The sequence below is a fragment of the Schistocerca cancellata genome, chromosome 1 (genome assembly GCF_023864275.1).
Source record: "Schistocerca cancellata isolate TAMUIC-IGC-003103 chromosome 1, iqSchCanc2.1, whole genome shotgun sequence".
In the NCBI taxonomy this organism is placed as follows: Eukaryota; Metazoa; Arthropoda; class Insecta; order Orthoptera; family Acrididae; genus Schistocerca; species Schistocerca cancellata.
The window spans coordinates 536483922-536556010 of NC_064626.1; positions in this window are offsets into that span (position 1 = coordinate 536483922).

The window sequence follows — 72089 nt, forward strand, 5'->3', positions numbered from 1 at the left end:
CGGTTAACGGCGCTTCAGTCTGGAACCGCGTGACCGCTACGGTCGCAGGTTCGAATCCTGCCTCGGGCATGGATGTGTGTGATGTCCTTAGGTTAGTTAGGTTTAATTAGTTCTAAGTTCTAGGCGACTGATGACCTCAGAAGTTAAGTCGCATAGTGCTCAGAGCCATTTTTGAACCACATAAAATATTTGTGATCTTCATGCTACATGAGATTAATATCAAGACATTTGTATCTTATAAAGGAGGAAATATAACTGGAAAGGTTTTGGATACATACTGCTGATATAGTAACTACTGTGAATATAGATTTTGTGAGAAGAAAATGAGTCTGACACTCTTTGAAATATCATGGTATTTTATCACTGCCATCAATCTGGAAACCAGACAGCTTTTCATCATCAGCACACATATGGTTGTGATCCAAAGTACATTTTCTCTGTACAAAAATGAAGTACATACACAGAGTGTGAAGAAACTAAATGTAGAGAGCCTATTTAATGTATTAAGGATATTAGTAACAAGTGCAAAAGCTATAGGTTTTCAGATTGTTTCAGTTGTTACCAATAATAATGGCATCCATAGAAAATCTATTACCCATTTCTCTAATCCACCACAAGCCAGTTTTGTGTACCTATCTACTGCAGATAGTAAATGATCATTGGTTTTTCTGCATGAGACTATTCACATTTTCAAATGTATTTGAAACATCTGAATAATCTGAAAAAGCAAACATTTTCTTATCTAGATCCTAACGCTGTCAGATACACATCTTTTATTTCAGTTGGCAAAATACTGCTAAATATGGTTATGGGGTCTCATTGAAAGCTCCATGGCCTCTATTATAAAGACAAAATATTTAACTGACTACTCAAGTGTTCAGTGTATATGTCGAAATTGGCTTAGTTGAGTTGAAGACAGTTCACAATGTAGAGTGTACAGCCAAATTTCTAAGTTTGTTTATGACGTGGGGGTGGGGGTGGGGGTGGGGGGGGCATAGTGACTGTAAAAACATCTCTGAACAGCATTCAGCATGAAGTAGAAATAGAGGAGCCTCTGAGCAATAAAGCAAGAAATCTCCTGAATGAATTTACTATTTGCTTGGAGAAGTAGAGGAGTTTAAGCTTAGAGAATGATAAATTGTCCCTAGAAACACAAATAGTGCTTTGGTTTACTACATGTGAATTAATGTAGGTAACTGAATACTATAGCAAGAATCTGAGTGAGTCATATATATCCTGCCAGGCAAGATCCAGACCAGTGCCCTGGAAGCTGGATTTGGTCTGGATAGGCAATTATCTGGATGCCAGTATCATATCTCACTTAGACAGAATAGAACAGACGGTACTGCATTCACTATTTTTTGGTCATCACTATACGAAATAGCAGCTTAGACAAAGCAGTTGAGAAACCCATAATTAACTGGTAGCTCCCAAGGTTTTGGTACGCCTGTTGCAACAAAAGGACTGTTTATGCTTTGGAAGGTGAGCCAGGCTGAGCGCCGCAATCTTGATGATGGAGCAGAAAGACAGGGCATTTACAGGACATGCTGGGTGGTTACTACACCACCAAGACACAGATTTTTGTTTCATACATGGTTGGAACCAGTGCACAACAACAAATGAGCTTCTGACCAGACCAATATAAATAGCCATCAATTCTAGTGAGTTATTATCAGTCCAGCAGCAACTACTATGATGACAGGACTATAGCAGGCACCAAAGCAATATGAGCCAGCAAGCAGCCATGATGAGTTGGGGCCTCCATCATCGCTGGGCCATCTTCTCAATATTAAGCCCTCCTCCTTTGATTTGGCACTTTTCTATTGGTGAACTGTCTCTGTGATTACCTCAGCAGAAGCCAGTCTTCTGCTCTAGAGAGCAACAGAGCATGACTGGGATTGTACAGCCACTGAGCCTTCTATGCTGGTGTGAGCACCCTGGTACCTTGCACCTCAACTCACAAGGGTGAGATCCACATCCAGAGGATGACACCTCAACTCAGGGGTGAGGTCCAACACTAAAAGCTCCCATCCTCTGCAGTATTTCTGACTGACCTCCATTCTGCTGGTGCCTACCACAGGCAGCCACACTATAAGTGGGGAATATGCCACTGAGTGGGCTACTGGGTGTCAGCATTCTTGTGTGCCTACATCATGGTCGGCTTCCTGGCTAACAGCAGGAAACAGAGTGCATCTCGGGTCATCTATGCCATGCTCTAAAGTGAGGTGTGTCCAGCGCATCAAGCACTATGAATGTACCAGCATATACCTGATACTATTTCATGAACTACACTCACCATAAAACACCAACACAACCCATCCATGTACAGTATTGACCATTCCCCCTGGCCACAGTTTATTATCTCATAATATACAAGGGTATGCTGAAAAGTAGTGTCTGCCACTCTTTATGTGAAAACCCTTCAGGCTTTTTAAATAAAACAAATATTATTAACTTTCTAAATCTTTATTCTTCATGTCTATGTATTTGTAACCCTCTGCTGCTAGAGGGCTCTGAACTGTAGTGTGTAACATGGTAGTATGTAACATAACTATGTCAGTACACGAGAAACAGAATGCTGTAACCAAGTTTCAAATTTAAAGAGTTTATCCACACAATGGCACTCTCTCCTTTAGCATGACTATGCCAGACGTGAGTGCTGTGACATCTGCAACAATCCAACATCCTGAGTTCACTCTCATTGCCAATCCTCCATACAGTCCCAACTAGGCCCCATCTGATATTCATCTGTTTCCAAAACATAAAGGACACCTTCAAGCACTTTACTTGGACAGTGATGACATGGTGCAAGCAGAAGTGAGGCTGCTGCACACTCTATAGTGATGGCATTAACATTACCTTACATTTAACTCTGAATATCAATGTTTCAAATGTGAACACTTTTTACACTCAACTGACATAAATCCCATATAATTGATTTTGGAAAGGTACTAAGAAGAACATATCTCATGTGATGTGAAGGAGGTACTGAAGAGCATATTTAGTACACAAAACAATTTTTCAGGATTTGATGTGATTGCAAGACAGGATGTTACCTATCCATTGGAGCATGTGATGAGAACTCTAAGGAGGAAACTGAAAGATGTGGGCAGATCCATTCCCCACACTGTGGTATGGCTGTAACCTCCTGGACCAGTCAACTTGTAAGAGATGGTGGGTGCTGGGTAATGTACTCAAGCATCTGATAAATACATCACTGTTGTGAGTGAGATTTGTAAATTGTTAGCAAAGACTGCTAAAGACAGTGTTATTTCACATAAATGTATATTTTTTCACATAGGGGGATTAACTTCTGAATACATTATGTAACTTTAAATCAGTATTTTTCTATCAGCTGTAAACGAATCTTTTAGGCTTTTTTGTATGTAGATTAGTTTGCATGGACAATTAGTAAATAGTGTATAAGACATTTACTAATATAAAGAATATAACAAGATGTACACTTCTAATTTCATACACTGATTTTGGTCCTCAAGCTACTCGATTATGTCATCATTCAAAGCTATTTATATATCTGTTTACCTGTATTTATCCTGAGTATTACAATATTGTATCTGATTGAAACTTGAGTTGTGGACAGACTCATGGTTAACTCTGTTTTTGGTACCCGAGGTCATCGTGACTGTGTGTGTGCATATGTGTGTGTCTGTGTGTGTGTGTGTGTGTGTGTGTGTGTGTGTGTGCAACTTATCCTTGAATACTACAGTTTATGTGGCTGATTGATTCCTCTCATGGTTGAGTACATTCTTCTGGTTTGTACCCATCATTGTGGGTTTTTTGTGTTAGCTCCTTGTCATACACTTAGGCTCTGAAATCTTTTCTCTTCTCTTTTGAAGGTTTTGAAGGTTTAATTGTATAGATCTTAACTTAGAAAATTTTAAATCTAGTAATTTACATTGTCTCTGTAATTATTTCTATAGTTTAATGGTGTAATGTTATAGTTTTGATCTGCAATTATCTGCCTTGTGATAGTATGTTCCACAGACTTGAAAATCTGAATGCCATATCCTGATATATGTATGGATTATGATTTGTATAATAGATATTTTTCTTATGTTTCCTGTAATATGTTAGCTATCAGATACTTCTATACACCTATATGCAATCCTGGGCACCATTTTGTTCACTATTTAGCAGACCTTATAGCCTTGTCACAAAATATTGTAAACATTCTGTTCCCAAATTTTGTGAGGGGGTATTGTAGTGGGTCACCCTCCTTCAACATTACCTTTTTTTCATATAGAAATAACCCATACCATGTATACAATCTATTCTTGTATAGGTGAACATTATCAGCTGTCTAACTGAATGAACTTCATATGATTTTGAATCAATATGTACTTATGGTTAAAATTACTCTTCCTTGAGAAATGTTTGAAATTACAAAATTTCTGGCATACTTAAAATTACTATTATTAATTTGCAGAATCTGACAATAATTATTAAATTTATTTCTGGACTCATTTAATTTTAATGATATAACTTGGTGATGATTCTTCTTTTATCAAGAAATTTTGTAAACTCCTTTGCTTTGTAAACTCTTTGGAATGTTGTTAGTGCCGCAGAATGTTAGGGAGAAGTGGGCATGACTGATGGAATCAGACATGTTTTTCAGTGTGTTACTAATAATGTAATTTTTGGTGTGATGAAAAAGAAAATTGTAAAGTCAGTGTGATTTAGAAGAATGAGATAAAATAAAAGATATTCACGGCAACAGGCAAATCTTCATCAGTTATTCAGTTATCAGGAATTTGTTAAATCAAAATTTCAGCCACAGGAATGTACCCCTAGAGACAACAAGATTTGGAGCCAACAACAACTACAACAACGAGATAAGGAACATAAGTAATAAGTTTTTCTTTTGTATATCTGATGCCTCTTGGAGCTTTCAAAACTTTTATAGACAGAGAATTTTAATAGTGATGTGTCGAGGGTAAGATTACAGTACCACTAACAATACAAGGTAGGAATGATTGGTATTGTTCACGAACCAACTGGTGACGAGCAAGCAGAGATGCACAGATGACCACCTGCTGATTTTTGTGATTTTGGCTTAGAGCTAGCAGTGCCTATAAATGCCATTTTTTAACCTTCACCATTGTTTGCCAATGTCACGTGATGATGGAGTGATCGTAGTTCACTGCATTTGCCAGTTCTCAAGGGCACTGGTGTGGATCATTTCTGATTAATGTGTTTAAATGATCATCATCAAACTCTGATGAATGTCTTCATGCATGTGAACAGTCACTAATGTCAAAATGATTCTCCCAAAAATGAGAAAACCATTTTCTTGCCATGCTCTGTCCAGTGACATTATCCCCAAACATGGTGAAAATGTTTATGGCTGTCTGTGCTGCTTCCACCCCTCTAATGAACTAAAACAGAGGAATATGTTAGAAATGTTCCTATTTCTACACTTGGCACTCCATTTTCTAGCATCCACAACTCCACTTTCTATCTCCAAATGACAAAATGATAATATGTAAACGCAAACAGCACTGATTACCTACAAATAAAAAATGACAATTGATGAATAAACTCATAGCAATTGGTATAACACCACGCAAGACAAAAATGCTACAAACTTATACAGCAACCTAATATAATAAACATTAAGTTAAAAATAAATTACATGATATTCCCAGTGATGATGTGTGGAAGGAGATGATGGTATAGTACAAGAACTGTGGATACTAACGACTGATGTCAGCTGCTGAGTATGTGGTGGTGACATGGAGTTAAACAGCAAATGCCCCACCCCTTGCCTGTTAGCATACATCATCTTTGGCTAATAAGATGCAACATGAACCATGGACCTTGCCATTGGTGGGGAGACTTGCGTGCCTCAACGATACAGATAGCCGTACCGTAGGTGCAAACACAATGGAGGGGTATCTGTTGAGAGGCTAGACAAACGTATGGTTCCCGAAGAGGGGCAGCAGCCTTTGCAGTAGTTGCAGCGGCAACAGTATGGATGATTGACTGACCTGGCCCTGTAACACTAACCAAAATGGCCATGCTGTTGTGGTACTGCGAACGGCTGAAAGCAAGGGGAAACTACAGCCGTAATTTTTCCCGAGGGCATGCAGCTTTACTGTATGATTAAATGATGATGGCGTCCTCTTGGGTAAAATATTCCAGAGGTAAAATAGTCCCCATTTGGATCTCCGGGCGGGGACAACTCAGGACGACGTCGTTATCAGGAGAAAGAAAACTGGCGTTCTACGGATCGGAGCGTGCAATGTCAGATCCCTTAATCAGGCAGGTAGGTTAGAAAATTTAAAAAGGGAAATGGATAGGTTAAAGTTAGATATAGTGGGAATTAGTGAAGCTCGGTGGCAGGAGGAACAAGACTTTTGGTCAGGTGAATACAGGGCTATAAATACAAAATCAAATAGGGGTAATGCACGAGTTGGTTTAATAATGAATAAAAAATATGAGTGCGTGTAAGCTACTACAAACAGCATAGTAAAAGCATTATTGTGGCAGAAGATAGACATGAAGCCAACGCCTACTACAGTAGTACAAATTTATATGCAAACTAGCTCTGCAGATGATGAAGAAATTGATGAAATGTATGACGAGATAAAAGGAATTATTCAGATAGTGAAGGGAGACGAAAATTTAATAGTCATGGGTGACTGGAATTCGACAGTAGGAAAAGGAAGAGAAGGAAACGTAGTAGGGAATATGGATTTGGGCTAAGAAATGAAAGAGGAAGCCACCTGGTAGAATTTTGCACAGAGCATAACTTAATCATAACTAACACTTGGTTCAAGAATCATGAAAGAAGGTTGTATACATGGAAGAACCCTGGAGATACTAAAAGGTTTCAGATATATTATATAATGGTAAGACAGAGATTTGGGAACCAGATTTTAAATTGTAAGACATTTCCAGGGGCAGATGTGGACTCTGACCACAACATATTGGATATGAACTGTAGATTAAAACTGAAGAAACTGCAAAAAGGTGGGAATTTAAGGAAATGGGACCTGTATAAACTGACTAAACCAGAGGTTGTACAGAGTTTCAGAGAGAGCATAAGGGAACAATTGACAGGAATGGGAGAAAGAAATACAGTAGAAGAAGAATGGGTAGCTTTGAGGAATGAAATAGTGAAGGCAGCAGAGGATCAAGTAGGTAAAAAGACGAGGGCTATTAGAAATCCTTGGGTAGCAAAAGAGGTACTGAATTTAATTGATGAAAGGAGGAAGTACAAAAATGCAGTAAGTGAAGCAGGCAAAAAGGAATACAAACGTCTCAAAAATGAGATCGACAGGAAGTGCAAAATGGCTAATCAGGGATGGCTAGAGGACAAATGTAAGGATGTAGAGGCTTATCTCACCAGGGGTAAGATAGATACTGCCTACAGGAAAATTAAAAGAGACCTTTGGAAAAAAGAGAACCACTTGCATGAATATCAAGAGCTCAGATGGGAACCCAGTTCTAAGCAAAGAAGGGAAAGCAGAAAGGTGGAAGGAGTATATAGAGGGTCTATACAGGGGTTATGTACTTGAGGACAATATTATGGAAATGGAAGATGAGGTAGATGAAGATGAAATGGGAGATATGATACTGCGTGCAGAGTTTGACCGAGCACTGCAAGACCTAAATCGAAACAAGGCCCCGGGAGAAGACAACATTCCATTAGAACTACTGAAAGCCTGACAAAACTCTACCATCTGGTGAGTAAGATGTATGAGACAGGCGAAATTCCCTCAGACTTCAAGAAGAATATAATAATTCCAATCCCAAAGAAAGCAGGTTTAGACAGATGTGAATATTACCAAACTATCAGTTTAATAAGTCACAGCTGCAAAATACTATGCGAATTCTTTACAGACAAATGGAAAAACTGGTAGAAGTCGACCTCGTGGAAGATCAGTTTGGATTCCGTAGAAATATTGGAACACGTGAGGCAATACTGATCCTATGACTTATCTCAGAAGCTAGATTAAGGAAAGGCAAACCTACATTTCTAGCATTTGTAGATTTAGAGAAAGCTTTTGACAATGTTGACTGGAATACTCTCTTTCAAATTCTGAAGGTGGCAGGGGTAAAATACAGGGAGCGAAAGGCTATTTACAATTTGTATAGAAAGCAGATGGCACTTATACGAGTCAACGGACATGAAAGGGAAGCAGTGGCTGGGAAGGGAGTGAGACAGGGTTGTAGCCTTTCCCCAATGCTATTCAATCTGTATATTGAGCAAGCAGTAAAGGAAACAAAAGAAAAGTTTGGAGTAGGTATTAAAATCCATGGAGCAGAAATAAAAACTTTGAGGTTCGCCAATGACATTGTAATTCTGTCAGAGACAGCAAAGGACTTAGAAGAGCAGTTGAATGGAATGGACAATGTCTTGAAAGGAGGGTATAAGATGAACATCAACAAAAGCAAAATGAGGATAATGGAATATAGTTGCATTAAGTCAGGTGATGCTGAGGGAATTAGATTAGAAAATGAGACACTTAAAGTAGTAAAGGAGTTTTGCTATTTGGGGAGCAAAATAACTGATGATGGTCGAAGTAGAGAGGATATAAAATGTAGACTGGCAATGGCAAGGAAAGCGTTTCTGAGGAAGAGAAATTTGTTAACATCAAGTATTGATTTAAGTGTCAGCAAGTCGTTTCTGATGGTATTTGTATGGAGTGTAGCCATGTATGGAAGTGAAACATGGACGATAAACAGTTTAGACAAGAAGAGAATACAAGTTTTTGAAATGTGGTGCTACAGAAAAATGCTGTAGATTATATGGGTAAATCACATAACTAATGAGGAGGTGTTGAATATAAATGGGGAGGATAGGAGTTTGTAGCACAACTTGACTAGAAGAAGGGATCGGTTGGTAGGACTTGTTATGAGACATCAAGGTATCACCAATTTAGTACTGGAGGGCAGTGTGGAGGGTAAAAATCATAGAGGGAGACCAAGAGATGAATACACTAAGCAGATTCAGAAGGATGTAGGCTGTAGTAGGTAATGGGAGATGAAGAAGCTTGCACAGGATAGAGTAGCATGGAGAGCTGCATCAAACCAGTCTCAGGACTGAAGACCACAACAACAACATATGTAATAATGTCTGACAGCATAAATACAGACCTCAATATTATGCAGGATATTATTTTAAGTTATATCTAAATGGCAGTTTAAACGTTATACAGTTAAAATTTTACATATTATACTACAACATGGAAAAGTATAATTGACCAGTCGATGACATCAGTTAACACATTAGTAGACTGCTCTCTGCATGACTTTGTGTACACCAAAGATGGGCTGTAGAACACAGCAGGTTATCTAGCAACTTGGATGACTTGCTATGCTGCTGCCGCAAAGCATTCATTTCACCTCATATGACCTTCATATTTGCATCGGTTGCAAGTCGTCCTTCAACACATTGCATTAACATTGCATACTGTGTTATACACAGTAGAAAACTTTTGTGAATAGAATAGAATCTTTATTTGCGTTTCAGTATGTTTTCCATACAAATGGCATCGTCAGTATGTGACCATTGACCAGCATCAACAGTAACAAAGACACCCTAATAATACCTACAAAATACTGTGTAGTCAATGTTTTGAATTTAATTACAAATAGCTGCCCAGTAATGTTTTCTGCACTGGGGTTAAATATATAGGAAGTATATAGGAAGTATTCAAGTCTAAAAATTTTCAAAATATACTACAATATTTCAAAATATACTAAAATATAAAATAAGCAAGCACCTGTAAAATATCTTCCTTTGAAATCTATTTGTTTATTATTCCTCTCTTTAATGATGTGCTGTAAAAATTGCTTGCTCCTTTTATGTTTTACTATATAGTGACTATCATTTTTTTCGTGAAATATTTTTAGACTTTTATATTAAGTTACATCCCACATATTTTAGCCCCAATGTAGAAAACTTTTTCCAATAGATACCTGTAATTAAATTCAAAACAGATTCTAATGGTATTCTGTATGTGTTCTTAAGGTGTCTATACTATTGTATAATTTATGACTCATTCAAGTAAGGCTTGCAGAGAGAGAGGGAGAGAGAGAGAGAGAGAGAGAGAGAGAGAGAGAGAGAGAGAGAGAGACAGAGAGACGAAATTGGACATTAACTTTATTCAGTAATGTACAAAAAAGAGATAGAAAGAGAGAGAGAGAGAGAGAGAAGGAGAGACAGAGAGAGAGAGAGAGAGAGAGGATTAATTAACTCTGAGATGGATGCTCGGGTCAGTTACACCAAACAACACCTTATAATCAGGAGTTCATTTATTCACCTCTTTACACAAGTAAGGCTTACAAAGAAATGGATGGCAGAACTACACAAAGATAATGTTTAGCTTAGTTCAAAGATGATACTCAGATTGATACTCGTGTCAACTTCATCGGTGCAACATAGCCACCCCCTCCCCACCCCCCCCCCCACCCCCCGCAATACGGCAATACGGAGTACTCTTGAGAGGCCGGAAGGGGGGAGGGGGGTGATGACTATGGCGTTGGCAGCGGTGGTCCGTGGGAATCGGACCACGGTCAGCTCGACAGCATCATCAGGGAGCTGTGTGGTTAGATGTCATGAAGGAAGGTCCAGCCACCAAACCTGGAAGTCATTAAATTGCGCCGGGCATCGTACTGGGCATGCTGATCGTGTGGCGGCAGGTATGCCAGCGGTTTGCGGGAAGAACGGAGCATGGATGACAATGTCTCCGGTGGGTGTGGCGAACACACGAAGCATGTCCGGGTTGATGTCAGACGAGAGGGGAACACAATTCCCCAGATGGCAGGGAATGGCAGAGGTTGTCTCATGAGCACCCGCTCAAGGGAAACACACAATGAACAGTGTGTCATCACATAGTATTATAGAGATGTTGTGGATTATGTCCAGAGGGACAGGCACAAACACCTTGAGCGAGGGCATGTTCAAGATGGAGGGTGGGAGAAACCTTGACAGGGGGAGGCAGGCAATGGGGGAGAGGTCGAAGGGACCGGAGAAGGGCCCGGCGGCGAGGGCGTGATTGTAGATAAGCTCGACGTGGGGAGCATGTGATCACTCGACGGAGTGCATGAGACCGGAGTAGAGGGCAAGGTTGGAGAAGAGCTCGACGATTGGAGCTGGAAGTCACTCGACCGAGTCCTGTAAGTCCGACGTGGAGGGAGTGGTCGGAGCGTCGTGAGTCACAACAGTAAGTGGCGTGGTCGTGGCCAGAAGGGGGGTAGAAGCGGGCTCAACATGAGCATGCTTAAGTCTGTTGAGAGAGACTGTAACAGCTGAATCTTTTATCTGGATGTCATAGGTGTTGGCTGAGCACCGGAGAACTCAGTACAGGATGGTATATGAAGTTTGGAGGGGAGCACAGACAGTGTCATCTCGGAGCATGATGTACTCGCAATTGTGCAGAGATTTCGGAACGTGAACCTTAGGGCGGGAATGGCTGGTGGGTGGAGGGATGTGGAGGTTGACGAAGTGGTGTCTGACGCAGTCCACGAAGGAAGGTAAGTCAGACTGAGGCAGAGAAGCGGAAGGGATCACAAGTTCGCCAGGGAGAACAATGTTCTGGCCGTATACGAACTCGACTATTGTGCCTTTGGGGCCTTCCTTATAGATTGCACGAATGCCGTGTAGCACAAGGGGAAGGGCCTCCATCCATACAGAATCGTGGCATCGAAGAGCCGCCTTGACATTGCGATGCCAGCACTCCACCAGCCCATTACTTTGTGGGTGATATGCTGTGGTATGGATGCGCTGGCTGCCGCAAATGTTACAAATCTCTTTGAACAGGGCCGACATAAATTGTCTGCCCTGGTCAGTCATGATGATAGCTGGACATCCGAAACACGATACCCATGACTCGACAGAAGCTCTAGCAACAGTTTCTGCCTTGATATTGGGGAGGGGGCCAGGCTCAACCCAGCAAGTTGTTCGGTTAATAGACGAGGGAACATAACGAAAACCGTTAGAGGGGGGGAGAGGGCCAACAATGTCAATGTGAATATGCTGGAAACGCCCAGGAGGGATCGAAAAGGTGCCAAGGGGGGGTGAAGTGTGCTTGTGTACTTGACAGCATTGGCACGCGACGCAGGAGCGTGCCCATTGCTGGCTGTCCTTGTTGACACATCTCCACACAAAGCACTCCGCTACAAGGTGGGCGGACGCATGAATACCGGGTTGGGCTAAATTATGCAGTGCATTGAAGACAGCTCAATGGAGTGTGGTTGGGATGAGAGGGCGTAATGTGCCCGTACTGTCGTCGCACCAGATCTCACAAGAAATGCCAGGGAAGGTGGTGCGGACAAAGAATAGTGAAGAGGTAGAGTCTGAAATCAGGTTTTTTGTGTCCTCGTCGGCGGGTTGGGGTTAGGCAGTTGAGAGAGGTCTAACAGCGAATGAACAGCGTCGACTTGTGAAAGGAAATCAGCAACTATATTGTCAGCACCCTTTATGTGTCTGACATTGGTGGTGAACTGAGATATGAAGTCCATGTATCTAAAGCGGCGAGGAGGCGGGTTAGCTGGCGGGTTTCTAATGGCCACAGCCAGGGGTTTGTGGTCTGTTAAAACATAGAAAGGGTGTCCCTCAACATCAGTCTTAAAATGCTTGATCACTTCCTAGACCATGAGCAACTCCTTGTCAAACGCAGAATATTTCCATTTTGCATTGGTGAGCTTACGCGAGAAGAACTGCAGAGGCCAAGTTTGGCCATCTACTGTCTGGCTAAAGACAGCACCGATGGCAGTATCACTGGTGTCTGTGGTGATGAAAAGCTATGCATTGGGATGGAATGCGCAATGGTGCTGTCCTCGGCAAGAAGATTTTTGAGGGCAGTGAAAGAAGCAGTTATAGCAGGGGTCCATGGAACAGGCCGAGATCCAAAAGTGTTGGTGCCTGCCAAGGCGTCCATCAGTGAAGCCTGAATCTCCACAGTTCGAGGTAGATGACGTCGATAATAATTGACTGTCCCCAGAAAGCCCAAGAGCTCTTTGAATGAAAAAGGTCTGGGTAGGTTTAGTATTGTTTGTACTTTCTCAGGGGGTGGTGAAATGCCATCGGCAGAGACCCGAAAACCAAGAAAAGTGACAGCGGGGTGATGTAGCTGCAATTTGTCCTGGTTGGTCTCGATGCCTGTTGCCGTGAGAGTGTTCATAACAGTTTGCACATGTAGAATGTTGTCCTCAATGGAGAAGCTGAACACAAGAATGTCATGAAGATATGCAAAGCAGAATTTTAGTTCGAATAGCACTTCGTTGATGAAGTGTTGGCAGGTCTGGGTTGCGTTTTTCAGACCGAAGGGCATCAATTGAAACTGAAATAACCCGAATGAGGTGGTGATTGCTGTCTTCTCGATTTATTCAGGTGCCATGGGGATCTGGTGGTAGGCCCATTTGCAATCAATGACAGAGAACGTGGTCGGACCTGTGAGGGAACAGGTAAATCCGGCAATGTTGGGTATGGGGTAGATGCCCATAATTGTTCGTGCATTTAGTCGACAGTAGTCTCCGCACATGTGCCATGACCCATATTTCTTGGGTGTCATATGAACAGGCATAGAGCAGCTGCTGGCAGCAGGTTCAATCATGCTGGAGCTTAGAAGTTCAGAAATCTGCTTTAAGGTCAGAGAGGCGCTTGGGACAAAGTTGACGTGGTTTTCTGGAGATCGAGGGGCCTGGTGTGAGGAGAAGCTTGTGAACCACGCCATTGGTGACGACGGAAATGTTGCCGGTGGCACGGGAGGTGGTTTCTTTACAATGCATGGCAGGCGGGGCAGGCCAGGTGACGTCGTGGTGTTCGGAGCCATCGGCGGATCCGACGGGAGCCGAGACAGCGAAGTGTCCCAGGAGTCAACGTGACAAGATGGCTGCCAGCCCAAAGCAGTGGCACTGTGGTCAGGAGAACTCGGTAGAGCTCATGAAGTGTTAGTGAGTCCATTGTACGAGGGTGCGGCCTGTGGCAGCACAGTCGCGGGCGAAACGCTTGGCGCGAGTGCACTGTTTGTGTTGTAAGTGGCGCTCACACAGTGGCACACAGGAGTCAAAGTTGCATTGTTTGAGGTGCTGTCCACGATGGGCGGGGTAGGAGCTGTCAGTTCGGGAACACGTGACACTCATCGCGCATGCGCCCTTGTGTCCGGCTGAGTCTCAAACGCTGCCGTGTCACTACACGTTATGGCAGTCTTGATAGCACAGTTGCGAGGGGTAGTGGGAGGTAAACACACGGAAGCTCGATTGCTGGGATTGCAGGCAGATTTGGTGCACTTACTAACCTTGCTTTGTCCATGCTGTATTGTCTGTAATTCGTTTGCTGCATCAGAGAGCTGGAGCTGTGTTTCGTGGAGCCAGAGGGAGAGCTCAAAATATTCCTTGCGTAGGCGAGTAACATGTTCAAGCTCGACAAGGCACTTATGCGTGGTTTCTTGTAACATCGTTGACAGAGACGAGCATGTACAGATGAGATGGGGCCAAACCGATGTGTCATGGGGTGGGTTGCTCACTGGAGCACAGGGGAAGTGAGTCTTGGACGGATGGTGAAACACAGTGTTTCACACTAGGTCCGGTGAAAGTTTGTGGTGTTGCAAGAATTCAATGCCTAGTATAGGTTCATCAATTTCGCACACTAAAAAAGTCCACTCGAGTTTGCAGTTTGCGGAGAGTGAGACGACGTGTGAGGCTGAACCCCATTATAGTAGTTTAGTGGAATTCAGGGCTTGCAGTGAAGTATGATGAGGGCGCATGTTCGACGATGCTAAGGACGTGGGCAGCATTGAAACATCGGCGTCTGTCTCCACTAGAAAAAGGTATCCCGACGAAATGTCTTTAATGTAGAGTAGTCCACAAATATCCGGTCGTTCCCGGACAGAATGGAGCACTGGGGGGTGCCTGTCATGTTGTGCACAGGAGGCAGCACCCGCGCCTACCTGCGATTGGCATTTGGGAAGTAGCAGGGTGGTCTGCAGTTCCGTGCCGCCTCACCAAACCGTGTGTGGAAGTAACAGTATGGGTAGCATGGTTGCATTTCCTGCGGAAAGTTCATTGCCAGTGGTGGTGGTCAAGGTTCAGAGGTCGCAGCAGGTTCGGTTGCAGGAGGGTGCGTGACTGCGAGAAGAGCCGGTGACGTCCCAGTTGCTGGTTTACTGCTTCCCGGGGTGAGCGGAACAGTCGGCACAGTATGCCCCCCGCTGAGTCCGGCCACATGGCGATGAGCCTGAACCTGAGACTTGTCAGATAGGCAGTGGCTGGCGAAATGGAGCAGTGATGCATCATGTACCTTATCAGCAATCATCATACTTTGCTCGACAGGTTCAGGAGACCTTTGAGCCGGAGCAATGCAGATGTGTGGTGATAGTTTATCTGACCAGATGTCGAGGAGAGCTGTGTCAGAGAATAGATCGGTGCTGATCAGGGCACGTTGCCGTCTCCAGAGCTGGGAAGGTTTGTCATTCCCTAGTTGCTTGACGTGGAGCACTTGCCATATTGCTGCCTCAGTTGAGCGTGTAAGCCGACGTAGAACTGTCTCTTTGGCTAGAGTGTATCGGGTAGGTAAGTCCTGGGCATTGCCCAGGTCAGCAATCAAATCCTCCTGGTCATGCAGGAGGGTGATGAGGCACAGAAACCTGGTTGACTCGTCGAGTTTGTAATGGTCGAACACTTCGTCCACAATTTTGAACCAGGTTGTTGCTCTGTCGGGATTAAATGGCAGCTGCGTTGGTAAGCATTGTAGAATGTTCGTAACAACAGGTTGAGTTGAGTTCATCGGGGCACTGCCTGAATCGAGCAGTTGTTGCTGTAGTATTCCAGGAGAGTGTGCCTCCAGGGGATGTGGCAACGAGGGCTGTTCAGGTGGCAGCATGAACATGACACGTTGTGTTTGAGTGCGATCCGTCACGACACGGAAGGTCAACGCGGGGTGAGACACCGTAATGTGTCGATTGCGGTTTCGGAACCTTAATACATTGCGGGTGTGCTCGAATTGATACATTGTGCAAAACTGACGTGGCTGAGGCACCGAGTTGTGCCAAGAATGGTAGTGGAAGCTTGACTGGAGCCGGCGCGTGGGTGACAGGTGAGAAAAAGTTCAGAGTTTGAGAACGCATGTTAATCCGCAGAAAGCTTGACGTATGATCACAGCTGGGGCCACCTGTGTTGCAGGGAGGCTGTGGAGGTGTGGGCTGTTCAGACGCACAGTGTGGGAAATGATGTCAAACGTGGGACAGAATGTGTCAATATTCACTGTTCATAGTCACTTCACTCAAAACGGTGTGCGGATAAGGTGAATGTCATGGCACAAAGCACTGAGGTGTAGCAGTGGGATGTAGGTGGAGGTCAGGCACAGATAACAAGTTATTGTTCCTGTTGCAGGCCCAGGTATCGAAGTAGGAAGGCATGTACTGATGCTGAACTGAGGCAGGCGTGGGAGTGGTCAGATGCTGAGGAGGTAGAACTGTGAACGAAGCAGTTCCAGCCACATGGCAGGTATCCACGTGGTACTGCACGGATTGTGGCGTGGCAATTCGTTGTCCTGGCAGTAGTAGGTTGTCCAACGAAGCATTTGCAGAAATCGACATTGGTTCCACACTATATGGAGATCTGTAAGAGGTAACTGCACAGTCGATGAGGGAGGGCACATGTGGCGGGAACAAAGACGTTTGATAGCCAGAGTCATGCACACTCCTAACCTCACTTATTGTTGCAGACTTGAAAACGTCCGGCGAGATCGGTGGAATCTTCGAGTGAGAGGTATCGTGTTGCAGTCCTGGCGGGTGTCCATCAACCGCAACACGATGCGTGTCGATCACAAAATCCGGCGTTAGGGTGATGGGCCGAAGTCATTGTTTGAATGCTGTGTCGATGTAATACACAAGAGAATAACCAAGGCGGAGGTCGCGTACACAGTAAAACTGCAAAAATGGTAGACGTTACAACTCGGGGTCACCAGTGAGGAAGTTTGTTTGGGTTGGTTACGCCAAAAAACACCCATTTAGCAGTAGTTCATTTATTCAGGTAAACACATGCAAGGCTCACAAAGAACTCAACATGGCAGAACAGCCCAAAGACAATGCTCAGCATCCAAAGACGATGCTCAGAGTCCAAAGACGAACGCATATCGATGCTGGTGTCGACCACATTGGCACCACAATCTCAATTTGGGGAAGAAATTTCTGGAAATGTATGTTTGGAGCACAGCACTACATGGTAGTGAAACATGGACTGTGAAAAAGCCAAAACATATGGAGAATCAATGCTTTTGAGTTGTGGTGCTACAGACGGATGTTGAAAATTAGGTGGACTGATAAGATAAGGAACGACAAGGTTCCCACAGAACCAGCAAGGAAATGATTGTATGGAAAACACTGATAATGAGAAGAGATAAGGCAACAGGACATCTGTTAAGACATCAGGGAATACTTTCCATAGCACTAGAGAGAGCTGAAGAGGGTAAAAACTATAGAGGAAGGCAGAGATTGGAATACACTCAGTGTATAATTGAGGATAGAGTTTGTAATTGTGCTCTGAGATGAAAATCTTGAACAAGAGAAGAATTCATAGCATGCTGCATCAAACCAGTCAGTAGGCTGGCGACTCAAAAATATAAAAGAAAATATTTGTAAACAGCAGTAGAAAGTAAATAGATGCTATTTAACAAAACTGATGAAGTGGCAGACCTGATTAAAGTAATAACAATTCTGCTAACTTTATAGTGTTACATTTAGCTTATGTAAGCAGAACAATTTCATGGTAGTTTAATAACATTAATTACTAGTGCAATTTTGAATACCTGTTTCTCTTTGTTAGTAGCTTTGCTATTCTTCCCTGAAGGTTTCCCTTAATGCTGGGGTATGAATTATACAATAATTATGTGAAAAAATTAAGTAATACCAATAAAAGCTCCATGAAAATCACTTAGTACATGCTACTTGATCAGAAAATCTATCTGCTAAGATTCCTTGTTGAGAAAGGCTTTACTTGCATCTTCTATTTTTTATGTAGTACAATGTCTGCACTGAATGAACTGTTGTTTGGAGTACATGAAATCTGTGTTTTATGATTTGAAATATTATGTATGAGGTAAAAAGTTGATATTACTACTAATGTTTGCCAAATTTTTTATTGTTACCTGCAGCAGTAATTTGCATAAATCTACAGTAGAAGTACCCAGTATTTTCTCTGTCATTTATAGTTACACACTCAAAAAGTTCATCAGTCCAGAAATTAGAACTGCCAGTTCTTCCCTCTTAGCAAATGTCTTAAAAGTGTTACTGATATTTCTGTTCCTCGAGGATATGTTGTGGCCATTATTATGTGTAGAAAACAGAAGAAAATGGTTGAATTGTAATTTTTCTCAAAGATAGTCTGAAATTCATAAGAGTTTATGTAAGCCAGATTTGTTCTGAAGTAGGTTGTGAGTAAAGCTACATAAAGCAGAGAGATGAGAATATAATAGTTCTAAGTCTCTATAGATCACCAAATGGAGTGGTAGAAGTTTTCTTGAAAAATTTTGAACTTGTCATGAAAAAAATATTAAGGATAAAGTAAAATATTTCTATCTGTGCTGACCTCAATATAGAAATGTCAGACTGTGACAAGCAAGTATCAAGAACTTTTTTCCGTATCTTAAGGTCATTAAATTTATTCTGTGCAAATAAGAATGTTACTTGTAAAGAATCCTGCTTAGATAATATTATTGTTAAATTCTTTAGGGAGATTTTTACTGTTAGTCATGCAGGTGGATGTTTCTCTGGTCATGAAACATTACCACTCACACTCTACAGGTAACTGTCAGGTCAGATCAGTGATATAACCCATGATGAAAATGAGGTGATCTGGGTGAAGTAAGAAAGATGAATTTGTCAGCTTATTTGCTGATAGACTAAGTTATATAAAATGGGACTTCTTGTATGAAACACAGATTGGACAAACTAATAGTGTAACTGTGTTTGACAGGTTCTTTAGCAAATATATTGAAGTGTGGTACACTTGTTCAGTCCCAAGGAAAACTATGTTTAAAAGTAAGCCTAAAACAAAGTTAACAAATTGGTATACTGAAGAACTTGGAAACATTAGGGAACAAATGTTATTATTACAAAATAAACATAAAAAGAACTAAGAGAGTGACACTTAACTTGCTGATATAGATTATAGGAAGTATCTGAAGTAGAGAATATTTATAAAACTAAGTTGCTTAATGAGAAAAAATAAGCATATGTGAGGTTTATAGAAAATGTACCAAATAGTGCAAAGTGGCATGGCAGATTATCACACAAGAACACTGTCCCAACTGCACAAAGGAAATATCACTTGAACCAGAACAACTGAATGAGTTCTTTGTCACTTCTTTTCAGTGGAAAATTATCACATCCACAGATGTGATAAAACCAGTAAAAAATTCTCCAACTCTAAAACTATCCAAACTGTCTATCCAACTGGATTATCAAGAAAATTATTTGTTTTATCTGTGAACCTTTAGCTTTCATTTTTAACAAATGTCTTCAGTTCGGAGTTTTCCCTGCATCATTAAAAATTTCAAAAGTTATACCGAACTTTAAAAAAAAGGAGACAAAAATCTCCCTCAAAATTATTGCCCAGTCTCAATAGTTTCTGTAATTTCTAAAATATTTGAAACTCTTACATATAATCAATTAAGTGACTTTTTTTAAAGAAAATCTCCTTTTGAACAAACAGTTTGATCCCAGATGAGGAAAAAATACCACCTCCACAGTTCTTGATGTTGTAAACCAGGTGATCACTACTTTTGAAAATAGGGATAAAGCCTCACTGATTTTATGCAAACCAAGTAAGGCCTTTGATTGTACCCCTTATGAAATATTGATTGAGAAACTTGAATTTTATGGAGTACTAACTACAGCACAAAAAATAATTGCTTCATACTTAAAGACACAGGAAACAAAATGTTTCAGTGAGAAACAAACATTCTTTAATGAAAATGTGAGAGACAGGGGTACCACAGGGATCAGTGCTCGGACCATTCTTTTTAATAATTGCCATCAATGATTTGCCACATCATGTTACTCAGTCTGTAGTTTGCTATGTGGATGACATGAAAGTTATTGCAACTCACCTGGACATCAGCATTACAACAAATGTCACTGAGATCATTAAATGCTGCAGTACAATGGTTATACTCTAAGAAACTACTGTGTAACCCTGACAAGACCCAGAATCTTCTATTACGAGTATGTAATAAGACAGAAACTAGAACAGTTAAACTTTTAGGATTCCACATTGAGTCCAAAGTGAGTTGGGGAGAACACATCATTAACATTTGCAACAGAATATCGAGGGTACCTTACCTAATTGGGAAACTGAGAGATTCAGCTACTCCTAATGATTTAAGATTGGCATATTTTGGACTGTTCCAGTCTCACATTTCTTACAAACTGTTAGTATGGGGCCACTCCACACATATCACTGATATACTGAAGATACAAAAGAAAGTCATAAGAGAAATGTGTAGGGCTGGACCAACAGATCACTGCCATCCTCTGTTTAGAAAACTCAATATACATACAATTGTAAATCTGTATATATATGTCTCATCACTAAACATTAAAACAAATATGAAAGCATTTCAAATAAGGGGAGATATACACCAACACAACACCAGAAGAAAAATTAACATGGATGTTCCAAGACACAGACTAGTAAAAACAGCCCACTCAGCCATAGTCAGCTCCCTAACAATTTTTAACAATTTACCACTGTCAGCATGGTCCATGCTTTCTAAACCATCTCAAAGAAAATTGTACAGCTCATTGGCTGAAAATCCATTTTATAATGTAAGAGAATTTTTGATGAAAAAAGTATGCACATATGTTAAAATTCAAAATATATGGCTAAATGTTTGTAGTTGTGTAAGTAATTTAGTATAAATTCTTGTAATTGTTTTTATAATCAAGTATAAATATCTGTGATTGAGCATGTAACATTATTCATTTCTATCTATTAATCTCTATCTGTATATCTCCATCTATATACACACTACATACTAGGAAAACTCCTAAGAAGTGCTTAGCAAATGGTACTTAGCACACAACCAATTGTTAATGCTTCTTCTCACTCCATTGCATATGGAGCATGGAAAGAATGCTTAAATGTCTCTGTGCACGCTTGGATTAGTCTGTACAAGTCAGAGTATTCCCACACATGGTAATGACAATACAAACACTTTATGTCAAATTGGACTGGCCAAGGCTAATGAACACATCCAATTTGTCAATCTAGCCTTCTAGCCATTCAGTTATTACTTCCATAATTCACTCTGAATTTACCAAAGTTGTGCTTCTCCCTAAATAAGTCCAGTTGTGTTAATTTTTAATAATGATGAATGTAAAAAAGAGGATAAAAAGTATGCTCCACAGTCAGAACACACTTGTAGTTGGATCAGCAAGCAGTAGCTGGAATATAGGACTATGATACAAAAACAGAAACATAGCAAGCTAATGAAGTTAAAGCCATGTCTCTGCTGTCATGAACTTGAACAGGAGACTGATTAAAATCATGGTAGGGTTCATAACTGGCCATGGAAATGTTAAGGAACATCTACAAATGATGAGGATGAACCTACAACATGTATAATATTTCAATACAAAGCTCTGGCGGATGTAATGAATCATCCTCCTCTAACATTACCTTCCTTTTTTTTTTATAGAGATAACTGACACCATATATAGTCTTGAATATCACATAGGTTAAAATTATCTCAGCTGTTTCATTAAAAGAATTCATATGATTTTGTATATGATGTACTATATTTCAGGCTAAAATGTATAAAAAAGAAATTACTGTGTTACAGTCAATATGTACTAAAAGTTAAAATTACACTTCTTTTAAAAATAGTTGAAATTACAAAATTTGTGGCATACCTAAAATTACATTATTAATTATACAATTTAATGGTAATTATTAAATTTGTGTCTGGATTTATTTATGGAATGATGATATAATTTGATAAAGATTTCCCTATCATTAAAGTTTGTAAACTCTTGGAAAGTGTGAGTATGGCAGAATGTAAGTAGTGGTGGTTATGCCTCTGATGGAAATGCAAGTATTTTGCTAAACTTGTCAACAACAATGTAATTATTGGCTTTTTGAATGTGGAAATTGTTAAGTCAGTGTGATTTATAAGAATGAGATAAAATAAAAAGACATTCATAACAACAGGCAGCTCTTCAACAGTTATTTTGTCATCACGAACCTAAGAAATTGAAATTTTCAGCTGGAAGAAAGTACTGCTAGACAAGACTTTGAGCCATCAACAACAAAAATGAGATAATGAAGATAAGTAAAAAAGTTCTTCTTGTGTAATCTTACTCCTCGCAAAGTTTTCAAGATTTGTGCAGGGAATGTGACTTTAATAACGATGTGCAGGAGGGTAAGATTACAAGGGCAAAAGACACAGAATATTTGGATAATTAGAATCTGAACAAATTGTGTCTCATAATGAACTAGTAAAGAGTTTCCCACTACTTCTTAAGGGTACCAGTTGCCATTACTAGAATCAAAGGGAGTGGAATTGCACAATACACTTGGTTTCATTGTGGGAAACTGTGGGCTAAGACCACTGTTGTTTTTCTGTCTCTGCTGTAATCAAAACAAATCAAATCAAACCCACCTCTATCACTTCAATGTTCCAATACATCCATTATCCCATGCAAACTTGGTGGTATATCTTGTTCTTAATTGCAGCACAGGAAATTAAAGGGACCACAAAAGCATTACAACAATAAACTTGGTGCATGCTCACCATTCCAATGGAAATCAAAATTTCTGTTTCCATCAACACCGCGACAATGTTTGTTTCTTGTATGTGATCGTGTCTTTCGCCACCACATGTCCTGCAATAAAAATTGTTTCAAACATAATACTTCCTGGATTTCGCAGGGCCTAAAAATTGAGATATTTCTTTGCAGTTAACTTTTAATTATAGTTTCTGATTCTCTCAAATAGCTGGAACACCATGCAAGCAACTCAGTGAATAAATATCAGTTGCCTTTAATAGTATAAAATAAAAATGTTTGCAGACTGTACGTACTGTTGATGTACTGACTGATAAAGCTACACTTACATGACAAGTATTGTGTTTAATAATGTAATGGAAGTATTTACATGAATGTGATTCAGACATTAGTTTGCTCATTCATGATTAATATCCCCTTCTGGTGACAAATGGCTTGAATTTAAATCCACAACTAACACTTCTCTTGAAATGTTATAGTACCTTTAATTCTAATCATAATTAATTCTAATGTATAAAAGGGGCTTAGCAGACATGATGCTATATGTAAAATAAATTCCTGGTTCATACATATCATTTGGTAAAGGTTTTAGAAACTGCTTTAGAGATACTGTTTCTAGTTTAATATCAACAGACTGGTGATAAATGTTTACCATGCCTCTCCATTATATAAAAATTACATCTAACTGTATCAAACAGAAAATTCTCTTGGGGAAACACTGACATTTTGTGGTCTCCCAAACTCCCAGAAACTACCTACTTACTTTTAATGAACAATGTGATTTCTTCATTAAAAATGAGGATCAGTCCTTGGTGTGAAGGCAAATTTTCATTGGGTTTTGCATGCAGCTTTCTATCATGTTGTCTAACTGGCTTCAAGTTCAGGGTTACAAAGTTTTAAACAATCTCCGGGTATGAGCCCCTGTTTCATGCATGAAGGGATGTAGTTTCGGTAAAAATATTTTTTTGTGTCAATGTGCCTTGTGAATATTACCATGAATGCAAATTCTGTTGCTTTACTCGAAGCAGCTTTCAGTCTGTCATTGAATAATATGATCCATTCACTGCAACTCTGGGGCCTTGTTACCAAAAAAGTTACTTACATTAGACACTATACTATATACCTGTTATCCTATTTATTTGTCACAATGTATCTGTTCATTGTAAATTAGCATATAATAATAAATTCCCTGCCTATATTGAGATCAGTATAGGCTCTTTAACAGTGACTTGATGCTCCATAATAGCGATTAGGGATATACATGTCACTACTTTCATATCTGACAATTCCTTCCTATTAACAACTACATGATGGGGAAGTTCTCAGTCCCATCAAAGGGCTAACACAATATTTCATAAGCTCATATTTTGTTCACTAACGAACTATATAAAATACTTTCCAGAAGTCTGGCAACAAGACATACTCCTGCATGCCACAATGGACAGTATTCTGGATCTCACAGATGAAAGAGTAAGCTGAGTTTCATAAGGCTCTGTTTGCATAATCCTTGTTGATCCCCATAGAGGAAGTGCCGTGTCCATAAAGTTCATAATATATGACCACAAAGCACGTTCCATTATTTCTCTACAAATTAGTAATATTACTCTGGAGTTACATTTGTCTAAAATTTGTTCTTGAAAATGATCTGGACCATTTGGAATGCTTCATCAATCCAACAATCTATAAGAAGGAATTTCTTTTGGATAATTTTTAGGGAACTACCCCTTCAAATCCAGTTGTCTGTCTATTTTGTTGATTCTTTAGTTCACGATAACTGATTTCAGTACAGTATCTGTAATTTTGGAATTTTTTTCAGTGATTGAAAGGAGCTCCATAGTATGAGTGTATTTTTAAGACACAATTCAGTGTCATCCTTTGATTTGATACATTATGGCCATTGAGTGCTTTACAGATGATTAATCATGTTACTAACATTAAATAAGACCAGAATTGCACAATACCTTCCAGCAGATTAACAGACAGAATTTTATTTTTCACTTTAGTGACTGTTTTTCACAGTGTTGCTCTTAAGCTGAATTTGGTTTCCTTCAACTTTATCTTTTTTATTGTAAAAGTAAGGTGTAGTATACTGTTAGCAGAGCCTGTTCTGTTGATGGTGCGAATGGACCGATCACTGGAACAGTTCTGAAGCGAATGCCACAAAATGGTTCCTTCATCTTAAGAATCAAATCAATGTCACAAGGACTTAAGTCTGGGGAGTATGGTGGATAGTACAGTACTTCCCAGTCCCATTGACCAAACAGGGCAGCCACAACTTGTGCTGTATGAGCCTGTGCATTGTCATGCAAAATGATGGGCGGGTTACACAGAAAGTGTCGCCACTTCTTTCACAACGCTGGTCACAGATGATGCTCCAAAAATGTACAGTAATACTCTATCGTTTGCCATGGAGAAACATAATGCATTAGGATAACACCATCACAGTCATACATGAGAATCACCATAACTTTCACCATACTGGGGCTCTGATGCAATTTCAACTTTAGCAGTGTCCCATAATGATGCCATTCGTTGGATTGGTGTTTCAGTTTTGGCTCATATGATGTGGCCCACATCTCATCCAGTGTTATGATATGACATAAGAAAGCCTCTCCTTCATGCTTGTAGTGCTCCAAGTGCATCTGAGCAACATCGTAATGTATACATTTCTGCATTTGCATCAAGTCATGTGGAACCCATTGTGATGCATTTTTTCACATGTCCAAGCATTCCTTCAGGATAAAAAGCACAGTCGTATACGCTAATCTAGTTTCGTGGCTGAGCTCACGAATCATATTGTGGAGATCACTGTCCACTAACGTGGCAACAGCACGCATGTCTTCTTCTGAGATGCTAGGATGACCTGCCCAATTCATGTCTGCCACAGTCTGTTGACCTTCATTGAAGGCTTTTACCCAATGTGAGACTGTTCTGTATGGCAATGCCAATTCCCTACACACCTCTTGAAGACCTTGATGACATTGTCGTGCTGTACGACATCTGGCATATTCAATCTTGATCCAACTCTGTTGTTCCTGTTTCAATAACATAGTGTCACCATTACTTTAGACCACTCACTCACAAGTGACTGTGTTTCCCTCGATTGTGTGCATGCTGGTGACATGGGATGGGTGAGTCCATTTGCTCGGAGGTAAGGTAGGTATGTCAGCAATGTGTGCTATCAGTGACAATAGTAGATTCCATTGCATTGTGTCTCCACAGCAGTGTTACCACTATTTAAGTTCCAACCCAAGTATAAAAGCTGACTTTGGTATTTTCTTTTGAATGAGACCATGTGCAAAAGATTTGTGTGTGCTGATTTGAAGTTCTAGATTCACATATTTTACTGCTTGCATCGCTTCTGCATCATATTTCATTGATTGTTTCAATACCCATTTCTATTGTGATATACTGTGAAATTTCCAACATTTATGAGTGTCTTCATAACCTCGTACTGTTATTGACAATTATAGGCTTAAATGTAATTTCGATATTTTAAAATTTTTGAGAACAGTATGGCTATTCTCATTCAAAAAATCATTCTCTAATTTCATTGTAGAGTTGTGTGAGAATAAGATTATTTTTGAGAACTTTCAGATGCTTACAAAACTATATTTTTTTAATTACCAGTATGAGTGATCTGGACAAGTAATTTATTTTATAGCAAATCAGCATTTGTGGATCACAGTTCTGCCAAAGAATATGTCACCTCCGAATTTTATTGTATATCAATGCAAATAAACTTGAATTTTTAAGAATTTTCAGAAGCTAACATTGTCCTTTGCACAATCTATGAGCTATTTGTGGGAAATCAGCGTTTGTGATTTAGTTATGTAGCATATATTCTAACTAGCATATTGTGTTACATCTAGTTTCTCTTAAAGAGCAGTGTACCTACACATTGTTTGCATTTATCATAAACTGACTCTGTTTCTGAGTTTGTTAATAACTGTAATCAACCTCAAAATGTTTTAGAATACTAGTAGTTTTTATCACAGCTTTCTGTGTTGCCTTAGTAGAAATCTTGTTTACTGTATTTTCTTCAATTCTTATAGGGAATTAGAAACTTTTTAGCTCAACAGATTAAAAGATAATCAGCAGACTTTAAGTTCACTGTCTTGTAACACATTGCACCAGCCAAAATGTAGCCCCACTGTCAATGCTGTTCTTGAACATGGGATGAATTGGTTGACATTCATAAACAGCTGGAAATCACTCTGACTACTCTCAAACAATTGGCAGTTGCTACGAACTGGTGTGTTGGAAGAGATCCTGAGAGTTGTATGAAACTGGTACCAGAGGTACCTCACATACTATCCAATTCTGTGGATCCTGTCTCCTCTGCAGAAAGTACAGGATCTGTCATTATTCGTCCACTTGACTGTGAGTGTCATGTCAATGGTAAGTCTAATGTTCTGCACAGGGTGGACTGGGACCAGGGAGGACTCAGGATGTTGTACCGATCTCCCAAACCAATAAGTTTAAGCTACAGCAGGACAAGACTGTCAGGTGCAACTGTGGGTGAGAGGGTGCAAGGGATGGGGAGTGGAAAAGGTGTAAACAAACAAGAGATAGTGTGTGAAGACTCCAATAACTGCAAAAAGGAATCTTATTGAATGATCTAATAACGGAAATTCCAGGTTGGAATAGCTACAATATAATGAAAAGGTTAGATTTCTGCTGCTTCATAAAGATGTCATGTTGAGTTGTAGACAGGGACAACAAAAAGACTGTTACACATTCAGCTTTTGGCCAAAGCCTTCTTTAGAAAAGAAAACACACACATTCACACAAGCAGGAACACCTCACACACATACATCATAGCCAACTCCAGCCTTTATGCCCAGAATACAACTGTCATATTGACTGAAGGCAGCAGGGAAGGATGAGGGAAGGATTAGCAGTGCACAGGTGGGGGAAAGAGAAGTTAGCACTGCCCAGTCCAGCGTGCGTGGACTAGATGACAGCAAGACAAGGCTGACAAGTGCACCTGTGAGTGAGAGGGCACAGGGGATGGGGACTGGAAAAGGAGAGGCACAGAGAAGGGAAAAAGGTGGTTGGTGCCTTGGCAAAGAGTGGAGAACAGTGAGAGTGAAGGGATGTGAAATGGGATGATGTGATTGGTTAGAGGGGAAGGAAACTGTTGGATGAAGGGTTTGGGGGTAGTACATCATTAGTGATTGAAGCTGAGATAATTTTGGGAGCAGGGAATGTATTGTAAGAATAACTCCCATCTGCACAATTCAGAAGAGCTGGTGGTGGAGCTGAGGGTCCAAATGCATTGGGTTGTGAAGCAACCATTAAAATCAAGCATTTTATGTTTAGCTGCATGTCATGCCACAGGGTGGTCTCCTTTGCTCTTAGCTACAGTTTGATGGTGGCCATTCATCCTCATGGAAAGCTGGATGGTAACCATACCATTATAACAGTTTGTACAATGATTGCAACAGAGCTGGTATATGACATGGGGGTAGCCCAGCCCATGATGGTGTAGTATCAGCCTCTGACAGGACCAAAATAGGAACTGCTGAGTGAGCATGTTGGGCAGGTCTTGCACCTGGGTCTACCACAGGAATATGATACCTGTGGCAAGGGGTTGGGATTAGGAGTGATGCAGGGATCAGCATAGTGTGCAAGGCAGTTCTTGTTGCTGTAGATACCATACTCAGGTGGCCAGGCTGTATGGGAAGGGTTTTTTGACATGAAAGGGATGACAGCTGTCAAAATGTAGGTACTGTTGATGATTGGAGGGTTTGCTGTAGACAGAGGTATGGATGGAGTCATCAAAGAGGAGGACAGCGTCCAGGAAGGTGGCACACATGATTGAGGAGTACCACATGTAGCAGATGGGAGAAGGTGTTAATGTTGTGAAGGAATGAGGATAGGGTATCATTGCCCATAGTTTATTTTAGCAAAAATTCTATACCCTCACAAATGCTGCCCCATTTAAATTACAATTTGTTCATATTTTCTTAATAATTTAACTCAAATATTAAACTTTATAATATGAATCTTTTTTTCATATACAACAAATACCTAAAAATTAATTGTGTTTGCCTTTTTATCCTTGTTCAGTAATCATTATTTAACTCAATATTTTTGCACTGTTTCTGCTTTGCTTTTTAAAAGCTGTTAATCTGAATTCCTACTTGTTGACTTCATGAACTTCCCCAACAGACAGAGTCTGGTTCAGTGGAATGATACTGCTGTAGGTGGGATTGGTACCAGTTGCCTGGAGGTAATTATGGGATGAGCTTCTGCTGCTGTCATTCCTTACAGTGGCTCAGTTACTGTGTAACAAATCAGTGGGGACCTGGCCAGTGATACTTGCATCTGATACTGTCTGGAGTCTTCACGAATCACAGGTAACCAAATGCTGGATGTTAGGGAAATACTTCAGGACATCTGGGCATTGGTGAGCTGTGGTGGCAAGGATCTTTTTCCACCCAATTGGATCATAGTTCTCCTTATACACTGCTCTATTTATTAAATAGACGCCCCCTTTGGGCAGTTCCTCCTTCTTCAAGACTTCTGTAGTTGGAGTTGGGGTTGTTTTGGGGAAGGAGACCAGACAGTGAGGTCATCGGTCTCATCGGATTAGGGAAGGATGGGGAAGGAAGTTGGCTATGCCCTTTCAAAGGAACCATCCCAGCATTTGCCTGGAGCGATTTAGGGAAATCACGAGAAACCTAAATCGGGATGGCCGGACGCGGGATTGAACCGTCATCCTCCCGAATGCGAGTCCAGTGTCTAACCACTGCACCACCTTGCTCGGTACTTCTGTAGTTCTCATCAGTGCTGGATCTTCCCTCCATTTAGCACATACATCATTTTATGCAGTGATGATGGATATTTCATCCATTGTGCTGTGTTCTATCAAAGGATTCCTTGAAAGGCGGTTGGCATCCTTTGTGTTCACTTTTGTATAACATTTTGATGTTCTACTTACGAATCCTCAGTGAGTGAGGTGGCACAGTGGTTAGCACAGTGGACTTGTATTCAGGAGGATGTTAGTTCAAATCCATATTCAGCTATCCAGATGAAGGTTTTCCATGACTTCCCCATACTGTTCCAAGTAAATACTGGGCTGGCTCACTTGAAAGGGATGGCCAATTTTCTTCCCTGGCCTTGAAACATATCAGGCTTGTGATCTGTTACTAATGACCTTAATGTCAATGGGACATTACAACTAATTTCCTTCTGAAGCCTTCCCATTTCACCAGTCAACCTGACAAGTCTATCAGGCTACAGAATAGTGATCCATCACAATAGTGAATGGCTTCACAAATAAATACAGTTGGAAGTTTTTGATGGTCTAAACAACGTATTCTTATTTGCTTGCATAGTAGTTCAATTTGGACTTGGAGAATACTCTGGAAGCAACTTTCCAGCCTCTTCTTGAATCTGAATTAGAACTGCACCTGTCCCAAAACCACCAGCATGGAGTTCTGTCTTGACATTCTCATAATACAATGCAAGGACTGGAGAAAATGTTAGTGGTCTATTAAGCAGAAGGAAAGATCTTTCTGGTACCTCATTCAACAGAAATTTGCTGTTACCTTGTGGCAGTTCTTGCTGGGGACACGCCTCAATACTGACGCCCTTTGTGCATCACTGATAGCATGAGCAACTTCTCAAATTGTGAATGGGAGTCCATGACTTCTCTATTTTCTTTGAATTTGGATGCACTCCATTCATGATTTCCTAGATGCCTCCAGAATTTTATTTCTTGTAAGCAGAGATTCACTTATTTGGCTTCCATAGAAACCTGAAGTCTGAACATATTTCAACAGAATTATCAGGCAGCTTAGTATTGTTCAAAAGTCTTTGAAAAATGACTATGTCATCTAGATAGCAAAGATGTGTTATCCATTTATGTGTCAAAGGAGTTTGTTCAAATAAATTTGAAGGTGGCTCAAGCATTACACAGCCAAGATGGCATAAATCACATAGAACATTAGCAGTTATGAACAAGTCTTTTCCTGGTCAGCCTCATCAACTTCAATTTCACAGAGGCCTGTCTGCAAGTCCATATCTGAGAAATACTTTACTTCTTTCAGGCAGTCAATGGTGTCATCAATGCATGGGAAATGACAGACATCTCTCTTCATGATTTGGTTCAGTCATTGATAGTTGTTGCAGAAATATCATGTGTCATCCCTCCTTCTCCACAAGGACCACAGGAGAGGCCTAAGGACTCTGAAGTTTCAGTGATGTCATCTTGCAGCATCGTCTCAACTTTCTACTGGATTATTACCTGTCTTTCAGCTGGCAACATTATGTATGTGCTGGCTAATTGGTGAACACTCCTGTGTTGGTAGTATTTTACCATGGGCTGCTGGGTCAGTCTTTTCTCTACTCTGGATTTGAAAAGATCTGAAAATTGATGGACAATGTCTATTGCTTGCCAGTGCTGTTTCTCTGTTAGACTAGATCCTACTGACATTCTGACAGTAGCTTGCTCCCCTGTGTGAGCATGATTTTTTGTCAATGACACCCTGTTGCAATTCCAGGAATGGTTTGGCTGTCTCCATGCACATACCTTTATGGATGAGTTGTGGCTGCTAATGATGGATAGTGATCGAAAATTCTCCTTGACCATTTACAGTGCTTATGATCTTGTTGACAGGTAGCTTTCTTTAGTTAGCCTGAGCTTTAACAATTGACAAAAGCTTCACAATTTAACTGAGGATCTTAACTGATGCTGGGAACTCTTCTTGTTGATGATGGCAGAATATTCACTTTTTCAGTGGCAAATAACTATCCAGAGCGATGTTTGTTATGTGTACTTGGAATAGCTTTGTCAATCTGGAAATTTGTGGTAAGTTCCTATGGGACCAAACAGCTGAGGTCATCGGTTCCTGGGCTTACACACTACTTATTCTAACTTAAATTAACTTATGCTAAGGACAATACACACACCCACACACCCATACCCGGGGCAAGACTTGAACCTTTGATGGGGGAAGCCGCACGAACCATGGCAAGGTGCTTCAGACCGCGCAGCTACCCCACACAGCTGTCAATCTGGAGCTCTAATCTCCCAGTCTATGACTGCTTGTAATGCCTGCAAGAAGTCTCATCTGAGAATAATATTGTGACTACATTCTGTTGAAACAACAAATCCTAAGGGCTGTGTTCTGTCATTCATAGTTTCTTCTGCAATATATTTTCCTGTCATCTAGATATGTTTCTCATTTGGACTCTCTGCACAATCACTTTCATATCATGCAACATAGTCTTCTTTAGCTGATGATGATAAGCATTCAACATTACAAAAAAGAACCCCTGAGTCAACTAGCATCTACACATGTTGTCCATTGATGTTGACATCCATGATATTCCTGACATCTTGATGGCAATCATCCATGGATTGTTTGCATCTGTGGCAGCCTCAGTTTCATAGGTGATTGCCTCACAAATATTTTCCAAAGTTGGTGGCTAGGCAAGCATCTGGAATGTCTGTGCAGCAATGGAGAATATCTATGGCATGTTAGGGAGTAACCTTGTCCAGGGTATAGTGATGGGCTTCATCCCACAGGTCAACTATAACCATCTGCAGTAGACTGGAATGTATATAAATGTTGTGATTGTGAATATCTGGCAGCATAAAGCTTCTCAGAAACTTGTCGTCCTTCTCTGTAGTGACAAATAACATGTTCAGGGCATCCACAGTGGAAATGCACTAGCATATTTTCCTCTGTCTTTCAACTGTTTGTTCTTCTATGGGGTGTTATTCTTGGCGTAGGAGCTGGTTGTGCTTGTGTTGGTCAGGTGCTGGGTTGTTGTTTGATTGCTGCAATGTAAGTCTCAGCTGGCCTAGTCCATTCTTCCTGGTACATCTGTTGTTCAACATTCTTTTGTGTCATCTGACGGACATGTTAATATTCATGGCTGTTATCTCTTGATTACTCAGTCCAACAGTTCTGGCTGCCACAAAACGCTGTACCTCTTTTCTCACTACCTGGAGTATGAGAGGTTGTGGTAGTCATCCACAACTGCCATAGGTACCACATTTGGGAGTCAGTCATACTTCTTATGTCACATTCTTTTCTGTTGCATTTCCTTGATGAAGTGTGAGATTTTGTTATCTTCTGTCATATTTGGGTTCATAATGAGGCCTATGGAAAATATTCTATATGTATGATTGTGTCATTTCCCCGTGACATTTGTCCCTGTTCTTCAATCTTCCTTTTTCTAAAAACACTAGCTTCTGATTGTCACCAAATGTTTTCTTCAGTTTAATTTGGAATTTATTCAAGCTATTCAGCTTCTCTTTGTTGATGTTGACCCACTGCTTGGTTTTGCTGTCCAAGTAAAAATATATACACTCTCTCCCTATGCCCATTCATCCTAACTGATAACTTGGTGGTAGTAATGATGATGTAAAAGATGGAACAGTTTCTGTGGTACAGCAGGTAAACAACATGTCATTTAACACGTGTCTCTCCCTTTGATTGTATACGTCTTGCCAGTTACAGGGCTTTTACAGGTGGTGGTAGGAAGGTGCACAGGGCAAGTCTTGCAGGGGGGATGGTCACAGGGGTAGGAGCCATAGGATAGAGAGATGGCTGCAGAAGGAGTATAAGGTCTGACAAGGATATTGCAGAGATTGGGAAGGTGACAAAAAGCTACTCTAGGTATGGTGGGCAAAATATCAGACAGAATGGATCTCATTTCAGGGTATGATTTTAGGAAGACATTGTCTTGTCAAAGTAGCTAATTAATACATTCAAGACTGGATAATATTGAGTAACATGTGGTGTGCTCCAAAGCTGTTTTTTCGGAGGGATCAGCAGTACCAAGATTGGATGTCATGGCCCGGAAAATCTGCTTTTGAACTAGGCTGGTGGGGTAATTACATCCAGTGAAAGCTAAGGTGAGAATGGCAATGTTTTTCTGGAAAGAATCTGCATCCAAACAAATACATTTGCCTCCAATGCCAATGCTTTATGCGAGGGAACATTTGACATGGAAAGGATGGCAGCTGTCAAAAAGTAAGTACTAATGTATGTTAGTAGGTTTAAGGTAGACAGAAGTGTGTATCTGGCCTTCAGTGAGGATGAGATTAACATCAAGGAAAGTGGCATGGGATTTGGAACAGAACCACATGAAATTTAATTGGGAGAATGTATTTACAGATTCCAGAAATTTTAACTGGTCAGCCTCACCATGAATCCATATTGCAAAGATTAAAAAAAAGCACTTCTTCTGCCAGGTGTGTACAGTGCAACTCATTGCCAGTTCAGTGCCACCTGTGTTGTTGACCTGGCTTGTTCTGTTCATCTGCAGTGACTGTTTTTGCTACTGCTGTTTTGCTTTTGCCTCATTTTTTATGATGACAAGTCTAAGTGAACAAAGTCCAGCTATGAAATTTTGTTTTCTACTCTGTAACAATGCTGCTGAAACTCTTATAATTTTGAAAATGACTTACCAAGACGCTATGGGAAAAACTCAAGTGCATGAGTGATTTGCTTGATTTAAAAATGGCAACACACTGACTGATGAAAACCTCATCCTGGACATCCATCAATAGCCCGAATCGACGAAAATATTGAAAAAATTTGAGAGCTTGTGCTCACAGACAGTTGACAGACAACTGATTAATTGTCAGAGACTAGTGGGTTATCTTAGAGATTGGTTCAGTGAATTTTAATGGAAGATTTGAGTGTACAGGAAACTGGTTCTTCCACCATGACAATGAGCCTGCACACAGCCAACCCTGTTAAGACAGTTTTGGGCTAAAAATGGCATGGTTCCCCACACCACACATCTTGCATACCTGACCTGGTTCCATGTGACTTTTTCTTATTTCTTTCCACACATGGAAAAAAAAGAAAAAAAAAGAGGAAGGAGCTGTCTGCCATTTGTAAAGATGACTACAAAAAATGTTTTGAACAGTGTCAGCACTGATGGGACAAATGTATTAATGTATTAGTTGTAATGGAGAGTATTTTGAATGGAATAAGGTTGTTTTGAAAACAATTTGAAAATATATAGCTTTTAAAAAATAATTTTGATTTTTTTTATTTTGTTTTGGATACCCCCTTGTATCTAAACCAAACGAGGGGCTGAAGGCTTATGGATCTCAGGAAAGCCCCCTCCAAGGAACCCATGAAAAGGTTGGCACAGGAAGGAGCCATCCTGGTTTCCATCACCATATTCCTGATCTTTTTGTATGTCTGCCCCTCAAAGATGAAGCAGTTCTTGGTAAGTATAAAGCTGATTAAGGTGAGAATGGGTTTGGAATCAGGCGGGCACTGACTGAGGAAATGTTCAGCAGTAGACAGACGATGTACATGGGAGATGTTGATATAGAGGGAGGTGGCATCAATGGTGACAAGCAAGGTGTGGTGGGAAACGGACAGGCATGGATTTCAGATGATCTAGGCATGGTTGGTGTCTTCAATATAGGAGGGAACTCTTTGTACTATGGGTTGCAGCTTCTGATCAACTAAGGCAGATATACCTTCAGTGGATGCTTTGGGTTTGTGGATCTTAGGAAGATGGTAAAAGGTGTGTGGTTTGGGTGGGGTAGGAAGTTCTATGGATTGAGGTGCTAGTTCTTGTAAGGATGTGAGGTTTTAAGGAGGGACTGCAGTTCAGTTTGAATCATGGGGATAGGATCTAGATGATAGATGCTGTATGTAATTATGTCAGATAGCTAGCATAGACCTTTGCTAACATACTCCTTTTGGACAAGTATGGTAGATTCTCTGTCTACTGGGAGGATAATCATGGAGTCATTAGCTCTTAGGGAACAGAGAGATTAGAGTTCTGCAGAGGACAGGTTAGGTCAAGTTGTAGAGACCTGAGGAAAGGAGAAGTTTCCAAATTGGATTGTGAAATGGTATTTCCAGTTGACCCCATAAATAACAATGGACCAATCTACATTCACAGAAATCAGCACTAGAAAATATGTAGTGGCAAAGTATTAACTAATCTTGGTGATTCAGATAAGTAAATGAACAGACAGGCACATAAGGTAGAAAACAGGAGATAGTTTGAACAACTGCACATTTTTTATTGATTTGATGCATCTTTCTCAGATAATTCTAAATAAAACAGAGTTCTTCCCCAATTTTATTTTTTTCTCGATTTCAGTCCCATCTGTCAGTGGTTTAAAAAATGTTTCAGACCTAACTTTATTACATTTTTATGGAGAATCCAAATCTACAATAAAAATGGGTGTTTCCATTTAAGATTTAAAAGTTGCTCCCAAACCCATCCAAGGGGGCAGGGGATGGAGGTCATGTGTAGTATTATTTGATGTCCTGCTTTGTGCTTAAGAACTTGTCTTACCCACGATTTTTACATGATGTATAGCTTTCGATATAATCTCATCCGAAACTTCAGATGCACCATCCTGTATATCTGATCAATTTGATGGAATGATAATATTTGATATTGATATGAGCTTTAAATGTTTTTGATAAGAGGAGAGGAGGATATGGTATAATCCACCTGTTGTCAATTTCAATGTCAACATTTCTCATTCTGGTTGTTGCTGTATGACCTCCATCTTCTCATTTTTCGAATCTATATTGTGAACATTCATCATCATCATGTGTGTTTCATGGACTAAGTCTCAGGGATATTTTTCCATACATCTGTTTTCTACCACACAAGGAGATTGTGGATTCATTGCTCCACATGGTCCAAGCACCACGATTCTCATCACAATACCAAACAACAATGGATCACCTTCAAGATAATATGTTTCTGCACAAATTATAAGAGGTTATGGAAGTCCTCTCTTCTGCCATTCAGTCACATACATCCAGCAGTAAGTTTTACCAAAAATGTGGTGCTGCATAATTAAGTCCAACAGTTCAGTGCGTTTTTGCTTGAATATTCTTGTAGTCAAATTGAGTCAGTCAGATGGATACTGACAGGCCAATGGAAGCTCTTTTATCTTGTCCTATGCTGGATTGCATGTAAATGTGATGAAAAAGTAAGGGCAGCCATATTAATGTATTTGTGTCACAGCATCTTGTGCATATTGATGCAAATACTGTGGGCTGCCATTGAACATTGCTAGAAGTATGACCATTTTGTCACTGTTGGAAACATTTTCATCATTTGCAATTACATCTCATAAATAAATGTATTCTTCTGAATGAAATGATGTTTGATTTAAGTGAATGAATAACAAATGTTATGATTTAGTTTTGTCGTACATGTCTACCACATACTGATGAAATACTTGATGGCAATGCAAAATATGATTTCTTCCATTCTGAGGTATCATTATGCAGTATGAAAAATAATTCACCATTGATACTTTTTTATTGAGTTGTTCACTTGTAAGAATAAAGAGAAAGAAGAAAAATGTAAGTTACACTTACAAATATTTGTAAGTAAAAATGAAAACCAGTTTTTACTTTAACTGAACTAGTTTGCATAATATTGAAATCATATCCATCTTGCCTGTCCCAGAAAATTGAGGGGTACTGCAGTGTATTGCATGATAAGAGTGTTTCAACTACATGTGGAATTATATTATTCTGTCACTGAAGAAGTATATCACACATATCTTGTTGTTAACCAACTATGATAATACCAACTTCGTTGATGGCAGGTGTGTTGTAGCATTTGGCATGCTGTCTGAGTGATGTTAAGTGAGCTCATATTTGAAATGCATAAGCATCCACCTTTAAGATGTCAACTGAAGTTTGAATAATTTTTATCAATACATTGAGTTGCAATTCGTAAACAATCTGCTTCATTGCTCACTGGTCATTCCTGGTTTACTTGAGAAGCTCGAATTCATTTAGTTCTACATTCTGCCTAAATGCTGCAATCTTAGAGCTACATGTTTGCAAATAAAATATTAATGTGACACTTGGGGCCTGGAATTGCACTGCAGTATTGATCAACTTATGCATATCATTACCCATAAAGTAGATTTGTATAAACTTCTGTTCAGCATCAGAAAAGGGTACAAATGAACCAACAATGTGATATATTTGTCCTAGAATTTTGAAAGCAGGCATGTAATGATCCTGGAATACTTTGTCACCTCCAAAAGATGACAGCTGAAATGGTGATATGTATTTGCAAATTTTCTGCAAAAAATGTTTGGAATCAGGTGACTCGCCTGAAAGCAATGGCAGCAATGGATCAGTGCTGTATGCAATGTAAGTAGATTACCTTTGCCATTTGCACAGCACATTCCTGGTATTTCATAGTTGAATGTAAGTCAGTTGCAATGTGCACTCACCTTATCCACTTTGCTGATATTTACACTGAGCTGCAAATTGTAATCATAATTAACATCAAACTGAAGTGTAGCAAAATTCAAATCAACATGTACCAGTCATTGAGACTAAGAAGCTCATGAATGTTCCCTTTCAATTCTCACTGCATGTTGGTCTTCTGACTCTGATATGCATGATAGGGTGGCTCATGAGCATTCTCTTTCAATTCTTGATGCATGTTGTTCTGCTGATTCAGATGCACGTGACTGGAAGCATGTAAACATTCTCTTTCAATTCTTGCCACATGTTGATCTTGAGATACTTGCAATTCGTAAACAATCTGCTTCATTGCTCATTGGTCATTCCTGGTTTACTTGAGAAGCTCGAATTCATTTAGTTCTACATTCTGCCTAAATGCTGCAACCTTAGAGCTACTAAATGATGAATGTTTGGGAGGCATATTTTTTAATGAATTAATCAATTTGATATACACTTATATAAATAAAATATCATTCACCGATTCCCTGAAAAAATAGAAAAATTACTATTTCCACTGGAAAATTTTGATTAGGTATAACTCACATTTATTGGCTTTGAAATCAGTAGACACAATAAAATGCTGATTTGTTTGCCTTTCATCACATTAAAATATATCACTTTGCAAGTATGACATGCTTTTCATGCGCTGTAAGTTAATTGTACATACTCTGCCTATAACCCTCGCGCAAGTGCAGGCAATAAGTTGACAAAGTTTTATCACAATCACATGAACAGTATGGCAGTTCATGAAATACGAACAAACAAACATCAATTTTATATATAGTAGATTGTATGCACCTACAGATCAACCAGCCGTTTGAGCAAAATAATCTACTTAACTTATCACAAATGGTTTCAGACCTCATCTTTCCACTGTCAAAGTAGGTCGCGACCTTATCACAAAAATATATGATTCTTTCAAGACTAAGAAAAGCAACCTGCACTACTTTTCTGGAACTGAGGAAAGCTTTTGAGATTGTCTCCCAAGGTATACCTGTCAAAAAGCTCCAGTACTAAGGAGTCGGAGGAAAAAAATCTACATCTCATTGAGTCATACCTAAGCAATGGAGAGCAAATGGTAACCATAAATGACAAATAATAAGACTCATTAAATATTATCTCATTCAGGGTACTAAACTCTAAGACAAAAAAAGAAGCATCATGTATAATTTATCCAAATGGGGTAGAAATCAGTAGATGGGATGTACATGTAAAGACAAACAAATAATTGTAATTCCAGAAAAACTGGATGATATATCCAAGAGAAAGAGCTTCACAAATAGAGAAAGCCAATAACACATTGATACACCACTGGTCCCAGTTATTCAGCTTGGCTTTGATTGACAGGGTTATTGAATGTTCTCCTGAGGGGTATTGTACCACATAATGTACAACTGCTGTGTCCAAATCCCAATCTGGTTGGATAACCCTGTTCATAATGCTCTAAATGTTCTCAGTTTGAGAGAGATCTTACTATCTTCCTGGCCAAGTAGGGTTTGACAAGCACGAACACAATCAGTAGAAACTCTCACTGTGTCCAGGTTGCATTATCTACTGAAATGTAAGCTCAGGATGGTTTGCCTTGATGAGTAACAAAACGGGGAGCAAAATATCATCGAATACCACTGTGTTGTAAGAATGTGATGGATGACAACCAAAGGGGTCCTGATGTGAAAAGAAATGGCATCTCCAGGCCATAGTTCCTGGTTGTCGAGTCATGTGTTTGGGTGACAGTCAGGTTGGTACCCACTGCAGTCCGTGATGTCTCTGGACACATCTTTACAGGTCATCAGGACTCAGTTTGAAGTGGGACTCATCACTGAAGACAATTCTCCTCCAATCAATGTGATTCCACTCCCCAGTGACCAGTGAAGACATGTCTGGAGATGCTCCAGACAACAGTGGGATACCAACTCATAAACACCCACCATACGGTCACAAGTAGGTGTAATGGTCTGGGTGCCATTTCTTTTAATAGCAGGGCACCTTTTGTTGTAATCTATGACACTCTTCCAGCACAGTGGAATGTCAGTGCTATTCTACAGCCCATTTTGTTGCTCTTCAGGGCAGGCCATCCTGGGTTTACATTCCTAGCAAGATAATGCCGCTCCTGCACATGGAGAGAACTTCAACTGCTTGTCTTCATGCTTGCCAAAATCCTCCTCGGCCAGCAAGGCCACTGAACCTGGCTCAGTTGTGAAGGTTTGGATCATTAGGGACTAGGCCCTCCAACCAGCTCAGGATGTGGCAATCTGATGCACCAACTGGACAGAATTTGGCACAATATCTGTCCTCCATGAACCATGGACCTTGTCGTTGCTGGGAGGCTTGTGTGCTTCAATGATACAGATAGCATCAGCAGTATCATAGGTGAATCTGTTGAGAGACCAGACAAAAATGTCATTCCTGAAGAGGGGCAGCAGCCTTTTCAGTAGTTGCAGGGGAACCAATCTGGATGATTGACTAATCTGGCCTTCTAACATCAATCAAACCAGTCTTGCTGTGCTGGTACTGTAAACAGCTGAAAGCAAGAGGAAAATACAGCCATAACTTTTCCTGTGTGCATGAAGCTTTACTGTGTGGTTAAATGATGATGGTACCCTCTTGGGTAAAATATTCTGGATGTAAAATATTCCTCGATTTGGATCTCTGGGCAGGGACTATTCAGAAGGACATCATTATCAGGAGAAACAAAACTGGCATTCTATGGATTGGAGCATGGAAAGTTGGATCCCTTAATCAGGCAGGTAGGTAAGAAAACTTAAAATGGGAAATGGTACGTTACAGTTAAATATAATGGGAATGAGTTAAGTTTGTTGGCAGGAGCAACAACACTTCTGGTCAGGTGAATACAGGGTTATAAATACAAAATCAAATATGGGTAATGCAGGAGTACATTTAATAATGCATTAAAAAAATAGGAAGTTAACACATTATTGTAGCCACAATAGACACGAAATGCACACCTACCACAGTAGTACAAGTTTATTTGCCAAATGGCTCTGCAGATGATGAAGAGTTTGAAGAAATGTATGCTGCAATAAAAGAAACTACTCAGATTGTTAAGAGAGATGAGAATTCAATAGTCGGGGGGACTGGAATTCGATAATAGGAAAAGAAAGAGAAGGAAAAGTAGTAGGTGAATATGAACTGGGGGGTAAGGAATGAAAGAGGAAGCTGTCTAGTAGAATTTTGCACTGAGCATAACTTAATCATAGCTGACACTTCGTTTGAGAATCACGAAACAAGACTGTATATATAGAAGAGGCCTGGAGACATCATAAGATTTCAGACAGATTATATAATGGTAAGATAGATATTTAGGAACCATATTTTAAATTGTAAGACATTTCCAGGAGCAGATGTGGACTCCGACGACAATTTATTGGTTATGAACTGTAGATTAATAATGAAGAAACTGCAAAAAGGTAGGGATTTAAGGATATGGGACCTGGATAGACTGAAAGAACCAGACGCTGTAGAGAGTTTCAGAGAAGGCATTAGAGGACTATTGACAAGACCAGGGGAAAGAAAGTAGAAGAAGAATGGGTAGCTTTGAGAGATGAAATAGTGAAGGCAGCAGAGGATCAACTAAGTAAAAAGGTGAGGGCTAGTAGAAATCATTGGGTAACAGAAGAGATCTTGAATGTAATTGATGAAAGAAGAAAATGCAGTAAATGGAGCAGGCAAAAAGGAATACAAACGTCTCAAAAATGCTAAAATGAGAGCAACAGGAACTGCAAAATGGATAAACAGCAATGGCTGGAGGACAATTGTAAGCATCTACAAGCATATATCACTAGGGGTAAGATAGGTACTGTCTACAGGAAAATTAAAGAGACTTTTCAAAAAAGAAACTACCTACATGAATATCAAGAGCTTAGATGGAAAACCAGTCCTAAGCAAAGAAGGGAAAGCAGAAAGGTGGAAGGAGAATATAAAGGGTCTGTACAAGGGCAATGTACTTGAGGGCAATATTATGGAAATGGAAGAGGACATAGATGAAGATGAAATGGGAGATATGAAACTGCGTGAAGAATTTGATGGAGCACTGAAAGACCTAAGTCGAAACAAGGCCCCAGGAGTAGACAACATGCCATTAGAACTACTGATAGCCTTGCGAGAACCTGCAATGACAAAACTCTTCCATCTGGTGAGCAAGATGTATGAGAGAAGCAAAATACCCTCAGACTTCAAGAAGAATATAATGATCCAAGTTCCACAGAAAGCTGGCATTGACAGGGTGAAAATTACCAAATTATCTGTTTAATAAGCCATGGCTGCAAAATACTAACACAAATTCTTTACAGATGAATGGAACAACTGGTAGAAGCCAACCTCGGGTAAGATCAGTTTGGATTCCATAGACATGTTGGAGCACACAACACCGTACTGACCCTACAACTTATCTTAGAAGATAGGTTAAGGAAAAGCAAACCTACACTTCTAGCATTTGCAGACTTAGAGAAAGCTTTTGACAATGTTGATTGGAGTACTCTCTTTCAAGTTATGTAGGTGGCAGCAGTAAAATACAGGGACAAAAAGTTATTTACAGTTTGTAAGAAATTAAATGACAGTTATAAGAGTCAAGGGCCATGAAAGGGAAGCAGTGATTGAGACGAGAGTGAGACAGGAGTGTAGCCTATCCCTGATATTATTCAATCTGTATTTTGAGCAAGCAGTAGGAATTAAAATCCATGGAGAAGAAATAAAAACTTTGAGGTTGTCAATATTGTAATTGTGTCAGAGACAGCAGAGGACCTGGAAGAGCAGCTGAATGGAATGGGCAGTGTCTTGAAAGGAGGATATAGGATGAATATCAACAAAAGCAAAACAAGGTCAATGGAATCTAGTTAAATTAAATCAGGTGATGCTGACAGAAATTAGATTAGGAAATGAGACACTTAATGTAGTAGATGAGTTTTTTATTTGAGAAGCAAAATAACTGATAATGGTTGACTTAGAGAGGACATAAAATGTAGACTGCATATAGCAAGGAAAATGCTTCTGAAGAAGAGAAATTTGTTAGCTTCAAGTATGGATTTAAGTGTCAGGAATCCTTTTCTGAAAGTATTTGTACAGAGTGTAGCCATGTATGGAAGTGAAACACGCACAATAACTAGTTTAGACAAGAAGAGAATAGAAGCATTTGAAATGTGGTGCTACAGAAGAATGATGAAGATTAGATGGGTAGATTGAGGGGAGGAATTTATGGCACAACTTGACTAGAGGAAGGGATCAACTGGTATGACACATTCTGAAGCATCATGGGATCACCAATTTAGTACTGGAGAGAAGTGTGGAGGGTAAAAATTGTAGAGAGAGACCAAGAGATGAATACACTAAGCATATTCAGAGGGATGTAGGTTGCAGTAGTTACTCGCAGATAAAGAGGCTTGCTCAGGATGGAGTAGCATGGAGAGCTACATCAAACCAGTCTCTGAACTGAAGACCACAGCTACTACAACAAACTACAACACCACATCCATCAGAAGGACATCTAACAACTCTATCAAAACCAAGTCAAATAACTGCTTGCATAATAGCCAGAGGTGCACTAATGTCTTGCTCAGTTTTTGAAGCTCTTCTTCTGAAATTGTAGTAATTGGTTTATCTGCACATGTACATTGCATCTACTGATTTCAATCTCATTTGGATAATTCATTTGTGTGTTTTTTTTCTTTTCTTTTTTTCTTTAAGTGTGTATAAATGACTTACCCTCATTTTTGCTGTTTGATGCAGTATTACACACAGATGATAAACTCTAATCACACCAGTCGTTCATCTGGAGGAGCTGGCACATAATGTAAATATAACAATGGATTGATGCACTAACTAGTTCCAGGAAAATTATTTACAAATTAATAATAATAGTAAAACTGAAGACATTGTATCATTGAAGACAACAATATAATCAAACTCTTAGGTATCTATATAGATCAGAAACTCCGCCAGGTGAGTCAAGTGGAAAAACAGTGTTCCAAACTGTCATGAGTGATTTATCTGTGGTACAAACTGAGGAGTAATGTAAGCAAAACCCTACTAGTATATGCATACTTTGCATTTTTCCACTCTCACTTAAGCTACGGAAATCTGCTATGTCGTTATCTGCCACAGCTCAAAAACTGTATTGAAGTGGCAAGAAAAGGCTATTAGATATATAATAGCACTTACTCCAAGAGAATCTTCAAAGAGCTCAATATTATGACAGTTCCTAGACCCTAGTTACCTTCTAAATTTTGAAGAATATTTAAAAAATTTTAACCTTAGGATATCTATACATGAACACAACATAAGAACTGGTCAATCAATTGATATACTCTTCAGTATGGTTCAAAACAGCCACAAACACCTAGGCCGCAGATTTTCCTGTATACATCCAAAAGCTGCACATTCTGTTCCCTACAGTACATTTAAAATTGTTTTAGCAGAGTTGCTTAAAAAGAAAGCATACTTCTCCATAAAAGAGTATGAGGAATCTGATTTAAGTGACATAAAGTTCTGACTATTACTATCATACTGAGTCATAACAAATCCTTGGTTAAAAGTTTCCAGCATGTACAATTTTCACACTGTATATAACAATGTGTCACTGATGTAAATATCATGAAATTTTGTGTAACTCATATCTATTAGCCTTATAAGCAAATATTTATGCCAATATCATGTAAAATGTTTGAAAGTGAGTAAACTCTAAACTCTGTTCTGTTCAATCCTTACTGTATTACTGCTGAAATTTTGAGCCTCATCGGTCATATCAATTGTCCCAGACCTCCATCCAGTACGTCATACTCCAGATATGCTATTGGTGTATTCCATCCTACCAGAGGCAGTCATCTGTGAAATCAACCTTTTAACATATCACTTCTGCAACAACAACAGCATGACAACACAAGTGGGACACACTAATTCACTGTTTCAAAAGACAAGTCTGACTACCAATTGGCAGAAGATGGTAAATTCCAACAACAGCTTAATGACCTATGCTGTCTGGATCACTAGCTGCATATATGAAAAATGGTCCTCCATTGCATCCTTTCATGCCACAATCTACTTGACCTCAATTTCTATTAGCCCCATTGCTTCACCAAACTCTCTCCTTTTTTGGCCAAAATTTCCATTAGCCTACAACAAACTCTCTACTTGTTCATACTCCCTCTGGCAATTTGTTTCATTTCTGCAACTAATTCTGAATTTTCCAGCAATACATAATTTTTTTGTTATTGATGATTCAGTATGACAACGCTATTAAATATCTACTAAAAATGTCATAATCTCAAAAATTTAATGGCACTTACGGTTTTCCGTGAATATTCATAGCCATCAGGATTGAGAAGTGGACAGATGTGCCACTCAATTTCTTCAGTGAGATATCTATTAGTTTCATTTTCAGCAAGCTGGTTGATAATAAATAATGCCATTGCTGGGGCAATCCATTCTCTGGCATGAATACCAGCATCTATTAGTATGATCGGCTTTTCAGCACCATTTTTCTCAGTTGATATTTTGACCATGTTAAGTCGCCGTTTCTCAAAACTGGTACCAAAGGCTTGTACATGGACTAAAGGTGGATATTTTTTGGCCAATAGATCCAAGTAGTTGCTCATCTGGAATATTATCATTAACAAATGTATATTTGTCAAAATAACTAGATTATAAATATTTTAGCAGAAGTCACGAATGATGGCAGTTGAGTTTAGTCTTGTTCTGAACATCTGATGTTATGCATTCTCTGTCAGTCAATGAGCATTCAGTGGTGTTTTGAGCACTCAGCTATGAGCACCTTAGCCAGCATGAGTGTTAAACATGCTATAGCAAGTTCGATAGTGAATTTTATTCCATGTCTGATGGTAGTGGTAAGCAAAAAATTCTACATCAGTAAGCATGAGACATAATTTGCAGGGTATAAGCTTGCTTTGAGTGCAACCCCCTCTATGTGTGTACTGCATTTGTTGTTTGGAACCAACATTGCAATCCCCATCTGTGACTCAACCTGCACAGACCACCATCATTCGTGAATTGGACTACAGTAATTCCACAGAATATTACAGCAAAAATGTTCAGGTACATTCACTCCCTACTCCCTCCCACCCCCCTCACCAATCCCCCTGCCCCCCCCCCCTCTCTCTCTCTCTTTCTCTATCTCTCTTTCATGCTCTCTCTCATTCTGTCTCTTTAAGCAATGGAGGACTCATGATAGAATAACAACAACATGAAATAGGATAGATTGCTGCTCACCACATAGAGGAGGCACTGAAGGCAGACAGGAACATTCAAAAGTACTCTGGTTTTGTGTGAGTATTTATCTTGTGGTTCTGGAATAAAGCTAGTGTCAAAATCCTATCATTAAAAATCTGTTGTGAATGCAGTATCTCACAGATGCTGGAGAATGAATGGCAGGGGACTCATACAGCAAACAAGATTACCGATGTGAGTTCTCACATGATCAGATAGGCTCAGTTCTTAGTGGGAAAAAGAGGGAGACAGACAGACAGAAAAAACTGAGAACACGGAGAAGTCTTGCTGGTTCTCATGTATATATCATAACATAAGTCGAGCCACATTTTATAAAATAGAATTGCTTATAAAAGTTTTGTATCCTCACCAAAAGACAATATCAACACAAGTGTCATAGACTGTGTTAAGACTTATGGTTTGGTATCCAAGATTCTCACAGGAGTTGGACAGCAAATTTAATGAGCTAAGCCAGAGGCTCACTGTGCAGCAATGACAAGTGGTTCACTCACATAGCTCATTGTAGCTTTGCTGCATTCAAAAGTGGTTCCTACCGTGACCTATACGTTTGTGTATCCAGTGGAATAGTAAAGTAGTAGCAAGGAATGTACTCTAAATACATTAATATCGAACACTAACTGATTGATATGTGCCACCTGTAGTTAACATTGCAAAAAAGATGGCTACAGTATAACATCAGCAAGAAGTGGTGTAAACAACAGCTGATACAGCAGAATTTGTCAGTATCAATCTTCTCTTCCATGCTCATTTGAAATACTCAGTGATTCTATGGAGATTAGGGAAATTTATTTACACCATTTGCTAATATTTGCAAATGTACAACAATGATTTGTGGAAGATAGCTAGTAAAAAAAAGTAGTTAGTTCAAACATCTATTGTAAACAATTATTTGACTGAGACTAAAGAGTGTGGAAATTTTTTATTGCAAATGTGTCCTTTAAGTCTGCGATCATGTCCAGTTTTTGTATGGCATGTTCTTCCTGTTACTTAAGATGTAAGATAGTGAAAGTAGAATTAGATTGGTTGCAGACAATGGGTATTGTTACTCCCATTACATCTAGCAGATGGGCACAACCAAAGGTGATCATAAAGAAACCGAGAAGATCTATATACTGTATTTAAGTGAGATTTTAAACACAATATTAATGCACAATACTACAATGATCTTTATCCTCTTCCACAGAAAGAAGAATAGCTAGCAAAGTTAGCTGAGTGCCAGTATTTCTCTGAAACTGATTTAGCAGATGCTTTCTGGCTAGTACCAGTAGATGTGAGAACCCAGCAGATCTTAATCTTATGCACACTTTTACATAGTTGGTTACCTCCTGGAGTAACAAATGTGGATGGTGTCCTACAATTTAATATGTCTGTATCACCATGACGTAATCCAGCTGGAATGTTCCCATGTCTCCAAGCCTTTTTCAATTGAATCTCCCATTCAAGTGTTTTTGAAAAGTGTACGATATTTACTGCATAACTCCAGCAGGCTTTCTTATCTTTTAACCTCTGTCTGTAAACCTGTCTTCTGTCCCTTCCTCTCCTACCTTGAGCATATTCTCAGTAAAAATAAGTCTTAAGTCAATGCCTGTACTATCAGTAATCTGCCAGAAACTAAAATTTTAAAAGAACTGCAACATTTTTTGAAAAAAGTAAGATACTGCAATATAATTCTATCGATTGTCCAAGATGGCATTGAAGGTAAAAGTTCGAAATGTGTCTCTCCACAAAAACGTAAATTTTGCGACAAAAAAGAAATCGTGTGAAAACTGCAAGGGCGAAATTACGAAGCTAAATGAATGAATTAGTAGCCTACAGTTTGTAATCAATGCCCTGAAAATGGATATTACTAAAATTCAAGAAAGAAAAACTGAAGTGAACATGCCACATTTTCTGCAAGATAGTTCGACAGTTTCCAAAAAGTGGACAAAGGTGAAGTGCAGCGGCTGCAAACAAAAAGTACAAGATCAAGAGAATTGTGAAATAAATGTAAGTTTCGTGCATGACAACTTATTTCAAGTACTTTCCACAACAGATCGTGGAAGTGCAGTGTGTAGTGATAGTGCTCATGAACCATGTGAAAAGCAAAAGAATCTTGTAAACAAGCCAGAACAAAAAATTCATTAATGCAGAAAAATAAGAAATCCGACGTAAATTTAGTAAACAAACATCTGCCAACCTTATGTAGTTCCGATGGATTATCAGCTTGTGTGAAAAAGAAAGAGGAAATAAACAGCGCAGTAAGGCCTACATTTTGAAGCTCCAAAACAATTACAAAAATCGAAATATATTCACACAGCCAAGGTCGAAACATAGCTACTGACTCTCATAATAAAAGCAATGTGAACTTAACTTCCATGGTGAAACCAGGTGCGAAATTCTGCACAGCAACTGCAATAAGCCACAAAAAAATTCCCACATTACGCAACAAAGACTTTGCCATTTTCCTGGCGGGAACAAATGACGTCACAAGAAACGAAAAACAAGATCTGTTGCTTTCACTAAAAAGGCGACTGTATGAACTAAGATGTACTAACATCATTGTATTTTCAGTACCACATCGTCATGACCTAGCAGAATGGTCCTGCGTTAACAAAGAAGTGGAAAGTGCAAATAGTGAGATGAAACAGATATGCAGACAATTTGAAAATGTGACTGTCATTGATATAAGCAAACTAGGAAGGAGATTCCATACTAGACATGGTGTCCACCTAAATAGATTAGGAAAAAATTTCGTAATTGCAAAAATAATAGAAATAGTAAATGCCAAAACAAAAGTAAGTTGTGACACTTCAAACGTAATTCCCCTCAAGATCAGGACCCACAAACTACTTGATGAATCTGAAAATGAAGTATCACCACTACAAGACAAGTGTGATGTTCTTATATTGCAAGAAAACACCCCAAGTGCTAGCAGTTCACAAGGAAGCATATCAATAACAACAGAACCAACACCTGAAGTATCAGAAACAGCTACACCATCATCATCATCATCATCAACAACAACAACAACAACAACAACAACAACAACAACACCAGAAATGACAGCATCACTGACACCGTGAGCTACACCAGCAACAGCTGCAGCAAGCAACTCACCATATCCCAGTGAACGACCTACAAGGAGCAGAAAACCTGTCCTTCTGGAGGATTTTTGGTACCTCACCAGGGCAAGGAACAGAGTATGACACCACAAAGTGTAAATACAAATGTAACCAGCTCTCATCCTCATCACCTGCAGATTCTAAGCTTAAACATTCAGTGTCTTAGAAATAAATCATTAGAACTTGAGGTAGCTATGAACAGTGCAAATATTGACTGCATGTGCACTGTGGAGCATTGGTGCAGAAGTTTTGAACTAAGTAGCACTAATATTCCATCCGTTTAAGTTGGCAAGCCAATATTGTAGAAAAAATACCAAAAATGGAGGTGTATGTATATTTACCAAACCGAGTATCAGCTATAAAAGAAGGTGTGAAGCTGAATCACTGAGTGTGGAAAATCATTTTGAAGCAGCAACTGTGCAGTTGAATGAAATACAGGGAAAAGTCATAGTCATAGCAATATACAGACCACCTACTGGTGATGCAGACATATTCTTTAACCAATTAGAGATATTGCTTAACACTCTGTTCACTGATAGAGCCACTGTAGTTGTGTGTGGTGACTTCAATATTAATCTTATGAGTGAAAGTAGGCTAAAAGACCAGTTCCTAAATCTGTTATGTAGTTTCAACCTGCTTCCACACATACACAAACCCACAAGAATAACAAATAATACAGTCAGTCTTATTGATAATATATTTTCAAATGTAGGACGCACAGAAGTTGAAGTAACAAATACTGATTTGGGATTATCAGACCACAATGCTCTTGCCCTCAAAATTCCTTCAAGGCCACTGAAAGAGAAAAAAACACACTTCATGGATAAAAGAAATTTTTCTACAGAAAACTGTGTAGAATTCATAAATATGCTAATTAATGAGGCTTGGGCAGAAGTACTATCCCTAACAAATACAAATGATGCATATAACACATTTTCTTCCATTTTCACGGGATATTTTGAAATGTGTTTTCCAAAAAAGCTGTCAAAAATCAGGTCACATGGCAATACAAAGCCAAGTTCTTGGATCACAGCTGGCATCAAAACTTCCTGTGGAACTCTAGAGACTTATTTCTAAAATGAAAACATCCACAGACCCACAATTCATAGAATATGTCAGGAAATACAAGAGGGTATATAGAAAAGTAATTGCTGCAGCAAAATTCATGAGTAATGATAGTTTTATAAGACAGACTGAAAACAAATCAAAGCCATATGGGGTATTGTGAAGATGAAACGGGGAATAGTTGTGAAAACCAGGACATTAGCCTCAAAAATTTTAAAAATGTCAATATTAATAGACAAGATTTGCCAAATTATATTAACAATTATTTCATAAATGCAACAACTTCATTAAGCTTAAAATTTACAAATGAAGAAAAACCTGAATATCCAAAAACAGCTTGTAGGATGAGGGTAGAGCCAACAAATGAGGGTGAAGTGTTGAAAGTGATACAAAGCTTGAAACCCAAAATGTCGGCTGGCATAGATGAGTTGCCTGTGTCAATCATAACAAGGACAGCACCACAAATTGCAAAGCCCTTGGCACACATAGCCAATTTATCAGTCAGTGAAGGAGCTTTTCGAAAAACGCTAAAAATTTCAAAAGTGAAGCCATTATTTAAAAACGGCAACAAGTATAAGGCAAAACACTATCGCCCAATATCTCTCCTCCCAGCATTTTCAAAAATATTAGAAAAACTGATGAAGCACCAAATCAACAAATATCTAAATGACCATAATTTACTAAACAGAAATCAACATGGCTTCCAAGCACATAAAATTACTGAAACAGCAGTAATGTGCTACACTGAACAAATAATGAAAATCTAGAAAAAGATTATAGTTTAGTAGGAGTAAATTTAGACCTCTACAAAGCTTTTGACACTGTGAACCAGGACATTCTTTTAGAAAAATTGGAAGCGTTGGGTATAAATGGGATAGGAAAAAAATGGTTTGAATCATACTTAAAAAACAGAACACAGGTTGTAGGACTGACATCAACTTACTCCAACCACAAAATAAATTCAGTATCAGAGGCAAAAAATGTAGAGCACCACAAGGCAGCATCCTAGGGCCCATATTGTTTCTTGTCTATATAAATGATTTTCACACCTCAGATGATGCAGCCAAAGCAATAATATTTTCAGATGATACTAGTGTGATAATAAGTGCAGCAAAGCAATTGCTACCAACAACTGCTGATAAAGTACTAAATTATATCCACTCTTGGTTCAATGCAAACAGGTTGGCATTGAATGTAAATAAAACAAATTATGTGCAGTTTGGGAAAAGATGTCAAAATGTAAATCTCGATCTGGTGTGGTGTGACAAAGCCTTAGACAGAGTGACATCCACAAAATTGCTGGGGTTTCATGTGGATGAAAACTTAAATTTTAATGACCACGTAATAAAACTTGCACAGAAACTTAATTCAGCCTGTTTTGCCCTCAGAATTATTGCAAATATTTGTACCTCAGAGGGTGCCAGAATGGCATATTTCAGCTATTTTCAATCTCTTGCTACGTACTGAATAATATTTTGGGGTTCCACAACAGGGTGCCCAAAACAAATTTTTTTTGTTGCAGAAGAGGGCCATCCGAATAATAACTCACAGACACACTGCAAACCCATATTCAAAAAGCTTAGAATATTTACTATACCATCATAATACATATACAAATGTGTATTGTATGTCAGGACCCACATTGCAGATTTTCAGACAAATGCCGACTTTCATAACTATAATAGCTGTAATAGCGCAGCACTCCATACTCAGCGAACAAAAAGAACGAATACACAAAGGCATATGATCCATATCGGTGCAAAACTGTACAACACACTGCCAGTCAACATTAGGCAGTTAGAAGATGATAACAAATTTAAAACAGAATTTTAAAAAATTCTAATAAAACAATGTTTTTATTCTGTAAATGACTATGTAGATCAATAAATTCTTTCTGATGATATTTATAAAGGCAAAATGGAAAATACTCTATCTGTACCTAATCATTCATTACATTTACATACTTAAAGGACAGCTGTTGTGTGATGTAAATATATACTTAAGCAGTGTTGTGGATATAAGGACTTGCCGTTTAGGGAGGACAAAACTAAAGCCTTATGAAAAACAGACTATGCATTTAAAATAACAAGCAGGGATGTATATAGGCTATATTAATTTCATTGTATTATTTTGTTTTGAACTTTTTTACGAATATATTGTTTGTGTCCCATTTCTTTGAAATGGTTTACATGTACCCTTGACAACATCCATAAAATATTTATTGTCAACAGATGGATAAATAAAATAAATAAATAAAATAAATAAATAAATAAATCTCTCTGCTCTTTTGTAAATCCAAGATTATGGCAACTCAATTTATTCCTAATAGATTGCTTCCAAAATAAGACATTTCATTCAGCACAGCATAATATTTCATACATTATAAGTTGGTTCCAATGCAACATAACGGACACTTTTGAGAATTAGACTTACATAAAATTGCCCAATATTATCCATCTCTTTCTAAACTGATCCTTTTACTTGTATTTACTTTATCAGTTTTCTTCTCTGGTTGAAGCTTTCTTGTATGGTTTCTTTTTTAGAGATTATTCCCAGCATTACTAACATGTACTGGATGTGAGGGCCGTCTTTCATTCGCATTGTCATAATATGTTTTGTGGCTGATAGCTTCCATGAACTAATCCCACAAAGCCTGGTATAAGAGCATTGCTGAGCTTATTTCTGATAGTCCTCAAAAACATTCTGAAGTAAATGAAGTATTACAGTCAATGTACAAGATCCATGTATCTCAATACTGGTAATTTCTTTCATTCAAATGACAATGTTCTTATTGATATTAATTACTTAAAATAATGGCACTTAAGTGAAGACAAGTTATGAGATATTTTGCCTTGGAGGAATTCAAGTCCATTTTGTACTATACGATTAAGATGCAATCTTTTAATAAATGTATATGAACCATATTCAGCATAATTTCAATTTTTCACTTTGGTAGTGATTTTAAATTTTTATATGTTTCCAGACCTTCTATCACTATTTAAACCAAGTTCAATCAATCAATGGAAAATCCTGGATGGAATAACAAATTTTCACTGCCCGTGTCTGCCCCTCAACACGCCTTCTATGTAGAGCAATCAGTATTTTGTAAACATCATTTGTATGCAGACAGAACAGGCAGCCTGTGAGAATCGCTGAATAGTATTTTTATCCCCTGAGTCACATTAAAAATTAGCTTTAGTGTCATTAAAGATTACACAAACTATCCATTAAAGGACATCTTTTATACACCAAGAGATGCGCTAGAAATGTTTATTTGTCAAAACCTGTTTTCATATTTATAACACATCACCAGTGGTATCTGATACAGGGCAATAAACAACTGTATGTACATCAATTTCTACAAAATGACATTTGTAAATATTGCTACAGTCACCACAAATGTCTGCTGCAGCAGCAGCACCACAGATAGACCATCAATGTGGGTTGCCGACTCTGCTGTGAGGTGTAGCTGGCACAAGAGTGTTTACAAGCAAGTACCACAACTGACAACAAACATGTAGGTCCTGGCCAACTTCCATCAGAGGGCATCAACCAGCAGCAAAGTAAGACGGCATGATGATGAGTGAACTATTTCCAGGCAATCACGTGTGTGCAAATAGTCCATGAAATATCCTTCCACCAAGGGCTAGATAAGCCGGTGCCCAGCTGTTCAGCAGACAGTTCTCAACTCGTTGAGTGTGGAGAAGCTTGGCTGGTACAGCGGTGGGTCTCCTCAACTGCCCTCTCTTCCGCAATGATTGTTCTACGTTGCTTCCATCGTGTAGACTATTTACCAGCTGCTAACAGCTGACTTCAATTTGGAACAGTTGTACAGGTATACAGTCGCAGGGAACTCTCATTATAGGAATTAGCTGTTATTAGCTTGATTCACAGAAGGGATCCTTATTGGTTTTTTGGTTTTGAAGAGTTTGTTATTGTTGTTTGTTTATTGTAGTTTCCTTAATAAGGAACAAAGTTGGTAAAATGAGTTGGTTCTTGCTCTATAGATTTAACAGTGGTGACAAGTTTGTTTGAATTCCTGCATCACTCCATTGTTTGTTGCCATGGCTGGAGGCATTCCAGGTTTAGATGCACCATTGGCTCATGTCCTTGAGCTGTTGGATCATATGCAACACATGAATGAACTTCTCATTCAGCATCTGCAGGCTTTGACTAGTGTTCCTCTGAGGTTCTAGCATTAGCCGCTCCTGCCACATTCCCGCCATTTGACAAGTTTATTGAACCGTGGAGTAATTATGCTGCTTGCTTTGAACAACATTTCATTGCCCATGGCATCATTGACAACTGGCCAATAGAATGAGTTTTTTCTTGCCTGTGTGGGTCCTGCCATTTACTGCTTAGCGCAGTAGTTGCATCTGGAGGTTGAACCCCATTACCTCCCTTATGAAGAGTTGACTGCCAATTTAGCTGAGTATTTTGATGCCCAGGGCCATGTCATGTCAGCTCACCACATGTTCTTCAGCTTTCAGAAGGTTCCATCACAGTCTTAAGGGGAATGGATTGCTTGCCTTCAAGGGCTCTCCTGAGGCTGCCGGTTCTCTTGTGCCAACCTGGGGTGTAAACTGTCGCATGGTTCAGACGTCATTTGCAACATGATTCTGGTCCATTCTCATGATGATGCCCTGTGAACAAATGTGTTGAAGCTGAAGGATCCCTCCTTGGACACGTCTGTTGATCATTCGTGCCCATGAACAGTATCCCCGTTCATCTGCGGCGCTCAATGCCTCACCGAAGGTCTTTGCCGCATGGCTGCCCCATCATTACTCGGAGCTACAGTTGCCAGAGCAGCAGCCACATCAACAGCCCCTGCTGGGTACCCCGCCACTGCCTCCTCCTCCAGACCAGGTAACGGGTTCTCGAGCTCAGCAACGTCAGAAGTTGCCCTCTAGTCATTAATACTTTGTTACGCACCTGCACTGTGATTGCTGTTTCCAGGGGATGGTCTGTTCTGCCTGTGGGATAAAGGCTCATCAGGCCAATGTTTGCCGCTCCTCTTTATCAATGGAGGTGGACCTCATGGTGCTAGACTCTCCGGGCTCGAACTTAGAGGATTCTGACCAGCTGCCAAGCATCTCCTTTGTCCAGAGGGTCCTTCCACACATGGTGGGGCCGATCACACTAATGATGGTCCAAATCAATGGGACTCCTCTCTGTTTCCAGGTGGCCACAGGGTCCTTGGCTTCTATTTTTCACAGCGACTCTCACCGCTGCTTGGGTGCTCTGACACTCCATTCATTCCCGAGCCCATTTAAGAGCTATAGTAATGGCATTATCTTCATGCAAGGGTGGTTCATGGGGCAGGTGTGGTATCTCTCTCATGGTGTCACTGATCGAGCTTTGGTCCTAGCTGCCCCCACAACCACTAATCTGTTGGGGATGGATCTTTTTCATTCTCTTGGCCTTGAAATCCATGATTCGGCCATAGCGGTCCACTCTGTGTTCCCTGATGATCTTTTACAGGAGCTTTTCAATTCCTTCCCTGACATTTTCTCCAATTGTTCTTGGGGGTTGTCTGGTTTCAAAGCTCTTGTTGAACTACTTCCCTCAGCAGTTCAGAAGTTTCATGAGGCTTGTCCCTGTGGGATGCTCTTCACAAGGAACTGCATCGTCTTGAGGAGGCGGGAGTTCTGACACTGTTTCACCAGTCACTGGGCTTCACCCATTGTCATCCTCGAAAAACCAAATGAGTCCCTTCGGGTATGTGGCGATTTTAAGGCCACTGTAAATGGAGAGTCTGTCACTGACTCTTACACTATCCTGAAGTTCAATTATATTCTGTCCACGTTGGCAGGTGAAAAGATCTTCGCCAAGATTCATCTTCGGGAAGCATGCAACTGAACTCGGGCTCGTTTACTACCTATTTTTCACGTGGCTCATCTGTAAAGGGGGTTGGTAGTAAACGGTTGCATTTGCGCCCCTATTATTGAGTCTGATATGGGCTGGCTTTTGAAGAGCAGTGAATTGAACTATACGCATTCAGATTGAAACTTATTTATTCAAAAGAAACACTTTAACGTTGTGGCCATGCATTTTTAAGTTCACAAATAATAATCAGTGCAATTCGTACACTGTTTGTCTCACACCCACACACTTTCACTTTGTTCCTTCGCATACCCTGGTGTCCATGTTTGCACTCGCGGCACTTTGCCGCTCCCAACTCGTCATCACAACGGCCAACGACCAAAGACCCTGATTTTCCCGCTCATATCCACAGTCCTGAGTTGGGTCACATGACACCACAGTAGTCAAATTAATCGCTAAACATGGCCACAATTCGTTTACAATATTTTATAATATATAAATACTTAAATCTAAATACGTTATATAATTTTACAAATTATCACCACACTCATAATTCGTGGCAATTAAAAGAAAACCAAAACACTATGCAGCAGAACTACAACGCCCATCAAAACACACAACAAGTATTTTCCGGTCTATTTTGCCCAGCATATTATCTCTGCTGCTGTGCTTTAAATTTTAAATTACTTGAAAGAGTTCCATATTATCCCGTGTTACCTTACATACCCCCACTTCATGGAGACATTACCTTAGTAGTGGCAACATGAAGTAGCACCAAATGGAGTGAACCCATATTACTTTATATATTAAACATTTTAATTAGAACTATAATGGCACCAAAACATGTAGAACAGTGTTATAGTGGTGAGTTAATCAGTGTAAGTACTGTGATCAGAAAACATACATACATAATCCAACAATGTATCCAACTCATATATACAATTAGATAGTCTCCTATTGAGTCTGATTGGGCAGGCAAAATAAATGCCCATGTTTGTCTACACTCCTGGAAATTGAAATAAGAACACCGTGAATTCATTGTCCCAGGAAGGGGAAACTTTATTGACACATTCCTGGGGTCAGATACATCACATGATCACACTGACAGAACCACAGGCACATAGACACAGGCAACAGAGCATGCACAATGTCGGCACTAGTACAGTGTATATCCACCTTTCGCAGCAATGCAGGCTGCTATTCTCCCATGGAGACGATCATATAGATGCTGGATGTAGTCCTGTGGAATGGCTTGCCATGCCATTTCCACCTGGTGCCTCAGTTGGACCAGCGTTTGTGCTGGACGTGCAGACCGCGTGAGACGACGCTTCATCCAGTCCCAAACATGCTCAATGGGGGACAGATCCGGAGATCTTGCTGGCCAGGGTAGTTGACTTACACCTTCTAGAGCACGTTGGGTGGCACGGGATACATGCGGACGTGCATTGTCCTGTTGGAACAGCAAGTTCCCTTGCCGGTCTAGGAATGGTAGAACGATGGGTTCGATCACGGTTTGGATGTAGCGTGCACTATTCAGTGTCCCCTCGACGATCACCAGTGGTGTACGGCCAGTGTAGGAGATCGCTCACCACACCATGATGCCGGGTGTTGGCCCTGTGTGCCTCGGTCGTATGCAGTCCTGAGTGTGGTGCTCACCTGCACGGCGCCAAACACACATATGACCATCATTGGCACCAAGGCAGAAGCGACTCTCATCGCTGAAGACGACACGTCTCCATTCGTCCCTCCATTCACGCCTGTCGCGACACCACTGGAGGCGGGCTGCACGATGTTGTGTGAGCGGAAGACGGCCTAACGGTGTGCGGGACCGTAGCCCAGCTTCATGGAGACGGTTGTGAATGGTCCTCGCCGATACCCCAGGAGCAACAGAGTCCCTAATTTGCTGGGAAGTGGCGGTGCAGTCCCCTACGGCACTGCATAGGATCCTACGGTCTTGGCGTGCATCCGTGCGTCGCTGCAGTCCGGTCCCAGGTTGACGGGCACGTGCACCTTCCGCCGACCACTGGCGACAACATCGATGTACTGTGGAGACCTCACGCCCCACGTGTTGAGCAATTCGGCGGTACGTCCACCCGGCCTCCCGCATGCCCACTATATGCCCTCACTCAAAGTCCGTCAACTGCACATACGGTTCACGTCCACGCTGTCGCGGCATGCTACCAGTGTTAAAGACTGCGATGGAGCTCCGTATGCCACGGCAAACTGGCTGACACTGACGGCGGCGGTGCACAAATGCTGCGCAGCTAGCGCCATTCGACGGCCAACACTGCGGTTCCTGGTGTGTCCGCTGTGCCGTGCGTGTGATCATTGCTTGTACAGCCCTCTCGCAGTGTCCGGAGCAAGTATGATGGGTCTGACACACCGGTGTCAATGTGTTCTTTTTTCCATTTCCAGGAGTGTATATGTAGGTTGCACACTCACTGCACATTAACACTTCCACTTTTTATACAATTGTTTCTGTAAGTTGAACGAAGTTGTCGTAACCAGGTCCTTGTGTTCACAGGTTTTTGCATTGGAATACAGTCTTTCCAAACTTGTCAGCCAGCAGCACTGTGCTTCCTCTCGTTAGCCAAGCCATCCTATCAAAATTTAACCAAATCCTCATGAATCTTGCCTAGACATGCAGACCCACATTTCCCAGGAATCAGGCTATCCAAATCCTCCCCAGAACATCCTGTTTTCACTGATCAGTTCCTATTGAGGTTTGTACAAATGACGAACATGCACAAAAATCAAACACAAATATGGCATAGTTAAATATATTCTATTTCACCCTTCAAATGTTCCCAGATCAGGAGCTCCAACACTTCTACCTCCCGCACCAAGAGAAATTTATTCCCAGATGCAGATTCTTATTTTTTTATTTTAAGCATCCATACAGCTATATCACTGTACATAAACACACTCAATTTTTTTTATGAATTCCTATATAAATTTTCACATAATATTTGGCAATATCTTGAAACCCATTCTTTTATGACATTTCCATGGCTATCTAGATTCAATCATAAATGGTAAACAAACTCACCAAGGTCATAAACTTTTACAAGCTTCCACTTAGCCATTAGTGTTCTTTCCCTCACTTCCCTCATGAACATCTTATAATAAGCAAGTTAATTATTTCCCATATGCCTCTACAATTTGCATATTTAGTGACTGCCCTACATGACTGTCCCAGCAACAATCCTACCCCCATGCACCAGTATCAACTCCAGGTGCCACAGATACATTAGAAATTTTAATAACATCTCAACTTTCTTTTTTTTTTTACAAACTATTTGCAGATTTCCTCCCTCCTATATTCTCCACACATTTATACAGAAATAGACTATATGTACAGTAGGTTTCAGTTACCATATGACTTTCAACAAGGCTTCTATCACACCCACACCAGTTGTGCAAATCCATTGGACAACAGATTCCCTTATTGCAAATACATACAGTATAATGAAGTTTGTTGACCACCAACAATGGCATCGCAACATACACAGTAACACAAATAATACTCCAATTATAAATACACGTATACATAGCCCCAATAATTTTTAATTCGACAATAGTGTACATGTGAATCTCACTTCCTTAACCTTTATTCTTTTACCACATATTTTTTCAACTCTGTTACATTTCTCAGTCCAAATGGCTTTTTGGACACTGGATATACCAACCTATATGCATTAGGGTGTGGACAACCCGTTATCTCAAAGGGTCCATGGTATAATTCAAATAACTTTTTGATTTCGCCATCAATGTCACTGGATTTTTTTTTTTTTTTTTTTTTTTGTTCCTCACCAGCACCTTATCTCCCTCCTTGAACTTTGTTGTCTTATACCTTTCTCCATGCCTCCTCTGTCTCTCATGTCCTTTCTTTAACATTTGCTGTCTGGCCATCTGCATCTTCTCTTGACCCGTCAAGTCTTGAGATGGAGGAAAATCTGTGTGTTCTGCTATTAGATTGTCTGGCTTGATATCTTTCATGAGCTCATAGGGTGAGAATCCTGTTGCACAACTCTTCACTGTGTTCATAAGATCCTCAAACACAGTTATATATTCTGCCCAAGTACTATGCTTTTTTACTGCAATATGTCCTACATAGCCTACCCAGCTCCCTCATATACCTTTCAGCAGGGTTTCCCGCAGGGTGATACACTGAAATCCTTATAAGCTTCATCCCAGATCTTTGCATAAACTTCCCCCACACACTAGATACAAATTGTGCTCCATTATCAGACAGAATATTCTCTGGTTTTATAACATTCACAAAGTAATCTTTCTCTAGCTTGTTAATTACATTCTGGCTAGTGGCCTTTTTCAGTGGATACAGACTTACAAACTTTGAGAATACATCACAGCTAAAAGAACATACTTTACACCCCCTCGACCTGTTGGCAGCCTCCCAAATAAATCGATAGCCAGCAGTTCACCATTTCTTTTAGGAACAATATTCTGCATCTCTCCTTGTACTGCAATAGTATTATACTTCACTTTTTGACATTTGTCACAAGAAGCCTACTGTCTCTTTACTCTCCTGGCCATGTTGTTAAAACTAACATAGTCCTGCAGTATCTCCAAACATTTTTGAGTCCCATAATTCCCATGGCTAAGGTGGATGTAATTTATTAATTTTTCCACATGCTCATCTGGAAAACATACCTTCCACTCCTCTTTGTCCAAATTTCTTCGTCTAAATAAAATACCCTTATAAATTCTATAATATTTAGCTATTTTTTCATGTTCTTTACTTCCAAAGTTTGTTTTGATAAACTTCAAGGTTTGGTCCCCATTCTGAAGTCTCTTCATGTCCTTACAGATGGATCTGATTTCCTTCTCTCCACCCACTCCTTTCATATACAATATCTGTAGTTCTTTCTCGTCTCCATTCGCTTCATGTTCTTCTCCAATGAAAGGTAATCTTGATAAGGCATCAGCCACATTGTTGTCTGTGCCCTTAATATATCTTATCTCATAGTTAAACTGCTGCAAAAACATGGCCCATCTCATGAGTCTATTATTTAACAGCTTACATTCTTGCAAATAGCTCAGAGCCTTATGGTCTGTGTAAACAAACACTTTCCTACCTTCCACATATATCCTGAACTTCTGAAATCCAAAAACTATGGCTAAAAGTTCCTTCTCTGAGATACCATACATTAATTCATGTTTGGACAGCATTCTGCTTGCAAAAGCGATTGCCGTGTGCTCAGTCTTCCCATCTACTACCATCTCCTGAAATAGCACTGTCCCTATCCCGTAATCTGAGCTGTCTGCCCCAATACAGAAAGGCAAAGACAAATCTGGATAGAACAAAATTTTTCTGTATTTTAAGCTATTCTTGATGGCTTTAAATTCCCGGTCACACTCAGATGTCCAGCACCAGGTTACACTTTTCTTTAATAGTCTACGTAAGTTAGGTGAATTCAGGCTATAATCACTTATGTACTTCCTATAGAATGAACATAGTCCTATAAATGATTTCAATTGTTTCCTGTTCGTTGGCACCTTGCAGTCAACAATAGCCTTGATTTTCTCTTTATTGGGCAGAATGCCATTAAGAGTTAACTAATGACCGACAAATAGTAATGTTGCTTGAAAAAATTCACACTTACTTAACTTAAGGGTCATCCCCCCTTTAGATATAGCCTTGAATACATCCTCCAACAGCTGACAGTGCTCTTGCCAATTGCTTCTCGTAATCAAAATGTCATCTACGTACACTGTCAATTTTCTCATTAGTTCATCACCCAATACATGACTTAAAGCCCTTACAAAAACTGCTACAGATATTGATAAACCAAATGGCACAACTGTAAACATATAAGTCCTGCCCTCAAATAAGAAAGCAGTGTACTTTCTGTTCTCTTCAGCCAATTGCACCTGCCAGAACCCTGAAGTCAAATCAACACTTGACAGAATTTTAACATTGTAAAATTTTTGCAACAGCTCATCCATGTTCTCTGGCTGGTCATTTTCTTTGACTATTATTTTATTTAGCTTTCTTGCATCCAATACTATTCTTATAGAACCATCCCTCTTTTTCACCACTACTATTGGATTACAATACTCACTCCTCCCCATTTCCAGTATGCCCCACTTCAACATCATATGTATCCTTGCCCTTACAGCCTCTCTATTAGCTATTGCTATAGGATAAGGTTTGGCCCTTATCACTTCATGTGGCAATACCCTCAAAACATAACTGAAATCTACGACTTTCCCAGGTCTGTCAGAGAACACATGCTTATGCTTACACAATAAACCTGTAAGCTGCACCTTTTGTTCCTCATTTAAATGTCCCATTTCATTTACTTTGTCATGTATCTGCTGTTCAGTGCACATCTCATCACCTACCTCTTCTATCCTTTGTAAATGAGTAATTGTCTCACCTCCTTTTAATTCCCCTTTAAATTTTATTCTTCGTCTATTTCCACCAGCATCAAATTCTACCACTCCGTCCTTTACAAAAATGCTACAGTCATACTTGTACAAGAAGTCCATACCCAAAATTACATTCAATGCCAAACCCTTCACCACAAAGCAACTAATATCAAAACAATACTCATTACTATTAAATTCCAGTAATACTTCCCTGCTGATGGGCTTGCTACATGTCCCAGTTGCTGTCTTAATTTTGACTCCTGTAACTGGTAATTCTATTAATCCTAAACCTTTAATTTGCTGCCAGAAAGATTCAGAGATTGCAGATAAACTTGAGCCAGAGTCTAATAATGCTATATCTGCAACTCCTCCCACACTGATATCAATATTTCAACTCAACTCGTGCTCGTTTACTACCTATTTTTTCACGTGGCTCATCTGTAAAAGGAGTTGGTAGTAAACGGTCGCATTTGCGCCCCTATTATTGTTCAAGAGCAGGTTTTCAAAGGTTTAAAATCACAAAATTTATCATCATTTTGGTTTGCCCATGTTTGAGCTCCCCCTTCCAACTGCCCCTTAACATATTTAAGTTTTGCCTGCTCACTCATCCCTGTCACAAAGTTATCCTTACACGCAGCTAGAAAGTCAACTGCATGGTATTTATTCACCCCATTAAAAGGTTTTGACTGAAATCCATGCCCCAGAGGATGTCCCAACAATAAATTTCCATTCCCTGCTGCAACAGTATTAACTGTTTCCCTCAAGACATTTATTTCCCCTTCTAATTCCTTCTTATTGTCAGTAATTCCCCTATGGCAATCCAACACTCCTATCTTAATGGATTCAATGTCTGCCTCTGTTTGTCTTTGAAATAATGTGCATTTCTGTTCCTGTAACTGAATCTGCCCCACAAGATTACTTTGCACAGTGTCCACCTTGGCTACTAGGCCTCTTTCAACCTCATCAACTCTCTCGATAATTCCCTCAACAATTTTAACTGTGTTTTCATCTTTTTCTGTAATTTGAGTGAATTTGAGATCTAGCTGATCAAATTTTTCACTCACTGTCTTTATTTTATCACTAAGCCTTAATTCCATATCCCCTATTTTCGAATCCATTTCTCCAACTATTGCAGTTTTTATATTCCCTATTTTCGAGTCTATTTCTCCTAATTTACTAGTAAGTTTTACAAAAAATGTGCTGAGGTCACTTCCTGGTATCCAGCCTATTTCTTTTGGCATGCTAGGGCTACTACAGGTACTCCTAACATCCACTGATTCGCTTTCACTTTGAGATTCACGCGTCTCATCGGCCATGGCTAATGAAAGGACACAATTTTGCAATGTAGCTGCTGGCTGTACTTATCTTTTATATCCTCATGTGACGCGACGTCTGCAGTGAGCTCCGCAGCACAGCTATGCAATGAATCGTAATCGGCGGCGTGGACACACAGCAAACTCAACCAGGAGCAAGAACACGTTTCGTAGGCCCCTGGCAGCATGTAGTCGTGTTGGTCAGTGGCACGGACGACGGCGTTGATCGTCGGTAGCATGTGGATACAGCTTTGCCTGCTTTACCCGTAGCAACACATGGACGTGGCACGGACGACGGTTTCTTCTCGCGGCAGCACGTATCGCGGCATGGATGACTGTTTTACCCACGGCAACACATGGTCGACTCATCAGACTGTGTAACTGACTGCTTCATAATCGTGGTAGCCTTATATCGGCGTAACCACGGGGCAGCGCGTATCTTGTCCAGCACAAACACTCCGGTACTGCGAATGCACCGATTTAGCTCAGAGCCTCCACACTGACTGTTCAAAAGCCTAACATCAGACAGACATTCGATTCCAAAATACTATGGAATATGGAAGAAAGTCCTATCCCGGACGAGCCCCCAATTGCAACTGAACTCGGGCTCGTTTACTACCTATTTTTCACGTGGCTCATCTGTAAAGGGGGTTGGTAGTAAACGGTTGCATTTGCGCTCCTATTATTGAGTCTGATATTGGCTGGCTTTTGAAGAGCAGTGAATTGAACTATATGCATTCAGATTGAAACTTATTTATTCAAAAGAAACACTTTAACGTTGTGGCCATGCATTTTTAAGTTCACAAATAATAATCGGTGCAATTCGTACACTGTTTGTCTCACACCCACACACTTTCACTTTGTTCCTTCGCATACCCTGGCATCCATGCTTGCACTCGTGGCACTTTGCCGCTCCCAACTCGTCACCACAATGGCCAACGACCAAAGACCCTGATTTTCCCGCTCATATCCACAGTCCTGAGTTAGGTCACATGACACCACAGTAGTCAAATTAATCGCTAAACATGGCCACAATTCGTTTACAATATTTTATAATATATAAATACTTAAATCTAAATACATTATATAATTTTACAAATTATCACCACACTCATAATTCGTGGCAATTAAAAGAAAACCTAAACACTATGCAACAGAACTACAACGCCCATCAAAACACACAACAAGTATTTTCCGGTCTATTTTGCCCAGCATATTATCTCTGCTGCTGTGCTTTAAATTTTAAATTACTTGAAAGAGTTCCATATTATCCCCTGTTACCTTACAAGCATACCTCCATCTACTGGTCGATGTTGCCTCTCAAGAGGTGCTTGTCATCAATACTCCCTTTGGGCTCTTCCAGTACAACGACCTGTCCTTTGGTATTGCCAGTGCTCCAGTCATTTTTCAATGCTTTCTGGAGTCTGTGACTAAGGAGGTCCCTGGCACTGCCAGCTTCCAAATCTGACAAACATCTGCCAGCTCAAATCTGTCATGTGGCAACTCACCTATTATTGGTGTTTCATCCCAAATGCTGAAGCCCTGGCGGAGCCTCTGCATCGCCTGCTCTTGAAGAAGGTTCCCTGTACCTGGTCACCGGAACGTGACTGGGCTTTCCAGCATCTCAAGTCTGCTCTTCTCGCTCTACCATGACTTGTCCCATACGACCCTGCCAAGCCTCTTATTTTGGCCGCTGATGGTTTGGATTATGGGTTAGGGACTGTGTTGTCTCATATTATTGACAGTGTTGAGCACCCAGTGGCTTTTGCCTTGAAAACCATATCACATGCACAGTGCCACTACAGCCACATTGAAAAGGAGGCCATAGCCATCGTATTTGGATTCAAGAAGTTACACGACTTCATCTACAACTTCCGGTTCATGATCTACATGGACCAAAAGCCCTTGGTCTCTGTGTCTGGTGCCTCATCCACCATCCCTACATGGACTGCTCGCCACCTGTAGCAGTGGGCATTGTTCCTTTTAGGGTTCACCTATGACATCCGTTATCAGGACAAGGCTCTCCATGCCAATGCTGATCTTCTTTCTTGACATCCTGTGGGCGTGGATTCCGACTTCAATGCTGATCCAGTTGCTTGCTTTTATCTTGATGACTTGGCTGCCTCCGCCATTGCCACAGTGCCACTGAACACCCATACATGACCTCGGACCTGGTTCTCCCAACGATTTTGCACCACGTTCAACTTGGGGGGCCCTCTGATCATTGTCAGGTGTCAGACCTGGAATTTTGGGCTTACTGTACTCGCCGCAACAACTTTTCTGTGATGGGGTTCTTCTTATTTTAGGGGATGCTGATCATTGGCATGTCATGATACTGTCGTCCCTCTGTTAGTGGGTCCTCAAGCTCCTACATGTCAGGCATTGGGGGATCATCCTGACTAAGCACCTCGATTGCCAACATATCTATTGGTGGGAAATGGACAATGTTATCACTCACATGGTGGGTTCCTGATCCTCCTGTCAGCATCAGCAGTCGGCGCCACTATGACGCCTGTTTCCATGGCCTCCAACCACCGACCCGTGGTCACAGCCCCATTTGGATTTTGTGGTCCCATTCCTAGGGTCCTACAGGCTCATTTTGGCGGCCACCAGCAGTGGTTTTCCAAATGTCACACACATGTCTTCGACAACCACCGCTCACACCATTCAAGCCTCCTCTCATATTTTCGATATCAAGGGTCTACCAGAGGCAATTGTGAAGGATAATGGCCTGCAGTTCACGTCGGCAGAGTTTACTTCCTTTTGTGCTACATTGGGCATCCAGCTGATCCATATGGCACCATCCCATTCTGCATCCAATGGACTGGCTGAAAGGTTTGTCTGAATTTTTAATTTCTTGTTCTTCTGGTCACAATGGGTCATCTCTGGTGGAGAAGCTGCACAGCTATTCTCATTGGATGACCTTGTCACTCCTGTTTCCTGCTTCCCCTCGCCTGGTTGTTCTGGTCTCGGCGTGGCTGTGGTTCTCTCTGGGCACTGGTGTTTCCCTAGGGCTGCCCCTACTAGGTTCCCGCCTTGGTCTCCACACTTCACTGCTGCACCATGGCAACTGTGAACCTCGACAACTGATCCCTCTGACAGAAGCACTTCGACCAGCTACGGCAGCATCAGGGGCCAGGCCTGGCACTGCCATTGTCTCCTGTGCTGTGCCTTTGGTCTAAGGTCATCCGGGAGGCCGGGGGCTCATCAGATGGCCCTTTGCCGCTACTGCAATCGCAGCCTACACTGTCGTCTCTGCCACTCATGGTCTCATTCCACCAGCAGAACCTGGGACCGATGTCAAGATGTGCCTTACCTCACTGCTGGGATGGGGGGGGGGGGGGGGGGGGGGGGGGGAGGACTGCTGCAGTCACCACAGACACCTACTGCAGTGGCAGCACCACAGACAGACCAGGAATGTGGGTCACCAACTCCACTGTGAAGTCTGGCCAATGCAAGAGAGTTTACAAGCAAGTACCTCAGTTAACAACAAACACGTAGGTGCAGCCAGCATCCATCAGATGGCATCAACCAGCCGGAGAGGAAGGCGACGCGATGATCAATGAACTTTTTCCTGGTGATCATGTGTGTGCAAATACCCCTGGAAATATCCTTCCACCTAGGGCTAGATAAGCCTGCACCCGGCTGTTCAGTGAGCAGTTCTCAACTCACTGAGTGCGGAGATGATTGACCGATCCAGTGGTGTGCCACCTCAACCATTCTCTCTTTCGCAATGATTGTTCTACTTTGCTTCAATCATGTAGGCTATCTACCAGTTGCTAACAGCCGACTTCGATGTGGAACAGTTGTACAGGTATACAGTCGAAGGGAATTCTGATTATACGAATTAGTTGTTATTAGCTTGATCCACAGAAGGGATCCTTATTGGTTTTTTGAAGTGTGTGTTATTGTTTGTGGTTTATTGTAGTTTCCTTAATAAGGAACAAATTTGGCAAAACAATTTGGTTCTTGCTCTGTAGATTTAGCACATTAAGTGTCACTAACGTAAGTCTACTTAGATTATGTACCATTTTAGCAGTTATATTCATGTCAGTTGATACTATCAGGTAGTACACAGTTTGTCATGTATGACAGTTATGTCAAATGTTATCAAGAACTGTATAAAAGCGCTGGAGGGTCGATAGACACACAAACAAACACAAACAAAAACATACAAATAAAATTCAAGCTTTCGCAACCAACGGTTGCCTCATCAGGAAAGAGGGAAGGAGAGGGAAAGACGAAAGGATTTGGGTTTTAAGGGAAAGGGTAAGGAGTCATTCCAATCCCGGGAGCGGAAAGACTTACCTTAGGGGGAAAAAGGACAGGTATACACTCACACACACATATCCATCCGCATATACACAGACACAAGCAGACATTTGGACAGCTTTTGACAGTGATTTATAAAATGAAGAAATTTAGAAAGGCCACAAATATCAAAATTTATTTATTTAGTGACATGTTTCAAGGGTTAAACCTCATCTTCAGGCTAAATGGCATTACTAAAACAACTTTACAGTAAGGTCATACTGATGTTACATAGTATGTTTGTAAATGCTGTGGTCATCCTGTGGAAGAAGAGAAAACTTAGTAAGAGGTGATGTCAATTTGGTAGCTGGACTGATATTTGTACAAAAATGTTTTGTAACGGTCACTCACTTTGTTCTTCTGGCATGGCAGTCTCGTTGTGACACATTGCGGTGTTTCCATTTCCATGGCTCTCTTGGTCAAAATGGCTTCAAATTCCTTTATTCATATACATCATCAAAACGTACATCAGCGTTGATACCACAAGAATGGTGTAACAAGCCGCCATAGTGAAAGAACAGGTCACCCAAGGAGAAGGTGACAGTGGTGATGGAAAATGATTGGACTGATGGGTCATTTCATCAACTGGCAAGAAACATGATACTTCATGTTTGTGAGTGTTTGTGCTTTATACAAAAATAAGAAACTTCTCTGATTAAATGTTAGAAATCAAAAGAATCAGGATCATGGCCTATCAAAACTGAGATTCAGTTTGATGTGCGTGTCTCTCAAAGAAGCACTTCCAAACAAAAACAAGCTGATGGTTTAGTAAATAATGATGTTTCAGTTGACAATGTACCTCAGTTATCTCCAATTTTAGGGATACAACAGGAACAAAATATTTCAACAGATGCAACCACTGCAGATGGTTCAAATTTTAACAGTAATCTTCTGAACAATTTTAGTGAGACTCATTTGTTTGATATTGGTCCATTTAATGTAAATGAATAGGAACAGTGGAAGCAGATGCCAAACTTGGTCTAATGCCTGCTGAGAACAGAAAACAGCAAGTAGATTTGCATTTGTATGACACTAAGGTTGATCAACAGTTTTCTCAAGATGAGAACAAACATAGGTAATCTTCAGAAAGTGCCCAAATCTCAATTAAAAGATATTGTTAAAAAGATAGCTGTTGAAAGCAAACAAAGAATATATCAGGTTGAAGGGGATGTACTTAAAATTAAGCAGAAAGTTGCTGATTTAGAATTTGGTTTTGAAAACGATCATAAATCTTTGCACAGTAAAATTAATACTAAAAGTGCAAATTGTTTGAGATCTGTCCCTGATTAAGTAGAAATGGTGAAATCTTGTACAGATCAGTTGACCAGACAAGTTGCGACAGTGAAATGAAAACTACATTAGCATGACAATAGGTTGATTAAAGTAGAGCATAACATTAGAATTTCTGCTAGCAGTGCATGTTGTAATCTGCTGACAGAATCTTCTTATGTTGCTTATGACAATTTTTATGTTTTGATCCTTTGGTAAATGTGCATAAAAGAAAATTTTGGAACTATTTTAAAGATGTTTTACCTAGTGTGGTTGAATTATGTCAAAATTCTTGGAGGAAGCTGGGATGTGGGGTTTGACTGCAACTGAACAATATGACACTAAATTATTCAAAAGAAGCCTTTTTCAAATAATACTGAGGCAAGCAGAAACAGATGGAATTATAAAACAGTTTCTGGGTTGCTGAAAAGTTTAATCGTAGAAAAGAGAGTGTGGAACGATCTGCTTTAAGTTGGATTACTAACCTATCATATTTGATTAGTAAGATTATCATGGGTTTGGATGGAAAGCTGCCCATGAACTGTAAAAAAATATTGTTGCTCCTAGGGATGATGATAATAAGTTTATTAATTATTTGAAAATGGTTGAAATATTACTGTAAGAAGAGGAGCAAGCAAGTAGGAATTTTAGGCCCCAGAAATGTAGAAACATCTCAAAACATTAATGCAAATAGAGTAAGTGTGTACTGAAATAATGGCAGTAGAGGTACAAGTGGCTGACACCATGCTAAGGTAAATAAACTAGTTAACAGAGAGCAAAGGCATATGTATAGGTTGCATTCTCCAATTTGTGATGATAATAATTTTCAAAACAGACAGCAAGGGGAGTATCAGTAGTAAGTGAAGCAGAATCATAGAGTATGGGAAACTAGGTCCTGTCTGTGAAAGAGCTAGCATTTGCAGTTAATGGGTAATAGTGTTTTGAACCCAATAGCCATGCCCTTTGTATGCCATAACATCCATGTATCAGAAGTTCAGAGTAATGATAGCATTGATACAGTTGAGGCTAATGACATCAATGAAGTCAGAATATGAATGTTTAACCATGGGATGAAAGAGGATTGTAATAGGAAAGAATGAAGTAAACGATGTAGTACCAACAATTTGATAAACAGTTCAAAGGAAATTGATGAAACATCTGATGTACAAGAAGGCATGTAAAGTGAAACTGATGACGAATCTTGTCAGGAAGAAAGAGAGGACACAGATAGTGAACAATAGTAGGAGCTAGACATTAAATGGGTGAATAAAACATGGAGGCAGTTGAAGAAAACTTAGGTGCAGTAAGGGGAGAAGTGCTAGTAGATGATGACCATAATGGAGGTCATGCAGTTATTGAGAATTTAAAGGAGAATGAAGATAACAGTTAATTTGAGGAGGTGTTAAACAGACTGGTAACTGTGAAAAGAGTGGAGATGCTTTTGGAGAAGTGTTTTGATCTGGTGTTATTAGCCAGATTGACAAATGCTAAATGAGTGAATAGTGAGAGCAGTACTGCAAATATATGTGTAATTTCTAGACATCAGGAATGTTTTGATGTAAGGGAAATTTTACAGTTAGCTGGAGTAAGATGAAGTTAATAATAGCAGGTAAATGACAGGACAAACAATAATTAATTTGAGAGTGCAAAATGAAAAAAAAGCAGTGTCTAGCTGACTGTGGCAGTGATCTTTGTGCTGTTGGTCACAATTTTTTACAAGCGTTACTTGCTAAGGAAGAATTGGTAATAATGCCTATAATGGGTATCCAATTAACTGTAGCCACTGTAAATTTTAAGAAGTCTGATAAACTAGATTAGATTAGATTAGTACTTGTTCCATAGATTATTCGTAATGATGTAGAATGTGTCAGGTTAATAAATGGTGTGTATATAAGATATTACATTACACAAAATATTACATGACACTTTTGTGCGTGGGGTTGGGAAATTACCCAATTACTACATCCAAAAATTCATCTAATGAATAGAAGGAGTTGCTGTTAAGAAATTCTTTTAATTTCCTTTTAAATGCTATATGGCTATCTGTCAGACTTTTGATGCTATTAGGTAAGTGACCAAAGACTTTTGTGGCAGCATAATTTACCCCCTTCTGAGCCAAAGTATGATTTAACCTTGAGTAGTGAAGATCATCCTTTCTCCTAGTGTTGTAGCCATGTACACTGCTATTACTTTTGAATTCATTCGGGTTGTTAATAACAAATTTCATAAGTGAATATATATATTGTGAGGCTACAGTGAAGATCTCTAGCTCTTTAAATAAGTGAAGTGAGGTTACCTATTAAGATGAATGGTATACAGGTGTATCACAGCTTTCTGGTAATTCCTGGCTTGAGCACTGGCATGCTGATTAAGTTTGATATCATTAGTAATTGCAAGCGAAGTTGGATTTTAATGATGATTCTGTGATTTTGAAAATAAAGGGCAGAATAGTTACTACCACATTTCCATGAAAAACCACTGACAAATGAGGAAAATGACAAAATTCCTACAAGTTACTCCAGGAAAAAGGAGGAGCTGGTAGGTACAGTGATTATGGCA